The 72,089-nt window shown below is 31.8% G+C and overlaps 1 protein-coding gene and 1 long non-coding RNA gene across 3 annotated transcripts; both read left to right on the forward strand.

Moving 5' to 3' along the window:
* Positions 1–9,158: 9,158 nt before the first annotated feature.
* On the forward strand, positions 9,159–11,561 carry LOC139486536 (uncharacterized). Its single transcript, XR_011655599.1, has 3 exons — positions 9,159–9,252; positions 9,686–9,723; positions 10,463–11,561. It is a non-coding gene; the product is annotated as an uncharacterized lncRNA (long non-coding RNA).
* A 17,245-nt stretch (positions 11,562–28,806) lies between these two features.
* On the forward strand, positions 28,807–39,625 carry LOC139486537 (uncharacterized). 2 transcript variants are annotated; one of them, XR_011655600.1, is made up of 4 exons: positions 28,807–28,868; positions 34,345–34,861; positions 36,479–38,732; positions 39,266–39,625. XR_011655600.1 is itself a non-coding variant. In XM_071271448.1 (2 exons), the coding sequence occupies exons 1-2, from the start codon at positions 38,175–38,177 to the stop codon at positions 39,497–39,499; spliced, it is 792 nt and encodes a 263-aa protein (XP_071127549.1). In that variant the 5' UTR covers positions 38,025–38,174; the 3' UTR covers positions 39,500–39,625. The 2 variants fall into 2 exon arrangements, 1 of the variants encoding a protein (XP_071127549.1); XM_071271448.1 differs by lacking the exons at positions 28,807–28,868; positions 34,345–34,861 and having other exon boundaries at positions 38,025–38,732.
* Positions 39,626–72,089: the final 32,464 nt, after the last annotated feature.

The following is a 72,089-nucleotide window of genomic DNA, read 5'->3' on the forward strand; positions in this document are numbered from 1 at the left end:
AACAATTCAAACGAGAAAACTAACGGTCTTATTTATGTAAAAAAAATGAACGAAACACAAATATGTAACACACAAACAAACGACAACCACTGAATTACAGGCTCCTGACTTGGGACAGGCACATACATAAATAATGTGGCTGGGTTAAACATGTTAGCGGGATCCCAACCCTCCCCCTAACCTGGGACAGTGGTATAACAGTGCAACATAAGAATAAACTAGTTCCCTGTAGTCGCAAACAATTTTCATACTTAAGTACTTTGATTATATATGTTCTTGTCTTTACCTTGCAAGAAAATGTTTCTCTATTATTAGTTATCAAGATAATAGCCAATAAAACAACAAAACTCTGAAAAGCCAAAACTACCCAAAAAGTACCTTTACTATAGAGAATATTCAGACACATTGCACTATTTTTTTATTTTATTTGTTTAAATCTATTATGTTTCCAGGATAAACCCAAAATATTAAAAGCCGCTGCCGTAAATCTTCACTTTGAAAAATTCAAAACACCACTCTCTATCTGTAAGAGAACAACAGGTCTCTGTAAAAAATAAATAAAAGCAGTGTTTAAAGTTCATTTAGACACAAGTTTAAAAACGCACAATTCTCTGGTTTTGAGGATTGATACACACCTTCAAAAATTTGAAGGCTGAAATGTCATTGGCTGATGTAATATATACAAGAACAGAAAATAAAATGACGTATTGTCAGATCCTTGTATCCAAAGCTGAAACAGAGGAATTGTACATTATATATTAATAAATAAATGTGTTAGACACCGACTCTAGTTTGAGGGAAGGAGCACGTGTATTTCCTTTTTCGAAATTAAAAAAAACCAACAAAAAACATGGTTTATTTTTTTTTAAAGTTTCATCATTGTTTTATTTTTTCCTCCTTTTAAATAGAAACAAACTATTTCGCTTTCCTTCTGAAATAGATAAAATCTTTTTCAAGAAATTTAGAATCCAACATTTACAAAACAACTTGCCCCCAACCCTCACATAAAAATATCAATGGTCGGTACGTTAGCCCTGTTTAATTGAGTCTAGAGGTGAATACTAATATATGAGCGGCTTCCCACGAAACCTTTTATATTGCGGGTTACTGCATGTCTAGTGGTGGTACTTTCGTCGTAGCATGTTCGCCTTGAGTTAGAGAGGTCGTGGGTTCGAACCCCGGCCGGGTCAAAACCAAAGACTTTAAAATTCTTATTTACATGCTGCTTCCCAGCTAATTATATAAGCACGCGGGATTAAGGATTAAGAGCAAAAGCTGGTCGGCTCGGAATCAGAAAAATGTGTCCGGGTAAGGTGATATACATGTCTTCCTTCGGAATGATACCTTTTGAACTAGCATGTTAAAACATCCGGCTCAGAGTGTCGGTCTAGTACAAAACAGGGTTAATATTCATACCACATTAACATGTTCTTGTACGAATATGCATATATCAATTTGCCGCTGGACCTCAAGAATCCACCCATAATCATCTTTAGTTAAAACTGTGAAATATATGCACAAAAACATGATAAAAAGCTGCACGTTAATGTAATACACCGAGTTAAGGTTAATTCCATATCTCCTTTAATCCATTTCGGGTGAAAGTGATGGGCGCACGGTGGTCGACTGGTTACATTGTCATTTCGTGGCCTTTTATAGCTGAATATGCGGTATGGGCTTTGATCATTGTTAAAGGCCGTACGGTGACATATACTTGTTAATTTCTGTGTCATTTTGACCTCTTGTGGAGAGTTGTCTCTTTAGCAGTCATACCACTTCTTCTTTTTTATAAGTAGTTGAACTGCTGTATCACTAGCATGTCAACACTTAGGTGTACGATTTCAAATCCCGCACGTGGCAGGTAAGCTCGATTTCAATCTAAATTGACCAGAATTGTATGTTTTCCAAACGAAGGTCAGGGTGTCTCTCCGGGCACTTCTGCTTTATCCACCAATATAAACTCACCGCCACGAAATAGCATGAAAGTGTTGAAAGTGGCGCTAAATAACAGCCAATCAATCATCCACACCGGTATACGTATGGCCTCTAAATCTATATATTAGCAATGTCAATGTATGACATCAGTATACAGAGATAAAAATAATAACTATTTACAGTTTATACAAAACAAGAGAGAGAGGTTTCAAAATTACTAAGCCAGCTGGAGGACAAACGCGCGTGTTTATATATTTTTTTATAAACGAATAAGCTGAAGTTGACATTTTACAGAAATCTTATACATCCTTCCTGTTTTCAAGTTTTCGTACATGGTTTAAAGCCTTAAGTTATCGGATAAATGTTTTTTGTCATATTGAAATTTCCCGTTTTAGTAACAACAATTCCCAAATAGTTATATTGTTTTATCATCTCAATATTGGTATCATTGTAAGAAAATCGGAGATTTTTTGGCTTCCGTCCAAAAAAAACCTCACTAAGACTTTACTTTTGACAACTTTCCTTTCAAGTTCCAAGCCTTATAATAATCATGGAAAGCATTGAGTTGAGTCTGCAGGTCCTGTGCTGTTTAAGCCAACAACACCGTGTCATCTGCAAACAATAAAACAAAACACTTAAGATATATTTCTAATTCTCTCTCCAGATCTTCTGGTATAGTTCTGTTAAGTCATGTAATATTTCTAGTCACTTAGAAATTATTTTAGTCAATCAAAAGTAAATAAAATAGGAAAGGTGATAAGTTTTCTCCTTGTCGAACACCATTGTCACAAGCAAGCAAAGTATTCCGAATTATAATTACTATCGTGTATCATCGGTACAGCGGATATAGCTTTGTAGGTACTTCGAAGCATGAAAAACTATATACCGTACATTCATTTAACTATGCACCGTACAGAAGGATTCATGTGGTCAGCTATACATAACGCTTCTTGTCGGATTAAAATATCGAAAAATAACATATGTACAAAATAATTCAATGCCAATTTTTGAAACAGCTATACTTATTACGCACAAACAGTGGCCTTCTATCAGAAAAAGAGTTGCAATGAATATAGAATCATATGGGATGAGACGAGCGCCAACTTCTTTGACAAGTATTTGCACATGTTTTTAGTAAGGATTCTTGTTTTGGGCAAATAGTGAGACTTCTCTAATCACCAACCTACGCCCAAATCATTTCTTAAAACAACAAATATGTTTAGATTGAAGTACACATTGATATAATGTAAACAAAACAAAGATTTTCGTACCATGTCAGAAGACAAATCGATCACGACCCCTTGGTTAGTACCTATATCCGCTGTACCGATGTTACAAGGAGACGCCAGCGAGTGGGCAAGTGTTGAAACAAAGAGTGATGACACAGTAATAAGGTGGACACAGTAATGACAAAGTTAATGCTTTTTATTCTATTTTTTTTAAAGAGACGAAAAAGAGGAAAAAAATGCAAAAGACGGGCGTCACCCCATTCATCTCGGTTGGAAAATAAAAATATTAAATACCCTAAATTGGAAAAAGTGTGGCAAAGTGTGATTTTCAGTGGTTTGTTTCCCCCTTTCAACTCAATAACTGTATCTTCTACGTAAAATACGTTGCCATTACCGAAAAGGATTACCAAAAAGGATCAAAATAAGTACCACAAAGGTAAAATCCCATCTAATCGGACGAAAAATTGAATCTAAAACACTTCATCAGGAATCAACCCTTTATATCTCAGAAATCATTGACGATACTCCAAATCTGTTGACATACTAGTACTAATGTTTCAGAATTTTATTAGCAATTAAAAAAGTCTTCGTTAAAATAAGTTGAAAATAAACAATCTGTATATGCCAATATGTGCTCATTGTTGAAGACCGTATGGTGACCTATAGTTATTAGTTTCTGTGTTATTTGGTCTGTTGTGGAGAGTTCTCTCATTAGCAAAGATACCACTTTTTCTTTTTTATAATTACCCACATAGCCATTTTGCATTTTGTGGGCACTACGTCGACTAAGCTTGCAGTCTTCGAAATTGGGTATTTTGTCACATAATTGGCGTTTTCTGTGGAAAAAAGATTGGTTCAAAGACAAATTAAAAGTCCTATCACACATATTTCCGACTTGGTATGGTTTTAGAGGAGTTTCGGCTCAATGAAATCAGTCTACTCCTTTAGTAGCATAGATTATATGATATACTAGATTTAATATCATTGTACATATTCAATACTACAGCATACATCTTACCATTTACAGATTTATATTATTCAAAAACATTTAATAAAACAAACCATCTCGCCATAGTATGCATCAGTAGATAATTTTATAGCTATTGTTATGAAATACTTTTAAAACAAACTGTGATTTCAATGGTGTCTTTTGCAATGAATAGAAATAAGCAGATGTGGTATGAGAGCCACTCAGACAACTCTCCATCCAAGTCATAATTTGTAAGAGGAAACAATTATAGGTCATAGTACGACCTTCAACACGGAGCATATGCTTAAACCGAATAGCAAGTTATGAAAGGCTCTTAAATTTGTTATCATTTTCTCCACAGCCGGAGATTTCTTCAACTAGCTCCTGTGTTAACTGATTTTAATCTTCAACCGAAATGTTTGAAACGTTCATTTTGTTAAATTGCTTTGTCTCATTTTCCCTATAAATTGCACTTTCGCTAGCGATAGACACATATTTGAGCCGGGTTAATAGTTTACAGAAGCAGATCGGAATCAGTTATGACGTAGACAGTAATCATTCTAATCGTAATCATGTTCATTGACCATAACAACGATGAAAGCACATCATATAATGACGTTTCGACATCATATAATGAGGTAAACCTAACCACATAATATAAAATTACAAACACATAATATAATGAAACAACCACATCATATAAATATGTTTGCACGTTATATAAGGGAAACTGCACATCATATAAGGATATGTACACATCATATAAGGATCTTTGCACATCAAATAAGTATATTTGCACATCATATAATGATCTTTGCACATAATATAAGTATATTTGCACATCATATGAGTATATATACACATCAAATAAGTATGTTTGCACATACTATAAGGATGTTTGCACATCATATAAGGATATTTGCACATCATATAAGGATATTTGCACATCATATAAAGGTGTTTGCACATCATATAATGACAAGTGCACATCATATAAAGGTAAAAGCACAGCATATAAAGGTAAATGCACATCATATAAAGGTAAATGCACATCATATAATGAAAATGGTCATAACAAGACAGTGTTGGCGTTCCATAATAAGCCATTAACGCCGTGTCAATTAGGCAGAATGATATGAGAACTTTAAAAAAAAAAAGAGATGAACAGTTTTAATCTAAATAGTTTGCCTTAAAAACTATCATATGAATAACCGATACACAACACAAATGTTGTTACAATATAAAATAAAAATACACCGTGTACATAAAAGATAGATAAACATTCTATAATATATAGATGACAATTCAAAATTTATCCTGATGTAGAAATATTTTTACAACTCTGAAAAGGAATGTCTGAATAGATGATCTTTAAAGTTTCTTTTTCTGAAAAACGTTCACAGAATGTATTTTTGGTAGTTCACTTGGAAAATAATCCCTTAAATACTACAAGTAATTGGTCAACTACTTTAAGAAAACTACCGATAAGAATAAGTACTGTATAATTAATAGAGACACACAGGCAAATTGCAAACACGTAATTATATATTTTAGCTACATTCAATTTGATTTTTTTTTCAGGCTAACGGGAGATAATCAAATGTTGATCATGCTACATCTACATAAAAATGAGACGATGTAATTTAATTTCCAATGGGGCAACTATCCACCACATTTCAAATAAAATTAAAGTATCATTCATTTCTAAAGCATAATACGTCCAAAACCCAAAGTCTACAATATATAATGAAAACTAGTATCCCGTAATTACGGTACTGCGGTCACTGAGGGCATTTTTATTTTGTTTTTCTGCAGACTTAACTTTGTTTTCTTTTTACCAAGCTTGTTTACTCATACATGTTTCTCAGTCACTGAAAGTTGTTATAAACTTAAACAACTGAACATGTTTTTTCACCTTAAAATTATAATTGTATAAAAACTATGTGACACATTTGATCATCCAGTCCAATTAAATAGCTATATTGTCTATTAAGGGATATTCTCAGGAAATTAAATTATTTGTTTTTATGATACTGCTTTGAAATAGTTTGCAATAAATTAGGGGAGGGGGAGCGGTATTTAACAGGAAACCTCATTATTAGCAATGACAGTTGACATCAATAGAATTATATATGAATATTCAATTATAGTCAAAAACAAATATATGTGTACATTACTTTTAATTAACTAACTCTATATTACTGAACAAAAACATGGCATAAAAATCGTTTGTTTACCAAAGTTTTTCTAACAAGATCGTGTAAAGACGTACGGTGCTTGTCATTGTGAAAGTCGTAAAAATACGATTTGCTTGGTTTTGTTTGGAGTTTGATGACGCTTAATATAATACAAACAAAGCAATGGAGGATTGAAGAGGAATTTCAGAAGTTCTGATCGAAATTTGTATAGGTATTCGGAAGTCATGTTTGAAACGGCCATTAGAAAATCTGCATTTTTGTACAATACTTAAGAGAAACAATGAAAACATATTTCTAGAAAAAAAAGTAGAAAAAAAAGTATCTGCACTAATTTTGTACGCTGATATTAACGTTGTAACGTCATGAACTTACATGATGACCAGTTATAGACTACGGTAGGGTAAAACAAACTCATCAAAATTGAAGGCGTATAATTGTGTACGCCAGACGCGTGTTAGCCTATAAAGACTCGTCAGTGACGCTCGAAAAACCAGAAGAAGACCAAACAAAGTTTGATGTTAAATTAATGATGTACCTTTTAGAAGCCCTTTTAAAATCTTCATAATTATTGAACATTAACCTGAAATATCCTTTTTAGTCCTAAGTTTCATTTCAAATCCTTCCTTGGTTGTCCGCAAACAGTCTAAATACATTCGCTTTAATGAAGCAATGATTTGTGATGTTAAAAAAAAAGGACAAAATTCCGCAATCAGTGGTATACTGCTAACGTGTACAAAATTTCACAAACTTCTCACTTTCGTGACATTTGTTTGCACTACGGACATAAAACGAAGAATATATATAGTAATGAAGGTTTTGCTTCGGAATTTTATATGAGTATTAGTTATAAGAAAGAGAACTAGTTATAAGAAACAGCAAGATAAAGGATAACGGCGACAATGACACTAACGAAAATAAGTCTTTTTTATGACTTCCTTAATAGAAAAAATATGCTTCTAGTGTCGAATTCACAAAAAAAACATCTCTAGCTGAACAATAATACAATATCTCTCACTATTTAAGAACAGAAACTCTGTAGATCAGAATCGCGAAAAATAGGACGGTGCAGCGGATGGAAGACTGTTCAGATATATAAAAAAATACAATGTACGATGTCGCAAGCGATTCAGCAGACGAAAACATGATACAATAAAATGAAAGAAAAATGAGAGCAGTAAAAATCAAAAAAAGAGTATATAATGTCAGAAAAAGATCTGCCGCGAATGACGGGTGTTGTTCTTATCACATCTGTTAAACCTTGCAGTTTGTTTGTACACACCGCGTAGAAAATATAAAACTATTCAAACGAGAAAACTAAGAGCTTAAATATAACTGACAACATGGACAATGCAATTTGTGAAATAAACAAAATATGACAAACATGAGCCAACGAATACTACTGAATCACAGGCTATCGACTTTCGACACGCACAATCAAACGAAGCGGGCTAAACATGTTTCTGAGCGCATAACCCCTACCCATACCTAGAAGTATTAGCACAACATTAAGAACAAAATGTAAACACTAGTTTCAATTGATCAGTACGAAGCACAACTAAACTAATAGAGATTTGATCCGCGTTAAGGGCCTCATTGATACTTCGAGCTGAAGAAAAGCTTTTAAAACTACAATAAAGAAAGACCTATCCATTGGTCGTCAGTTAATTATTAAGGTCTGGTCCTTTATTAGATTTGACATTTGGATAACTACGTCCTATTGCGTTTATATATTATATGTGCTAGTAGTGCTCTGCAATAATTGTCTCTCGCAACAAAAAGAATAATTTAAATAATTATTGATCACAGCTTTTTTGTGAAGGAGAGGCAAAAGATATCAAGGGGACATTTTAACGCAAAAGTCGAAAATTAACTGACATCGCCATGTCTGAAAGAAAGACAAACAGACAAACAATAGCACACAGACATGACAGAGGCATCATAGAAAACTGAAGACTTAGCAACAAGAACTACATCGAACACTGGGACGATTTCAAGTGCTCCGGAGGGGTAAGCAGATTCTTATTCTCATATTGTGAGTATCTTGTCAAAAGGGAGTCAGACCATTAAGATCAATTATCGATCTCCTGTGCAGCATCCCTTGTAAAGTTAAATGTAAGGTCAACGGGATGATTTATTGCTTAAGAAGTAAGTTTCTTCAGTAGGGTCTTATGTTTTTTGAAACATTGTTTGTTTTATCCCTCTACTAAGTACATGTAATAACATATTCATACTATATAGACACATTTTAGATTGCACATGTACAATGAAAATTTAACTTATATTTTTTTTATTTTTTATACAGGAAAACAATTATACGTCGTAGGTTGCATCTGGTAAAAAAGACTTTGTAGATCAAAACGGATTGAAATAAAAAATGAAATCAATACGTTTTATAAATGTCATGCGTTCAAAGCACTTTTCTGGATTAACCTTCATTAGGAAAGCTCAAAGCCAAATATCTTTAAGCCCAGGATTTTGTACCGAAACAATTGAGGAGTTATAAGATAATTTGTTTTTATCTCCAATGTTATTCTCAAAACAGAAGTGAAAAAGTTCAAGATCTACGGTGCATATACATTCATTCTTTACTGGTATTAATACATGTACGATCAATGAAATCAACTTTGCTAAACTTTATGCTTTCTCAAACTGTTCAATAATCAAATGTTTGATTTTGAAAAAGATATTTACACAAATGTACATACTTCACACTCGGTTAAACTTATGTAATACAGTACACTTATAACACAAATGGAAGAAATGATTTTGTGTTTGAATGAAAGGTAACCGTATGGAACATTAAACACAAAAAGGTTTATTAAGCATTTTATTTAAAATGCATATGATGTGAACATCAGTGCGTTTCAAATAATACTTTATTTTGCATCACATTTTAAAATATTTGACAATCTAATAAAAGGTAAGTTTAACTCTACCTTAAATATGTTAATGATAATCATATATTCATTGTTATACTTATTATTTCATTATTAAGTATAGTACAAAACTCTATTAATACTATTCTGGATTAATTACTTGTTATGTCAATAAAATGATTTTTGCCCTACAAGGAGCAGGACCAATTGCATTTTCTTTTCCTTTTTTGTTAGGAAGATGTCAACTTCAACATGACTTAGATTTAATGACGTCTTGTAACATTTGGTATATCAAGTAGCCTATATTTAAAAAAAAATAACATATAAACAGTATCAATGATTTTGCACCAGATAAGCATTAGTACCGTCAATAGTCAATCAAACCCAAAATAATTGATTTCAAAAACTGATTAAAACAAATATTTATCAAACCTTAACCTATAAATTAATAATCATTTAAAATATTGATACTTTCAGCCATGAGTCAAGGGAAGATAATTTGTATTGAAGCAGAGGTAATTATTACTGGTTTTTTTTTTAAAGAAAAAGATAAAACCAGAAAACAAAAAAGAACCGAATCAAATAATACAGTGGAAAAACTAAATCTAGACAACAGGCGATTATGAATATACAAATATATGCTTCTAACAACCAATAATGGAATGGGATATATTTTGAACGTTGAAAGATGGGCGCGTCGCCAGGGAATAAATAAAAAAATGTTGTTTATAGATACAAAAAACAACAATTAAAAAGATATCTTCCGAAAGAAAAATTACGAACCTTTGAAGGCTACATGTTATACATCATTCATCGACATGATTAAAGAATCAACAACACAATGTTGAAAACAAGAGTGCATGAGACCACAAACACTTAATTTAAAAAAAATTTTAGATAGACTAAATAGATCATACCTCACATAACGCACCTGTCGTGCTTCTACATATAGAGAAGGATTCATTCTATATTGCGAAAGTAAAAACCGCTATACAGCCCCCAAAATAACAGAATGTAATTATTGTTTAGTTTTCTCTGATATAAATTCACTAACCTAATGCAATCTGTAAAACTTTGTTTTCGATCTATGTTTTATTCTTCGTCCTATGTATTCGGTTATTTTAACACAGACAGCCCGTATCATAAATTCTCTAAATGATCGGCAATAAACATACAATAAATTGAATCTTTATAATAAATTAATCAAATGCAAAGCAAGTTTTTGTGTTTGATAACTTTAATATTTTTTTTTAGCCAATGATTACAAGAAAGGAAAATAAAATTGACTTTCAAAACCGCTTTTCAGAGAGCAAGAAATATATTCAAAATATTGCAGATGTGTCGCTTATGATGGCGAACATTTCACAGTTGCGAGCAGTTTTGGGTTTTGGCGAGAGCAATACTTTTTATATTCATCTCTTAACGCTTATTAGTGTTTCACTGGTGTCGCATACAGTTTTCGTTTTTGTCAGTGTCATCAGAGGTCATTATATTAAGAAGCATGATATTGCCTTGGTTCGAGCACAAAAGAACCAAGAGAAAATACCAATACTAACTACAATGATAGAGACACCTACACCTATAAATGACAAGTCCAGTCTAACAAGTGATCACGATAATAACCAACCTTGTAAACAAGGAACCGAATCCGACAAAACGAAAACAAGTGAACAAACAACCGAACAAGGAACCAGTTCAAAAACCCCTTCCAGAACAGTACGTTTTTGCTGTTGCTGTACAAAACAGGACAGACCCGATGAATACGACGATAGTGATAGCTGTCAGTGTCCTAATTGTCATACCGATCTATATCTGGGTTATTTCTGTAATATTCTCGTTTTCATTACAATTTGTGCAAACATTGGCATTACTGGGATTGGGATCATTGGAGATTGCAAACCAAACGCATGATAATTAATTAAGAAATAATGACAAATAATAATTGGAGTTACGGACTAGAATTTTTTTTTTAAATATAGGATAGTATGTAATTAGATATGTAGTAAATGTATTATAAAATGTTATTATGTTACGTTAACATAGAAATAGAAATGTATATAAAACATGGTCTTGTTGTATAACATGTATAAGCATTATTGAGTGTTTTAATTCTGTTCGACATTCATCATTCAAACAATCGCTTTATAAAAATCATATCAGAGAGCACATGCATATTTTAACTTAAATTTAACTTGAAATCATGTAACTGCAGATTAAATCTGTGTTATACATTAAAACAGATCACGATTGTTTTAAACAAATTTGTTTTAAAATTAAATAATAACATCTTCTTACACACAACTGTTCCATACCAGTGAATAGAACATGTTGCACCCGAATGCATTTAAAGTTTGTAGTATGATGTGCCAAATATATTTGGCACAAGTTTTTTTCGAATTTTGGATCCTCAAAGCTCTTCAACTTTGAATTTGTTAGGCTTTACAATTTTTTTATATGAGCGTCACTGATGAGTGTTATGTAGACGAAACTCGCGTCTATCGTATTGAATTATAATCCTGGTACATTTGATAACTATTTACACTCAGATTTACCTCGTACTGAAAATGTTCAACAGATTAATGAGCAGAATCTGTTTACCCTTCCGGAGCACATGATATCAACCTTAGTTATTGGTAGGGTTCAAGTTGTTTAGTCTTTAGTTTTATTTGTTCTGTTTTGCCTGTCTGTCTGTTTGTCTTTTTGTTTTTTAGTCATGGAGTTGTCATTTTATTTTCGATTTATGAGACTGAATGTCTCTCATTTATCTTTCTCCCCTCTTTTATTAGAAATTTTCTTAAATTCTCCAAATTGTCAAAACGATGTGATGATATTATATAATATGTTAAAAAAATATAAAGCTAGCATAATATCCGCTAAAACATTTCGATATGTATTTCTACATTTCACTTTAGCAACACGATGCTAAATGGAGGGTACTAAATTATTCAGCTTAAAATATAGATAGGCATGACTTATTCAATATATTTCAATGTATCCGGGAGATATCTAAGTTGACCAAATAAGGTATGCATATCATACTAAGCTAGTGGTACACTGCGTGTTGTTCATTTCAGTTAACACATTCGAAGATTAGGAAACCACGGAAAACAAAAAGTATTAGATTTTCATTTAGTAGTTTTCTATAAAATGAAGTGTATCCTCTCCAAAACAATACACTCATATCCGCGTTTACAGTAGTTATGTTCTTTATTTTGAATTACGATCTTTCTATTTTCTATTCCATGTAAAAGATTTGTTTTTATTCAAATTTTCAATCTATGTTTCCGTTTTCACTGATTTTTAACTGAGCATTGTAACTGCAATTACCACACTTCCAATATCATGAATATGGCGGAGGTTAATAGTCAAATCGATTTCTGCTAATTTCTTCATGTATACGTGTGGTTTTCAAGAATAACTCAGCCGCCAGGTTAATCTGTACTGTTTTGTTCCGTGTGTGTTTTTGTTTTAAATGTCATGTTTGGCTTCGTTACCGAAATGATAGCCGCCGAAAACTTTAGGATATAATCATAACTCCAAAATAAATAATGATAACTTGTCAAAGATACTCGTAACTGCAAAATATTTCAATGATAACTTGTGAAAGATAATCGTAGCTGCAGAATATTTCAATGATAATAGTTGCTGATTTTGATGATTTTGATAAACAAAAAGAAGATAAATTGTGTCATTATAACAACGAACGTGATAGTGGTACATACTATACCACCATACTTCAACGACTACGATACGGTATACAATTATAATGCACACCACTTTTCCAATCTTTTCAACACAGATTGGATCACTTTATAAACCTTAATGTAGATTATCTGCGAATTTTTGTATATATCTGAATCATAATTTTATAACTGTTTAACAATCAAAATGAATAAAAAAAGATGTGGTATGTTTGCCCATGATACAACTATCCACAAGAGACCAACAGACGTAGATTTAAGCAACTACAGGTCATTGTACAGCCTTCAACAATTGACCATGGACCAGGGCACATAGAATATAACATGGTTAAACATGCTTGTGATCTCCTTCTTTTTATGAATAAGCACCTAGTTTATTCCACGATTTCTTATTCTTTCTTATTCCTTCTGTCTAATAATAGTCCCTTCTTCCTTAAAAACAAATTACAAGGGTGACAAAGGAAATAGACGCGGCCGGTTAGAATGGAAACGTTATATCCGATATTTCTTGTAGTGAGTATGTAATACTCTCTGCACGTTAATAACCTTTACAATAACTCTTAAAGGGTATTTTCTAAGAAAAAAGTCCTTTCCCAATTTATCCATATTTTCTAGTGCAGTCAAGATTTAATGACCTTCATCCCGGACGGCCTCTTTTACATGACACATTTATTGATTATTTTTTCTCGTCCTTAACGAGCATGAAATATTTGCCACTTGATTTTTCACAAACAATAATCAATCAATCTCATATTTGCTGTCATAAATGCATCATTTTTTCACGTCATCATTTAGAGTCGAAAGCGCATTTGGAGAGGAACAATAGGTGTTCTCAATGTTGTTACTACCACTGGGTCATGGGACCAACAAACTTTGTTAATAGGCTATCAGTACCCGGATATATCGCTTGCATATATATAAAGATAAGTTACTAATTAGGTACTAGCATTGAAATACGGTTATTTTTTTCATTACTTAAAATTGACAAAGCATTAAAGTGAACTTGTCACAAGAATTAATTCCTTCGTGCAAAGCTCCGATTTCTTTTCCTGATTCGGGTATACTTTGGTTTTTCTTCTCTGCAACGATTGTGTTAGGTTTTGTCCCCGAGAGTCACTGAAGAGCCATGATGTGAGTTGTCAAAATACGCATATGTTGAAGCACATGAACATTAGTACAGTTAATCGTATAAGTACTAACGGGTCGACATGTTTTCCTTTTTTTTTTTTTTTTTTTTTTTTTTCAACTTTAAATATTTTCATTCCTGGTTGTGAATAATGTCCCTAAGCGCTACAACAATGACGCTAAGGTTCATCCCTGTGTTATTAATTGCTAATGAAACCAGGGGATTTGATTAGCAAATATATCTTATATTTATATCGTGTGTTAGTTGCATTTTACAAAGTATTCATACGAGCACACAATACATACATATTATTCAGTGATCCTATATATAAACAATCATATAAGAAAGAAATTATAAAAAAGAAACCCAAAAAAACGGATTTTTTGTCCGTCATTTGTTTTGATTATATAAAACTAGTTTAACCGAAAGTAGAATGATCAAGCATGGTTGACCTCATGGCCCTCGTGGCTTGACAAATTATTTCATGAAGTGGTGAGTAATTTTTTGCAGTCATTAAGTCACTTATCAAATGTGTAAACTTTTAAACTTATAAAAATCAAATATTTCTGGTAAGTAATAATGAAATATGTTGAAGAGATCAAAGAAGGAGCTATTGACCCCTGATCTTGATTGATTTGTAAATTATTGATTGATTGATTCTTTGTTATTTAAATACTGACTGAAGTATTTATATCAGGTCTAATTCTCATAAAAAATAAATATAATCAAGGTTTCAATAGTTTCCTCTGAAATTTTCTCAAACATAGACTATCTGGATGATATAACATTTGTGTTTCAATTTCATTTTTTAGAACTGACAACATGTTCACAAATTTAGTTCTCTTTTCTGATAAATAAAAACATTTATAAATCACAAAACAAATCATTGTTATGACATGATTAAGTGGATTATATTCAATATTTTCAATTTTATATCCAAGCACAAGATTTTTAAGACAGAAGACATGTTGGTCTATATTAAAATACATAAATATGTCATAAATTGTTGACCAATAATGTTTTACCCATTTACATTCAAAGAAAAAATGATTATAGTTATCACATTTGGAAAAAATCACACAATTTGGATTATCAGATATTTTCCAACGGTGCAAATAAAGATTAATTGCTATAATATTATGCAGTAATTTCCATCTAAACATTTTCATTCTATTATCTTTAAACAATGGAACGTAAAAATAAGGTTCTTCTTTAAAAAATAAGTAACGTTATCAAAAGTAAAATGATTTTTCCATACATAGAATCCTACTGGGAGCTCTTTATTAGATATAATTAAAATATTATATATTTCTTTGAATGAAATTTTGTCCAGTTTGTAATACAATCCATGGCTATTCATCTTTATATCATGTTGAAAATGAATTTTAGTATTTATAGATGTTTTACTCTTTAATTTTTCCTTCCAAGATTTGGGTATAGCTTTACGTAAAATACATGTTTCTGCTATCCAATTTTGTTTCCTTTTAAGTTTGTCTAAGATTTTTTTTGAAATTTCTCCTTTATCGTCGATTATATCGTTTATAAAAATTACATCTTCTTCTATCCAATGTTTAAAAAACAAACTTTTGCCTTGATTCTTAATATATTGATTTCCCCATATAACTTGTTTCCTGATATCTAAATAGTTCTCAGGTTTTTTTGTCTTCCCGCCACCATTTTTAATCCAGCATTTTAAGATTTCTAAGTAAAGAGTAGGCAGATTTTTTATGTTTTCTAATGATTTATGAGAACCCAGATTCATTTTAAATATGAGGTTTTTACCCCCAAACTCACTGAAATAATAGGTTGGAATAATTTTCCAGTTTGCCCAAGTTTCATCTGCTAGCCTTTTTACCCAACTTATTTTCATTGCTTCATTGTAAGAATCTATATCTGTCATTTTTAACCCCCCTTCATAATAGTTTTTTCTTAGCACTGAGCGTTTAACTTTCTCACTACCACCCTCCCATAAAAAATTATATATAATCTTCTTAAACTTAGATATAGTTTCTTTGCACAGATTAATTAGTGATGCAATATATGTTATATTAGGTATGACAAGTGTTTTGATAATAGTGATTTTACCAATCATGCTTAAATTCCTTTTTTTCCAATCATTAATTATTTTTTTCTGATTTTTCCAATTGTTTTTCTGTATTCAGTTTTTGACATTCTTTCTTGTGAGAGCCAAAATAAATACCAAGACTTTTTACGTTATGTTTCCAATTAATATTTTCAAATTTGTCTTTGCAACGTTTAAGTTTACCTAGCCATATACCTTCTGTTTTGTTTCTATTGAGTTTGAGTCCTGAGAGCGATCCAAAGGTTTCAATTATATTAAGTGCATGCTTCATTTCATTTTTAGATTTAAAAAAAAGAGTTGTGTCATCTGCTAATTGTGAAATTTTTAGACTATGAGTTTTTTTTTATCAATTTTGATTTGTATTCCTTGTATATCATTAGAGTTTCTTATTCTGCAAGCAAGTAATTCAACTGATAAAACAAACAATAAAGCGCTAAAAGGACACCCTTGTCGAATTCCGCACTCAATATTAAAGGTTTCTGAAATCAATCCGTTATTTAAGATACATCCTTTTATGTCATACTATAGGGTTTTAACCCACTTCTGAAATGATTCATTAAACCCAAATTTCTTTAATGATTCCAGCATAAAAACCCATTCCAGTGAATCAAATGCTTTAGAAAAGTCAATAAATAGTATAGCTCCTTCAATATTAAAATTTTCAGAATAATCTATGATGTCTTGAATTTGACGCACATTGAATCCTATATAGCGATTTTTTATGTATCCATTTTGGTCTCTACGGATTATTAATGGTAAGATTTTCTTAAGTCTTTGTGCTAAAGTATATGTTATTAATTTCACATCTATATTTAATAAAGTTATTGGACGGTAGTTATCCAAGGACAAAGGGTCATTTTTCTTATAAATTAATGATATTATCCCAATCTTTTGGGTATTAGATAAAGATTCTTTATCATAACAAGTATTAGAGACTTTCAAAACTATGTTTTTCAGTTTTGGCCAAAATTGTCTGTAAAATTCTACAGTTAAACAGTCTTTCCCAGGTGTTTTATTTAGTTTCATTTTAAAAATGGAGGATGTTAGCTCTTCTAGTTTTAACTTACCATCTACCTGTTTACTTTCAGAAGATGTCAAAGAATGATTAATCTTTGTTCCTTCAATATATGATTTTAAGATTTCAGTATCTGGGTTGGAGCTTTTGTATAGGACTTTGTAGTACTCTTTGCTCATATCAAGAATTTCACTTTGATCTAAAGTTACCTCCCCATTTTGGGACAATAACTTATTAATAGATTTTTTTGATTGCCTGTAAAGATAAAAAGAATTTTGTATTTTTTTTTCACCTTCTTCAACCCATTTGATTCTTGACCTAATTTGAGCCCCTTTTGCTTTTAATGAATATATATATATGGTCTAGTTCATTTTCTAATTGTTTAATTTCATTAAAAAGATTTGTATTTGTGTCTGTGGGTAATGTATCTAACCTATCGTTTAAAGTTTTAATTTCGCTTTCAAAACATTGATTTTATTTTTTCTTTCTTTGGCTTTCGATTTACAGTGTCTCTGGTATCAATTTTGAACAAGTCCCACTGAGTAAGAAGATTTTATTAAATTTATTCTCATACTTATCAATCAATTTATTTATTATTTCTTGATATTGAAAGTCAGCTAATATACTATTATTCATTTTAAAGTAACCCTTTCCTCGATTACTTGAATAACTATCTAATTTTAAAGAAATAGCTTGGTGGTCTGTACTTGAAATTTGAGCTGGTCTGATGTCAGCTGATACTGTCAGCATGCGTACTTGTGAACTTATTATAAAAAAGTCGATTCTACTTGCCCCATTTGTAGAATTTTTCCTTTTCCATGTATATTGGGGTTTTTTTTGTTTTATTTAATAGCCTCCAAATGTCTATAAGTTACCTGTTTAAGATTATTTACTGGTTTTTTAAACTTTTTATGAAGATTTTGATTTTTTGTATCTAAACTAGATAGACGGTCGTTCACTTCTCCTCCTACAATTAATGCACCAAGACTGTGCTCTTCAATCAAGCCATGTACTTTTTTAAAGAATGTGTTCCTTGCGTGGACTTCATTTGGTGCATATAAGTTTAATAAAGTAAATAGCTTATCTTGAATTTCCAAATTTATTAAAATTATTCTTCCTTCATTGTCACTAAATTCATTTATTATTTTAAAATCGAGTGTTTTGCGTAAAAAGAAAGAAACACCTCTCGAATTTGTTTTGCCTAGACTGTGATGGTGTTTTCAATGAAATTCATTATTAATTTTAGTTATAATATCTTTTGAGAAATGGGTTTCTTGTGCCATTAAAATGTCACACTTTTGTTGTTGAAACCATGTGTATAGTCTAAAGCGTTTATCTTTCTTTGCTAACCCTTGACAATTTAATGAACAAATATGAAGATTTTTAATGTTCATAGTAGTTAATTGTATTTGTTGTTATAGAAAACAGTTCTAAAAATCCATTTAAATGCCAACACAAATTTTGCTTATCGAGCTTGATTATGACCCAAATAAACACCAGGTTATTTATAGATCTATACATAGCATTGTGAAAGTTTAAATCTATTTTTAGTTTCATTACCGACTTTCCGAAAATCTCTCTAAATAGGTAAATAAAATGTATCGGATTTAGATAGTTTTGAAGTGTAATTATTTTGATGTTAAAATTGACACTTACGGTATTTATATAAAATATGCTACATTCTACCTTGTAACAAATTTTCTTTTCTTTTTCAGATTCAACATCAATGCCTTGTATGAGTTACCGACTACCTGAATTATTTTTACAGTCAACATGTGCATTATATGGAATGTAAACAAATGAATAATTCTAGGAGTATTTATATTTGAAACATCATATGCAGGATTTACATTGCAATATAGTGTGGATACATCATTATTTTGTGAAATTGATATTCTAACTGAAATGGATTTTAACCATTTATGGAAATTTATAAATAGACATGCTAGAAGAATGCGCCTTGACAGTATATTAATCCCAAACTTAGAACTATCAAATTGAATTAGTTTACTGCCTAACTAAGATCCATATAAGTGAATTATATTGGACATTTCAACAAAATCGTTTAAAGTGATGCTGATGCTTTTACAGTTCATGAATGCCGTACCAGTTTTAAGCGACTTATAAACAGTGTTTGTTTCTGATCAAGTTTTTGTCTCTTTATTCAAAAGATAGCTTTACATTCTAAACAGTCTTCATATAGACTTTTATCTGTATTTGAAATATTCACCATATTTTTAAATACCTCTTTACATGTACTTGTATTTATTTTTTTCTTCTTTGAATGTATTCTATCTGTTATATAGACATCACACTCACAAATTATTGGTTTATGACCTTGAAATTGATCTAAATGTCATAGATTAATTTGACGTTCTAGTTTTTGACCTTTGCTTTCAGCTCATATTTATACATGATATATCCATGAGACTTTTGGCAAAAGGTATCAAACCATTTAACCTTGAAAAAAACAACCGGAAGTGACCTTGTGTAAACCGGAAGTAGCTATTTTTGTACTTTATTAATAAAAAAGTATATAGAACCAGATCTTTTTGGAATCAGTGTCAATTAAATATTCAAATATTATCGGAAGTAACATTTTTCAAACCGAAAGTAACAAATTATCTCCCTTATTTAAAAAATATTGTATAGAAACCATATATTTCTGGGATCAGCGTACAATAACCTATCAGTTGACGATTGAAATGACATTTTAAACTTAATTTTACAACTTTCATATTAAAATACATTGTTTTCAGTGGAAAGACCTTCAATTGTTCTCTGAACAATTGGTTTTTAATTATTTCTGTTTTCCTGTTCATGCTGATGACTAGATTTGTTGTCGGAATCAGAATCGGATTCTGATTGGCTGTCTTCACTGGAGGAAACAGTTTCAGCATTAAAATATTGGGCTGTATGGCCAGATTTGCCACAAGTTTGACACAACCAGTCATTCGGACAAGTAGTGCAGTAATTAGATTTATGTCCACTGCCTCCACAAGTTCTGCATACCCAGTCATTTGGACACTCAAAAAACTTATGCCCCTCTTGCAGACATTTGTTGCATTTGACTGTTTTTTTTTAGTGTCTTCTTGACCTTTGTGGAGAACTATAGCTCTATATTTACCAATAAAAAGAGTTGTTGGTAATGGTGTGGGGATGGGATCACAAATAGCAAAGCGATCACCTGTCTGACAGTTTGTTAGACGCCCATCAACTCTTAACCTCTCCCTATTTATTTTGTGTACAATACAGTTCTTCTCTTCTAATGCTCTTTGGATTAGTCCATCATCCGCTGAGCAGAGTATATTTTTTACTCTCACCCAAATGTTTGATGGATTTTCATTATTAGCTACCATAGGATTTCTGGCGTAAGTTTGAATAAGCTTCTTTCGAATGACAATACCATTGGTAAGCATTTTTTCCCTGTCCTCGTGTTTATCAAAGTACAACCTCCACATTCCGCTCACTCTTTGTAAGCCTTTTAAGTGACTGGGGTCTACAAGGTATTCAACTGCTTTATATAGTTCGACATGCGTGAGCTATTGATCTCTTGTGGGCTTACTAGAGCCAAATAAATCATCTTCCATTATGAAAATAAGTTTTACGTCACTTACTGACTGATCTTTTGAAGATGTATCTTCGGAAGAGGCTATTTCAGCATACGTTTTAGTCTGGGTTTTTGAATTGTCCCTCCGTCCGCCATATTGTATAATATTGTACAACAACAATCAGCAAAACTACACTGTTTTTACGATAAATTACTTCAATATGCACCTCAATTTGCACTCAACACTAGGGAAAATGTCTAATGAAGTCACATGAAATCAGAATTTAAAGAATTGCTACTTATAATATCAATACTTCTTTTGTTTTTCGGTCGACATGTTTTTCAGAGAACTATTACTCCAAGAGAGTATCACCAGCCAAGTTGCCGGTACTTCGGCACGCAAAAACGGTTATCAATTGATTGTGGTTTTTTTTTCTCATAAATTAAATTCTTATATCATTTAAATTAAGGAATATATTATTACTGAAAAACTGCTCCTATCACGTCCAATTTACGACTATCTGATAATCAAGTTACGATAATAATATAAAACAGATTTCTTGTATTTACGATTATCTTTCTTGAATTGTTGATGCCTTACATTTTTGTAACAAGACCATATATGGTAATAAGGACACACACACACCAAAACAGAACTGATCAACCTTGTGCTTTTAAAATCAACATGTTTACATGGAAAAAATTAGCAGAAAACGATATTACTTATTTCTCCCTCCGCCACATTGGGATTGTGGTAACTGCAGATACCATAATCAGTATAACACCAGTTGTTTTAGAATTACCGTTAAAAAATATTATCTCTAAAGTTTGTGTTTTATTCTAATCCTTTCATTAGTATTTCATTTCACCACCCTGTTTTAACTGAGTTACATGCACATCAGAATGAGAATATCCAACTTGAATTTCAATGCCTTTGTGTGATACTTTTTTCTGAAACTGTTTACATTAATCTACCAAATTATCAAATAAAAACGGTTGTCTTTCGCCTCGGTTACTAGTAAAATTTATTCACAAAGTTCCTGCGACAAAAAGTTGGAAAAAACATTAAATCATTACCGGACCAATGTCCTTTGAATGAATTGTATTACATTTCACGTTAGGACATGTCTGAATTATGCTGAGCATTTTTTGTATGTCAAACATGCTGGGCAGTTAGTTTTATTGGGATTATGAGATTGGGTACTAACAGATGTTATAAAATTGTCAGGTATTAAATAAAGATCATAAAGTACAACAGAGATTAAACAATATAATTATAGGGAACATCTACATGATCTAGATGAATTATTTAGAATAAATGTTTTGGAAGTGTTCTTAAGATTTATTTTCCTAACTTGACATTGTAAGAATTTATATTTCATTTACTTTTTTTTTTTTATATAAATGGAATATGAAATTTCTACAAATCGAATTGTCTTAGTAATCAGTTCAAAGAATTACTTCATATAGTCTTTAAGAATGTACAATTAACTAATATTATCCATTTGATATACATTATTCTTGAATTGAATAAAAGATATTTTTTCATTTCCTGCTTTCAAGGATTTTTCTATCCAAAGTTCAATTGTTTTTGACCCCCAACAAAGGCCTAAAATCCAATGTCAGATAAAGGTGATGCTGGTGATTACAGTGTGTTATTTTGGTATAACTACTTATAACATTTATCATTAACTGCCAAAAAAGTGTCCTATCAACTTGAATGAAAACAACACATTCAAGTCAAATGGTAGTAAAAATCTGTTTTAAACCCTTAATTTAAAAATACTTAAGCTATAAAACTGTGTCTCAGTTATTAGATGTATGCCTCCAATTAAAAGATTGATTGATTTAACTGTTGGGTGGCAATTTTCAATTAACCTTTCATCTGTAGAGGCCTATGAAATAGTTCAGAAACAAGTCATCACAAACCTGGGAGACAGATATACCAAAGCAAAACAAAAGGGGGAACCCTTGACGATTCTATGTTCATTTTTTATGACAATACCTTTGAAAAATCAGCTCAAAACTGAATATCGTCTCTTGAACTTCTAAACTTGCAGTATAAATATAAACATTCCTCTGGGAACACCAATATGAGTTTTCTGACACTCTTAGCTTGTCAATAGAACCACGCAGTTTGTTTTCTTGTACACTTTAGCTGTAATCTGTGCATAATTTGTGCACTTTCAATCAGTTAACAACACAAATTTAGCATTTTGACGTCATATATTAGACCAACATCTGTAATGTAGTAAATGAATATGGTCGTAGCTCATTTACTGTCCAGCAGTATAAGTTTTGAGATTATTAAGTTTAGTTTACTTACACCATTGTATAAAAAATCAATATATTATATATATAAATGCCTAAAAAGGAAGATACCCCTAATTTAATATTTATATACACTGGGTCATAACTGCGATTACACAATAGAGTAATCTTAATTATAAATAATATAGTCAAAGTTGATAGAGATCATTTGGTTCGAGGTCACGAAATTATTTGATATTTAAGAATGGTCTTTACTATAATGACCCAGTTGTATATCTCCTGATTAGATTTTAACCAAGGGTTAAATAACCTTACCCTTTGTGAAAATTTATGTCTAGGAAATTTTATATTGTTCATTATGTGGCTAAACTTAACTCTTTGTTAAATCCTTGATAAAATGATTTACAGTTAACCTTTAGACCTCTGTTTAAATTTTAACCAAGATAATTTAACAGCGATTCATAGTCTAGAAAACATGCTTGAGTTATCACTCTTACAACTAAATGATATCGTATTAAACATGTTACATCAAAACGAATATTGAATCGTCCTTTTAAAAAAACCAATTCATTTCATGGTTTCAATGGTTTTCCTTCAATCGGAAGAAAAAAAAAACTCAAAATAAAGTTTGTCTTCATAACTGTTTGATTGAACAAATTGAATATTTTACTTTTGTACGTTACAGCTGTTATTCATGCAAAACAGATTTTGATCGTCAACATTTATAGAAATATGAAAAAACAAAGACACATATACTTAGCCTAGTATACAGATATCAGCATCGTTGCATTAACTTTGTTTTCTTTTTGTTTATAATGAAATAAAATATGTCATCATTATAAAAACGTTTATTTTCCTAATTCTCAAATGCCTTTATTTTATTAATAGTCAGTTACAAATAAGTAATAGTCTACCCTCTAAAGCGCTTACGGAGGGAATAGGCTATATTTTTAAAAAAGTAACACATATGTTAACATGTACGTTTTTATGTGTGTGTAGGGGGAAGGGAGAATCCGATTTCTGTCGATGTCAAATATTGTGTATCATTTTTTATCAGATATTTGTCACGAAAACGTCGGGTTTTGCCTATATCATGTAATAAGTTCTAATTTTCACGGGCAAAACAAGAGGTTATTGTTTATTGTGCCTTGATTCTAAATGATGTGACTTCATTGCATCCTTAACGACACGTTTGTGATAAAATGTTTAAGATTTTAAGCTGTTATGTTTCTTTAAATTGTTATAACTGGATTTGTTCCCCTCTATTCTGCAACACTAAAATTTGTGATACATTTTATAGATTTTTACATGTCTTTTAACTTCAAGGCCGATATGGGAGTCTCTTGAGGAAACCTAAGGCCAATATGGAAAAAAAAACATGCTATAATATTTACCTATGTTCTGCCTTATGAGACATGAACTGATGCGAGAGTACTAGAATGGATGCAATTATGTTGATACAATAGAACTCGGTAAATTTATCGATTAATACCCAGAAAAAATACTCATTATGTGTATTGCATCCAGGATAAATAAAGGCAACAATAGTATACCGCTGTTCAAAACTCATAAATCCATGGACAAAAAACAAAATCGGGGTAACAAACTAAAACCGACGCGAGGGAAACGCATTAAATATAAGAGGAGAACAACGACACAACACCGAAACGCAACACACACAGACACGGACCAAGCAACAGACAAAACACCACGAGAATAACAAATATAACATCAAAATCAAATACATGAATTTGGAATAGACAAGTACCGTGCCACGTCTTATCTCAATATCTCAAAAATAAGAGAAAACACAAACGACTCAACGTTAAAATGCAACACACACAGAAACGAACAATATTATAACAATGGCCATCTTCCTGACTTGGTACAGGACACTTTTAAAGGGGAATAAAAGTGGTGGGTTGAACCTGGTTTTATGGCATACCAAACCTCGCAGAGTAATTAGTATCTATACTTTATCGGGGTAAATCACCGCCTACATTATTCTTTAAACATTATAAAGCACAATAAGAATTAAATATTTCGTATGAAAAATAGACAAAAACTATAATTGAGAGAAGGGAGAGTTCATGTTTCTACAAATTAAGTGTACCACAAACTTGTGAACACAATGGAAAATCGAGAATTATTCTTTCAAGTACAAATAACGTCAAAGAGCTACATGTATACGCCATTAGTTTTGGATGGGTTTTTTCCTGTAACAATAACAAATTTGATTAAAACTATTGACAGTAAAATTGATCAAAATAATAATACACGGTAGCTACAGTGTCCTGATGGCATCGTTTTTTTTGTCGAATGAATTGATCTTTTTTTCAAGTTAATTGATAGGGTATTTCGACTGTGATCAATTTTTTTTTGTGTGAATGGTATTCAACATACATATCTTTAAGGCAAACCGAAGCGTTAAATAGAGAGGGGAAAGATACCATTAGGACATTCAAACACATAAGTCAAAAATAAACAGACAACAACCTGGTTAATTATATATAGTTATCAAAGGTACCAGGATTATAATTAAGTACGCCAGACGCGCGTTTCGTTTACATAAAGACTCATCAGTGACACTTATATCAAAATAGTAATAAACCAAACAAATAACAAAGTTGAAGGGCATTGAGGATCCAAAATTCCAAAAAGCTGTGCCAAATACGGCTAAGGTAACCTATGCCTGGGATAAGAAAAGTTTTTCAAAAATTCAAAGTTTTGTAAACAGGAAATTTATAAAAATAGCCATATTTGATATTCATGTCAACACCGAAGTGCTGACTACTGTTGACTAAAAAAAGATAAAGACCAACACACAAACAATAATACATAAAAAAGAACAAAAAAACCTAACGACTGACCAACACAAACACCACCAAAATTCTATGGTTGATCTCAAATACTCCGAAAGGTTAGCATGATCCTGCTCTACATGTGGCAGCTGTCGTTTTTCTAATGTTAGAACAAACCCGGTGATAATTGAGTTGAGTTCAAGTAGTAAAAAGTTATGATTAACCGCACATCATTTGAAGTTAAACAAGTTAGGAAGCTCAAATTAAAGAAGGGGAAATAAAGCCATTAAAGTTTACTTAAGAATGCATAAATCAAATGCAATGCTCGTGTAGAACCTTTATTTATTTCAGACATTATACGGAACTACCAGAATTTGAACGATTCAGTTCTTTTTAAGATAAATTGATTTTATCGAGTGAACAAACAGTGGTCCTTTAATACATTCATTAGAAAAAAACAACTTTAAAAGTACTTTTCAGGCAAAACATAAATGAACACACAGTGCAATTACTTTTAATAGTTATCAAAGGTACCAGGATTAATTTAGTACGCCAGACGCGCGTTTCGTCTACATAAGACTCATCAGTGACGCTCATACCAAAATATTTATGAAGCCAATTAATAACAAGGTTGAGGAGCATTGAGGATCCAAAATTCCTAAAAGTTGTGCCAAATACGGCTAAGGAAATCTATGCCTGGAAAAAGAAAATCCTTATTTTTCCCAAAAATTTAAACTTTTGTTAACAGGAAATTTATAAAAATAAAATGACCATATTATTGAAATTCATGTCAACACCGAAGTGTTGACTACTGAGCTGGTGATACCCTCGGGGACGAAATGTCCACTAGCCTTGGCATCGATCCAGTGGTGTAAATAGTTATCAAATGTACCAAGATTATAATTTAGTACGCCAGACGCGCGTTTCGTCTTTATAAGACTCATCAGTGATGCTCATACCAAATTTTTATAAAGCTAAATAGTTTAAACTGTGATATTGCTAAATATACACATTTCTCGTTCATTTTTATAGACTGTTTTCTTTTATATGTTTTAAATGTGTATTTGTGTGCTTTTATGAAGAAAAGACATATTTAAGATTGAGAATGGAAATGGGAAACGTATCAAAGAGACAACAACCCGACCTTCGAAAAACAACAGCAGAAGGTAACCAACAGGTCTTCAATGTAACGAGAAATTCCCGCACCCGGAGCCGTCCTAATTAGTCGTTTTAATTTACAAGTGTTTTAGGTTTGAACATTATCAATTTATATTTTCAGCAATTAAAAGGAAGAACTCTGTGACAATGGTATTAATGTTAAGATAAATTAGACTTGGCATATGTATAATTATTTGGTCGTGAATTACAACACATTTAAATAAATAATGTACTTGTTTTTCAAAGACTTCAGCGTAAGACATATCACACGGGAGACTTTTTTTTAAATATCTTTTCAAGAGAAAATCAAAGGATACGACACAAAATTAAAAAAAAAAAAGAAATGATAACAAAAAAAAAACCCACACGAAACAAACAGGACAAAGGAACAACGCTTTTATTGTTTTACTTCACCTCAAAGTCACAGTGAGGCATCAACAGAGAGCAAATATTCATACCTAAATGCAGTTTTAAGGCGCCCCTATCACGAGCTATAGCGGATTACTTTGTCAAAAGAATTGGATAGACTTTATCAGATATAACTCCACCTAATCGGGCCCTATCAAAAAAGAACAAACTGGAATGTAGTCCATATTTAAAACAAAATAGTTCCTACTCATAAGGATGCATCTTCAACTATGTAGCATATATGTTAGTAATTATGGTATCAGAGGAAAGACGAAGGACTGGTGATCCTTGTAGAACACACTTTTTTCTGACAATTTTGAAGAATTCAAAAATGTATGAATGAATTCTAAAATTGAGGATATATATAGCCTGTTTCTCAGATATGGCGCTAAGGAATGTCGAATAGATGGACGTTAAATACAAGAATTGAATATCCTGTATGTGTTGTATGATTTAAGGGGGTATAATATTTCTATGAAAACTAAGAAATGCAAGTGAACGTCACAAAAGGTAGTTACAATTAAAAATTAAAAAGGGGAATCTAGAAAAAAAACAATAGACAAGGAGGCTATATAATAGATGCAGCGCCATACTGGTATTAAAAGTCCATGACAATTGTGAATAGATTTAAATTAATCAGGAACAAACTAATTTCATGTATTATCACATCCATGCAGTTTTCAATATTTTCTAAAAATTTCATCAATTAATTAATTCAACAGGGTGGGTGTTACTAGTAAATCATGAATTGCTGACTCCCAAAGAATTTATTCTTGATACCTGATTTTATACCTGCTGTATTCCCCAGTCTACAGTATGTGTTTGTGTTATATTTTTGTTTTGTATTTTTTCGTATTTTCGATGTTTGTCGTATTAAAATTTGTTTTGTCTGTTACAGGACTTTCAGAATGATCAGTATTGCCCATTTGTGCCTTTTTCATTCTTGATAGATGTGCTTACCATTTTTGCGCTTTTTTTTTGTGATTTTAAGGGACTTCATGAGATTTTTAATATATAAGATATTTGTTATGTTGCTTTTTCAATATTTTCATTTAAGTTATTTGCCAAGTAAATATTAATTGTGCGGAAGATGATGAATAAAAAACGAAAATAATGTTTCACTATAAAAAAAACATGAAAAAGTGTGCTAGAAAATTGCATTTTTCTGTCACTATTATTGACCGTTATATGACAAAATACTGTAATATAAAATAAATCACAGAAAAGCTGACTTTACATTAAAAATGGATCAGTATTGATTGTTTACATGTATATCATTTGTTTAAATGATTATGTTTTACTTTCTTCCACTAAATTACAAAGTGAAATAAAGTTTAAAAAAAATCAAAAGTCTGGAATACCTTTTTTATCATCTATTATTAAACACGGATCTTCACTTGAATAAGAAGACTGATTCACTTGACAAAAACCCAATCCTTACCAAACACTTTACCTACCGTTGAATTTTGTATTGTCACATGGTTTCCACTTGTATAAATAACATTAGTTACATTATTAAGTACAGCACAGAAGTTTTTGTTGAACAGGTAAGTTCTTATGTATATTATCTAGTATGTGTTTTGATAAAGTTGTTTGTTTGTTTGTTTATTGGTCGTTAGTGGGGTTGTTTTTTTTTTTGCAATGACATCAATCCTAAACAGAATAAACAAGAAGACCTATCCCAGATTAAGAATTTCAGGAGAAAGGTTTTAGAAAAATAAAGAATTATATTTGAACTTGACATTATCACCATATACAAAACATTTATTGTCTTTATTCTGCAGTGGGAATTTTGATGATAGAAAGCATATCCATTGCAGAAGCTCAGTACTTAAATAATGATAAAAAAAAATACGAAATTTTTTTTTCTTAAATTTGCATTTTTTTTTTCCTTTTATAAGGTTTGTGATTTCCAAATATTAACATCTCTTTTTCATCGCCAAAAGTCAGTCATTGTCTAAATGCGACTTAATCATAAATATGTTTTATCATAGAAACGTGACACTGTCTAAATATTGAACAGAAACTGCTCTTTTTGGCATTGTATTCTTGTTATTTTATAAAGAATAATGCAGAATGAATAAAGAAAAAAATGGTAAAAAAGTCTATATGTGTTTTACATTCATTGTATTTAAGGGCTAACTTTAAGTAGCAAGCGCAAATAGCGCTTCAAAATTTAGATCGTTGTTCAAGCAAGCTAGCTATATAACTAGGTTCAACTCACTTTTGTTTTCAAAAAATGCCTGTTCCAAGTATATATATAGCAGTCACTTCTCAAATTGTTTATAACCAACCTTCAAAAATTATCCGTTTCAAAATATTTATAAATTATTCAGAAACTAAGGTTCCAATTCCCTTTGGTAAAGTTGCCTTATATTTATTTATTATTTATTATTATATTTGCTTATTATTTTCATGTATGTGCTAGTCATATAGCTCTCAATGGTTTATGTTTAAGTACATATATGGCTTTCAATTATTTGGCATTGATCTCGAAGTTAAACTTCATATGAAGCTTATTATAATTAAGGTATTTTTCTTTTTAGAAAAGATACGTTCCATGTGTTCTAAAACATCATCACAGAACCAAAAAAACGGCTCTTTTAGTATAAGAGCAAGGGACAAAAGCATTCTAAATAAGTTAAATGATAAATGGTGGTAAATTTGAAGTCCTATTCTTTTTATCTTCTTCATCATGACTGTTGTTTAAATAGAATACCTGTGAACAACCAAGCTCGCGTTTTATTTCACTCAGTTAATAAAGTGATGCGAAAAATACCATAGAGACATTCAAACTCAAAAGTCGACAAGGATTACCTCACATCACCTCGGTTTTCTCCGAGTTCGTTTTGATCAGTCTCTAATTCTCTGTGTATTTTTTGGTAGAATGTTCTATGTGATTTCGTCGGTTTTCTTAAAAGCCATATAATTATCTTTTTATCTTCAAGACATTGTTTGAATGATCTCTAGGTGCAATTGTAACAAGTATCCAACAATCTTCCGCAGACGTTGATGTTAACTACTTTAGTTCAAAGTGTGTTCGGCAATTTCAAGCAAAACCTAAACCGCAGTATGTTTCCAATTTTAAACAATTGTTTGAAAGTCATGTTTTTGCCTTGTATTCCTGAATCTCGGTGGTGGTCGTTTCGTTTTTTGTAAAAAAAAAAATGTTTTTCCTAAGAGAATTAAATTTTTGAAGAAGATCGCTTCTAAATGTGACATAAAATATCAATGTTTACGTTCATTTAACTCATAACGTGTTTTGGTACCTACCGATCCGGGTTTTATATTTTCAGCTTTGAGCGTTCCTTGTGAATGTAAATACAGAAATGCGTTTCGAGTGTAGACAATTAATGAAGTTTTATTTTGTCAATGTATAATATTTTTTTTTGTACAATGACATATGTTGTTCCTCATCAAAGCTTCATGACTTCATAATAAGACACCTTTATAGCTGTTTAAAATGCGACAACCAAAAGTGTAATTATCTCCAAAATAAGCCATAATAACTTAATACATGTGATTTTAAGGGACTTCATGAGATTTTTAATATATAAGATATTTGTTATGTTGCTTTTTCAATATTTTCATTTAAGTTATTTGCCAAGTAAATATTAATTGTGCGGAAGATGATGAATAAAAAACGAAAATAATGTTTCACTATAAAAAAACATGAAAAAGTGTGCTAGAAAATTGCATTTTTCTGTCACTATTATTGACCGTTATATGACAAAATACTGTAATATAAAATAAATCACAGAAAAGCTGACTTTACATTAAAAATGGATCAGTATTGATTGTTTACATGTATATCATTTGTTTAAATGATTATGTTTTACTTTCTTCCACTAAATTACAAAGTGAAATAAAGTTTAAAAAAAATCAAAAGTCTGGAATACCTTTTTTATCATCTATTATTAAACACGGATCTTCACTTGAATAAGAAGACTGATTCACTTGACAAAAACCCAATCCTTACCAAACACTTTACCTACCGTTGAATTTTGTATTGTCACATGGTTTCCACTTGTATAAATAACATTAGTTACATTATTAAGTACAGCACAGAAGTATTTGTTGAACAGGTAAGTTCTTATGTATATTATCTAGTATGTGTTTTGATAAAGTTGTTTGTTTGTTTGTTTATTGGTCGTTAGTGGGGTTGTTTTTTTTTTTTTGCAATGACATCAATCCTAAACAGAATAAACAAGAAGACCTATCCCAGATTAAGAATTTCAGGAGAAAGGTTTTAGAAAAATAAAGAATTATATTTGAACTTGACATTATCACCATATACAAAACATTTATTGTCTTTATTCTGCAGTGGGAATTTTGATGATAGAAAGCATATCCATTGCAGAAGCTCAGTACTTAAATAATGATAAAAAAAAATACGAAATTTTTTTTTTCTTAAATTTGCATTTTTTTTTTCGTTTTATAAGGTTTGTGATTTCCAAATATTAACATCTCTTTTTCATCGCCAAAAGTCAGTCATTGTCTAAATGCGACTTAATCATAAATATGTTTTATCATAGAAACGTGACACTGTCTAAATATTGAACAGAAACTGTTTTTTTTGGCATTGTATTCTTGTTATTTTATAAAGAATAATGCAGAATGAATAAAGAAAAAAATGGTAAAAAAGTCTATATGTGTTTTACATTCATTGTATTTAAGGGCTAACTTTAAGTAGCAAGCGCAAATAGCGCTTCAAAATTTAGATCGTTGTTCAAGCAAGCTAGCTATATAACTAGGTTCAACTCACTTTTGTTTTCAAAAAATGCCTGTTCCAAGTATATATATAGCAGTCACTTCTCAAATTGTTTATAACCAACCTTCAAAAATTATCCGTTTCAAAATATTTATAAATTATTCAGAAACTAAGGTTCCAATTCCCTTTGGTAAAGTTGCCTTATATTTATTTATTATTTATTATTATATTTGCTTATTATTTTCATGTATGTGCTAGTCATATAGCTCTCAATGGTTTATGTTTAAGTACATATATGGCTTTCAATTATTTGGCATTGATCTCGAAGTTAAACTTCATATGAAGCTTATTATAATTAAGGTATTTTTCTTTTTAGAAAAGATACGTTCCATGTGTTCTAAAACATCATCACAGAACCAAAAAACGGCTCTTTTAGTATAAGAGCAAGGGACAAAAGCATTCTAAATAAGTTAAATGATAAATGGTGGTAAATTTGAAGTCCTATTCTTTTTATCTTCTTCATCATGACTGTTGTTTAAATAGAATACCTGTGAACAACCAAGCTCGCGTTTTATTTCACTCAGTTAATAAAGTGATGCGAAAAATACCATAGAGACATTCAAACTCAAAAGTCGACAAGGATTACCTCACATCACCTCGGTTTTCTCCGAGTTCGTTTTGATCAGTCTCTAATTCTCTGTGTATTTTTTGGTAGAATGTTCTATGTGATTTCGTCGGTTTTCTTAAAAGCCATATAATTATCTTTTTATCTTCAAGACATTGTTTGAATGATCTCTAGGTGCAATTGTAACAAGTATCAAACAATCTTCCGCAGACGTTGATGTTAACTACTTTAGTTCAAAGTGTGTTCGGCAATTTCAAGCAAAACCTAAACCGCAGTATGTTTCCAATTTTAAACAATTGTTTGAAAGTCATGTTTTTGCCTTGTATTCCTGAATATCGGTGGTGGTCGTTTCGTTTTTTGTAAAAAAAAAAATGTTTTTCCTAAGAGAATTAAATTTTTGAAGAAGATCGCTTCTAAATGTGACATAAAATATCAATGTTTACGTTCATTTAACTCATAACGTGTTTTGGTACCTACCGATCCGGGTTTTATATTTTCAGCTTTGAGCGTTCCTTGTGAATGTAAATACAGAAATGCGTTTCGAGTGTAGACAATTAATGAAGTTTTATTTTGTCAATGTATAATATTTTTTTTTGTACAATGACATATGTTGTTCCTCATCAAAGCTTCATGACTTCATAATAAGACACCTTTATAGCTGTTTAAAATGCGACAACCAAAAGTGTAATTATCTCCAAAATAAGCCATAATAACTTAATACATTTGAATATAATCATGATTAAGAAAAAAAAACAAACACCAAAGGAAGAAAAAGGTAGGAACTAATCGCATATCAACCTTACTTAATCTCGATAATTTGATATTTTTGGAATGTCTCCATTCATTTATACTTTAGAGAATCCACCTATATATCTCAGAAGTCGAAGATAGAACCTTCATTTAATTTGACCAACCTGTTTATTATAATACACCAAAATGAAAGAGATTTTTTTTTTAATTTCAATCACAGTTCGCATTTTGTTTGGTAGCACTGACATGTTAAAGGGACATTCTTTCAATATATCAGGGACAATGAAGACAATATTAATGATGACAAACATTCGGTAAAAGTTGTCTGATCCCTCTTCTACAAATAAAAAAAACCAGGAATCAGCGTTTAGTTGAATTTGAACATTCTTTTTTATCTATTTTTTTTTTTAATTTACCCTGTTTTCATCTCTAAATTCGCAACCGGGGAAGTGTAAATCTGATTTTTAAAGAGAAAATAAGGTATGAATGAATTATTTGACCAGGAAAAAAGATACTTGTACTATGACTCACAAATTAAAATTTGGACAGTTTACGGTTTAGGAGTTCATTGCTCCATATTTCACATCAATAATCTCGAGAAAACATGTTAAATCCTTTTTTTTTTTTTTTTACTTTAACAGTGTTAAATCCTATACTATTCACAGTTTTAAAATTCTTATAGTTATCAAAGCTATAATAAAAGAGTCAAATTAAATTGACGGCATATCTTTTTAACCGTCTCAAACTTTCTCGTGTTTCGTATTCTTTCATTGACGAATCGTTTTTTTTTTGTTATCACTTCCAAAAGTTTTGTATTGTTCTTTTTATCCACCTCACAAAATCATTATGCAAGATTTAAGATCTTTCACAAAATCATAATGCAAGATTTAAGATCTTTCACAAAATCATTATGCAAGATTTAAGATCTCATTTGTAGAGGCTTAGAATTTAACAAAATGGCAGAAATTGCAGAAATATTCGAGGTAATAGACGAAGCGGCAGATGGAATGGCTGATGAAGCCGAAGGAGCTGAGGTAGATATGGACCCTGATGAACAAGCAGAGTTTGAGGAAGAAGTTGCAGATGCGACAAAGGAGGTTCAAGAATTATCAAAAAGTGCAGAAGTTTTTAAGAACATTATGGAAGGATCTCTTAAATTTTTGAAATCATTTGGAATATTTGTGTTGAAAACCTCTGCTGTCGGTGTTATTCTGTTTTTTGTCAATGTTGGTTTATCAAAACTTATCAAGGTTACAAAGAGCAAAGGACACAATGGCAATAAGAAAATATTAGCTATTGTCAAGGCAAATATTCAGCTTATCAAAACAGAATACAGCTTGTGTAATGCCATAAAAGATTGGTTGCAAAAACACAAGGACGACATAATTACCTTGGATGGCATTGACATTAAACTAGAGTCTATATTTGAGACAAAACTGAAGCCTATATCTGATGTAAGTTTAACGTTAATATACTGTTTCTATTCACGAATTAATTACAGAACCCATACACGATTATTGTTTCAATTTAGTTTGGCGGGATATCCTGTCGACATTTAGTATCCGAGGTAAGAATCTAGTGGTACTGTTATCTGAGTTGGACATAACTGCTGTTTTATATATTATACTTGTCTGAACTTTTAACAACATGTTGTGTCGACACTTGTCTATCTTGAACAACTATATGCTGACATACAATTTTTTGCTGGTGGACTATCAATCCCCGAGGGTATCATCAGTTCAGTAGTCAGTGCTTCGGTATTGTCATATTTAACAGACTTTACTAAAATTGTCCGTTTATAAATTTTGAAATAATTATGAAACAAAGGTTTCAACTCCCTCAGGCAAAGTTGGCTTTAGATAAATTTGGCTATTTATTTTAGGTATTTTTGACATATAGCTCTTTAACAATTTTTGGTACTTATTCTTCATCGGATTTCAAATTTTGGCTTTGAGTGTTCCTGATGAAGGTAAATCCAGAAAAGCGTTTCGGACGCAATAAATTATAAAACATTTTTGTAAAACGTGTTGTTTTAATTTTTTGAGTTGTATTATTACGCCAAAATTTTGTCTCTTTAGTGTATAATTTACATTGCCACGATATGTTCTGTGTTATTCATCACGCTTTATCAGCAAACATATCAACACTTTCTCAAACTGTTTTCGCAAACAAATAGCAATTATTGAAATTGTCACTTACAAAATAAAACACTGTTCGTCCTCTTAAACAGTCTTCTTTTCTCCTGCACTCGTGTGATGCTAAATGTTATATTGAAATAGACTCGTAGTTTGTTGAAAGCAATGATTATATTTTTCTTTGTAACAACTATACATGAATATAAAAAAGAAGATATGGTATGATTACCAATGAGACAACTCTCCACAACAGACATAATGACGCATACATAAATAACCATGTCACCGTACGGCCTTCAACAAGGAACTGTGTATCCCCTTATCTTATTTTCACATAAGTCGGATCAGACACTTAAAAAGTAAGAAGATCAAAGAAGCTATTTTATCAATTTAACATACAGACATATTGATGATATTCTTTCCATTAACAATACCAACTTTTCTGATTGGGCCCCATTAATTAATCATCCTGAACTAGACATTAGATAAACCGCAGATACAAATTCCTCTGCGTCATTTCTAGACATTTAGTACGGGTTTGACACCAGCGGTTATCTCAGTATCATAATCTATGACAAACGAGACGATTTCATATACTTTCAATTTAGTTTGATTTCAGAAGTAGCAGAGATAAGAGAAAGATTATCAATAATATTTACATATTTTATTGTTACGACAAACATTGTGTTTTTATTCTTTCTTTATCATTATTAAGTTAAGAATATTAGTAGGACAGTAAAAAAGTAAACAAAAAATACAAGACTTCAAGATGAATTCAAAATGTGGAGGTTTATAAAAAAAACTTGGCATGTTATTAACCAAAGGAACGAATGGAAAAAAACCGACATGTTTCTGACTTGGAAATAACAAATAGTTTTATTTCGTATTGACATAAAATTAAACCATGAACATATTTTAAGTATTGTTGTGTTGTAGGCTATTGAGAGGACCTATGATACCGCAAAGCATTTAATGACTAAGAAAGACGGCAAACGGTCATTCAATATTCCGACAGTAACCGACATTGATAGCTTGTTGGATGGATCGGTTTCTTTCCTTACAAGCATTAGAAAGCTCAGAGACTTTGCAGAACTAAACAAGGGAAAGGTTGTTAGTCTTAAATCCTTCCTTGAAATAGTTACCCCAGAAGACCTTGATGAAATACAGAATCAAATCGAGCATTTAAAGAAAATGCCTTTGGAATGATGAACAGAAACAAGACTTTAAATTTGTATATTTATGTAACTTTTTGAGAAAAATGTATTTAGAACATGTATAAACCTTTATTCAAAACATAAAGCTTTCTGTTTTTAGTGTGTTTCGTTGTTTCTTGATAACTTGAATTATTTTGAAAAGAAATTTCAAGAGGTCATACATTTAAATTCAAATCAAAATACCGAAAAGGAGTCTTAATGGGAGAACTAATAGAGTTCAAATCCAACCTCTGAGGTTATTTTTTTTTAAATAACAATAGATGAATATTTTATAAACTGAGAAAGTTTCAATAACAGTATCATGATAACTAGTGATTAATCATCTAGGCAAATGTTTCATTAAAAATTGTCTATCCCCTGCATCTACAAAGGCGCATTGGTAGTAATTTAAAAGCAGAACACAATTTACAAAATTCTCAACTAATAACAGAATAAGACAAACAATGGTACGACATTCATTTCGATTTCTATTTTCATTATTATGGTTGAATTTTGACTAACCGATGGTCAAAACTAGATTTACTAGTCAATGGATTCAATGAATTACGTATCGATGCTAAACAATGCAAACAGTACTGATCAAAGGTTTTAACACAAACAAATGCCGAACAGCTACAAATTACTAGTATGTAAACAGATAGACATCATCAGCATTACGTGTGATCAAGTGGAAATGATTTACTTACTACGTTAAGTTTTCATGTAATGGCTTGTCTGTGAATTTGTATTACGCATCAAGATTTAAAAGGTAAAATGACATAACTGTAACCGTTTCAGGATAGTAAAGGCATTTGAAGCGGAAGCATTCGGAGCAGTGGAGAAGACCCATCTATTTGCATAACTATTTTTTTTATAATGACACTGCAATAAAAACGGTCTTTAATAGGTTTAAACCATCAGAGAAACGAGGATAAGACATTCGTAAATGATCCCAGAACAGGTAATGTCGATTGGTAGTTTCATTATTAAGGTTATTTTCGTTAGTTATGGCATTCGATATTATAAAGAATTTGTTTTTATTTTATTTTTTATATATTTCGATAACTTACATATCGATGCAAATATCCTTGATAAAAGATTAGGACCAAACCACAAATTAAACCATGCCAACAGTGAAATGGCTACAAGTCTCTTATTACAACCGTCGTTATCAAGGTGAAATAGTATACATAATATAAATAAGTTTTAATCTGATTGTGGTAAACTTTTATGAGCCTATTTCTTTCAAGGTTTATTATATATACCCGCTAGTTATTTAAGAGTTTTTCAATGAAGTCGGGTATTGAAAGTAGACTTACAATTTACAATCCAGGACAAGGAATTAAGGACAAATAATCCTTGTCTGACATATTTCTTTCCTATCTTATAGATTTAATAAAAAAGTGTCAGGTATCAGACGGAAATCAGTCTTACACAATATGGGTATAGTTATTGGGATCATAATTGACGTGGCTGTCACTGCAGCTGCCGCAGCAGCAGAGGCGGCCGCGGATGCAGCAGCAGCGGCATTAGCAGAGGCCGCAGCAGAAGCAGCAGCAGAGGCCGCAGCAGAGGCCGCAGCAGAGGCCGCAGCAGAGGCAGCAGCAGATGCCGCAGCTGAAGTGGAAGCAGAAGAAGCAGCGGAGAAAGCTGCAGAGTCAGCAGCGGAATCAGCGGTCAAAGGTGCTGGAGAAGGCGCATCTATTGCAGCAAAAGTTTTGAGAGGAATTGCGAAGTTAAGCAAGTTAATTAAGGAGTTCTTTTTCGTCGATGCTGTTTTTAAAACTGCCATGAATATCATTCGTGATATCGAAAGTAGCTCTCCAAGAGTAAAAAAATTTGAAAAGTACCTGAAGGTTTTGATAGAAATGGGGAAAAAAATGAGTAGCATAAAGGAATGGCTAGAAAACCACCAGAAAGATACCGTTAAATTGGAAGGAATAGATGTGCCTGTTGATTCCGGTGTACTGAGCAAATATATGTCTCCACTTACAGCTGTAAGTAAAAAATCAAACACATTATTAATAAATATGTATAACAAAAGATGTTACGACATTCTTCAATGAGATAATGATATAAATTTCATTAACGTTTTGCCTCGGGAACCGGTTCTAATCGAAAACGGATATTAGAGCCATTGTATAAAGTACAATATCTGATTTTAGTAAGGCTGTAGGTACAGTATAGCATATGTAAAAAATGTTTTTGAAAAAAAAGAATGTTTTTTTTCCTAATGCGAACGTATTCTGTTGTGTTCTTTCCTTATAGGAATTATAGAATATCGTGAACTTCATCAAAAAACATACACAAACACGAATGAATAGATATTTTATTTTATGAATAATTACATATATTCAGATGAAATTCGCTAACATAATGAAACATCTATAAATATAGCAGTAAAACGTATCTACTGATTATCTACAAAAAGGCCATCACTAAAGTTATATTTAAACGATACCAAATGAAACCATAAATGACCCCTATATGAACACTTGAAATATTTTTATCTTTTCTTAATTTGTTTTAGGGAGTAGGACAATTGAAAAGCCTATCTAACGATGTTGAAAACAAAAACAAACAGAATAAAGCGGTGACGGACACACAACTTGATGCCATGAGACGTTGTCTTATCAAAGTAAACACAACATTCGAATCATTGGCAACGTTTATGGATAAGAAAAAAAGCATAGTTAAAGTGTTGTCTTCCTTTCCAATCAGCATGGGTGAAGTGAAAACTTGGAAATCAGAGCTGGGGAATTAATGGATAACATGATTAATGAGACAGACAAATTGTATATAGAATGCTTAAAAAAAATACAGTCGTGTCAACCCCAGAATCCTGTATGTAGGAAAATGTGTTTTCTATAATAAAAATTGTTATCACTGATTAATATATGATTAAGGTAAATGAATTGATTTTCATGTGTGCAGTCATAAATGATTTGTAGAAATCGATAGTTGACACTGAAGGGTCAATGTAAAACCGTCAGTCGAATAAAGACACTTAATGATGAACTTAGATGATCGTAGGTGAAATTAAATAAATTAAGACTTTAATTAGTTATCAAAGGTACCAGGATTATAATTTAGTACGCCAGACGCGCGTTTCGTCTACATAAGACTCATCAGTGACGCTCAAATCAAAAATATTTATAACCCCAAACAAGTACAAAGTTGAAGAGCATTGAGGATCCAAAATTCCAAAAAGTTGTGCCAAATACGGCTAAGGTAATCTATGCCTGGGATAAGAAAATCCTTAGTTTTTCAAAAAGTTCAAAGTTTTGTATACAGGAAATTTATAAAAATGACCACATTATTGATATTCATGTCAACACCGAAGTGTTGACTACTGGGCTGGTGATACCCTCGGGGACGAAACGTCCACCAGCAGTGGCATCGACCCAGTGGTGTAAATAGTTATCAAAGGTACCAGGATTATAATTTAGTACGCCAGACGCGCGTTTCGTCTACATAAGACTCATCAGTGACGCTCAAATCAAAAATATTTATAACCCCAAACAAGTACAAAGTTGAAGAGCATTGAGGATCCAAAATTCCAAAAAGTTGTGCCAAATACGGCTAAGGTAATCTATGCCTGGGATAAGAAAATCCTTAGTTTTTCAAAAAGTTCAAAGTTTTGTATACAGGAAATTTATAAAAATGACCACATTATTGATATTCATGTCAACACCGAAGTGTTGACTACTGGGCTGGTGATACCCTCGGGGACGAAACGTCCACCAGCAGTGGCATCGACCCAGTGGTGTAAATAGTTATCAAAGGTACCAGGATTATAATTTAGTACGCCAGACGCGCGTTTCGTCTACATAAGACTCATTAGTGACGCTCAAATCAAAAATATTTATAAACCCAAACAAGTACAAAGTTGAAGAGCATTGAGGATTCCAAAAAGTTGTGCCAAAAATTGATGCTTTTAGCTGGAAGAGTATAAGTTAAGGATCAAAATAAGCTAAAATTATTGATACATGTAGGTCCTTTTTGAGATATTTGATTTATAAAATATGACGGGGAAAAAGCTTACTCGGACTTTTACCTTACATCTACATAAGTATAATTTGGGTCTCAAATCAAAAGAAAGAAAATCAAGAATCTGCTTAAATCTGGTTAAATGACCTGCTAAGAGCTATTAAATCTTATATGAAAAGATAAATGAGTGTTATGGGGCAAACTATTTTACCTTGTATCGTATAAAAAAACACCAAGGAGTCCGAATATCTGACACAAATTTCAAAACCTCACCTTAGTACATCCTTAAAGACAGGAAAATAAATACATGTATTGAGCGAAAGTGTAGGCATTGACACGTAATGCTTCATCTGTTAACGTCGTTTATCTATGACATATCCCATTATGAGTGGACACGCTTTAGTCGATTGATACATGTTTGTTGTCTAATTATAACACATTACCAAATTCATAACAAACGATACACTTTTGTTTCTCTTGCAAATAAAATGATACGGGTACACCATAATAAACACATGGTATATTAAGCTATAAAAGTCTCCGACATGAAGAAAATAAACAATTGAAAAGAATAACAAACGATATGATATAAAAAAAAAAAGAATAAACAAAAACAAATGAAAAAGACAACAAACAACGAAAACCAAATAACAGCTTACTGACTGGGAACAGTATGTACATTATGAGGCGGATTGAAACTTATGTGTTAGCGTTCATCCAACCCCTACATAAGAATTAACGTTAAAAATCAGATAAATTGAAAATAAACTCATCATAGATACCAGGACTAAATTTAGTATATACGCCTTGAGGACTTGAATTATCAGATCGGCACAAGGCATAAGAAACAACTAACAAAAAAAAATAGGCAAAAGAGGCGTACTTCATGCACAAGGAAAACTGTCACGTTTGCAAGTTTACAAGATGTTACATTATGTGCTGTTCGCTGTTCTGAACAAATGTTTACACAAATAAAACATAATCGCGATTTCTTTCGGGACTTGAGACAAACTATTAACAGCAAATAGTTCGGCTTAGACAGTTGACACCTGCATGTTTACAAGAAATTGGTGAATATATTAGGACACATATAATCAGTAAAGATAAAACAGTAAAATCTAAATTGTTGGCTTTGATGATCGTGAAACAAACACGATTAATGATACAAATTCAGCAATCCGCAGAGGAGTCGGACCTTTGTTTCTTACAATCTACTTTTTAGGAATGTCTTATTTTACATCAGCTATTTGTTTCAATGTCTAAAACTCTTGTGGCTTATTGGATCGTCATCATTCGTTTCACGGTGGGTATGGTTGTCCTGCGAGAGAACGTTCTGTGTTGGTCTTTTGGTCCTGTCAGGTGCTGGTGGGTCCTGATTCTGTGCTGGTGAGTTTGTTTACATTGTATCAGAACGGCAATAAAACGACTGTTTTGTTGCTTAATTTTTCTCTGATACGTCATAAGTACCATGCAAAGTATATTACAACAATATTATATTGCAAAAGTCGTGCAAGTTCGTTACACGGAATTGTCCTGACGCTGTGCTGGTGATAAGAAAAACGGTCCTGGTTCTGTGCTCCTATGTCCTGGTTCTGTGCCTTTATATTTTAGTTAAAAGTGGCATATATTCAAGATCATTGATGCTGTACTGTTATTGACTAATTAACTGTTGTCTGCTTTCTTGGAATTGACATTGATGGGAATCTGTTTACTGTTATTATGAGAGAAAAAATACCCCTATTTTATTTATTTTTTTAGATTAACTGTAATCTTATTCATTGGCCTGTTAATGGAACCCTTCTTGCCCCCTGTTAAGATAAGAAAATATGTTTACGATTTTCGGGATTACGATCATTTTGCAAGATCACCAAAATACGTTGTAATTTATACAATACTTATATAAAGTAGATGATGTGGTATGTTTGTTGTCAATGTAAAAATTTCAATAAGAAACCAAAGGAAGTATGTGTTAACAACCATACGTCATCGTACGACCTTCAACAATAACCCATAAAATAAAAATGTAAAAGGTTTTGCATAAAAATGGAGAGCAAAACTATAGAACAAAGGACTTTCTGAGCGTTTGAATCATATATCTTTAGCAGCTTAAAACACATTAATATGTGAACAATTTAGTGCTGACTATAATAATGACAATAGTATTGCGGGTTTGTTTGTTTGGTTTTGGTTTGGTTTTTTTTTTTTTTTTTTTGGGGGGGGGGATTAGTTAGAGCGAGGTTACAGTGAAAGTTTTTGAGCTTGGAATAGAATCACTTGCTGTATCTGTAAGATTTTTTCAACAACATAATTTCTTTGTCTGAACGGTTATCAGTTGTTTTTTTTTCGAAAGATCGATAGAACACTAAAAAAAATTCACTATTTTATGAAAGGGCAGACTAGAATATGTAAATTTCAAAAATTAAAATATCTCGTAGCTTCATACCACCAATTGAGTATAAAACAAGTATATAAGTTTAAAAAAGAAATTGTTAGATTAAACTTAACTTTAAAAGGTCATAACAGTTTAAAACAATACAAATCTACACACACAAAAAACTGGCTTAAAATTTCAACTGGTTATTAACCCGAATCGCTATAAGATCATATATAAGCTCACGTGTGTCGAGGGGTCGTATGAGGTTTGTGTATTGTCTTGGCGTCCGCAATTACAAAAAGATCTTTTCTGAAATTACTTGACCAAATGTTACCAAATGATTTTTCAAGAGTGAATCTAGGAAAAACAATATTCATCAACAGATATTCCCTTTGTCTACACACTCATTGAAATCGGCTTTAATATTGCAAAAGTTCATGCAATTAGGGCAAAACTTACCGAGTAAAAAAAATCAAAGGGTAATGTCTATCTACCTTACACATTTCAGAAAATTCAGATCAGATAACGAAACTGGGTCCAGCAACATTTATAAGCAATTTAAGATTTTGACCCTCACAGTTTCCATTCACCACAAATATTCTCGTTACAACGAATCATTTTTAATACAAAAATACCAGTTGCAGCCTTTTGTTTATCTATTAATATATGTATACGGATTAAGTTATGAAAGGCAGCAGGGTCACCAGGGTGAGGAGTCCATGTCATCTGAAATAAATGGTAAGCATAAATCTAGAAAGCGACAGATAATCATGACATTAAAATAACTCTCTTCTTTTTGACTTTTTCGAACAAATTGACACATAAAATGAATTATATAGTATTGTGGAATTTTTAACTTGTGTTCAATTCATTTGTTACACCTTTTACTAGGATAACAATCCTGTCAAGTATGAGCTGGGTAAAATATTTCAGAAAAGAAGATGGAAATTTGAAAGTTTCCGTGCGTCAGGTGCAACAGCATACGAACAGCTAACATGCCTCGTCAGGGTGGAAGCTAAAAAGTCCACGAAAATTTGATTCAAAACCTTTATTGTTCCAACAAAGTTATTGAGATGTTGTTGAGGATTTAACCATCTACGACAACAAGAATTTTTCTTTTAGAATTTACAGCTCTTCTATAAATATATGCAAAGCAAACCATTGATCAAATTGCTTGCTATGATTGTTTGGATGTTTGTAAACGACAGGTAAGTAGTCTGTTTACTACATGTATATTCTAGAATTTGTTTGGACAATAAACATTAACTTCAATTCCTGTCAGTTTGTATTTGTCCAATCAAATCCCAGTATGTATTGAAACTCCGCCTACCTATTGTTTGAAAACATCCAAGCAAACATAGCAAGCAAGTCAATCAATTTTTTTTTTTGCATGCTTTTAAAGAAGAGCTGTACTATATAATGCAAAGAAGCGTATAAGTCTTTCGTCAAAAAATACTATCAATTTCTTTTAGTCCTATGTAAACTTCCGTACCATTTCCTTCCATTCATGATCATTAAATTGAACTGTAAAATATTTCTTGGCACCTTCTTAATTCCTTTATAAATCTTATGTACACATAATTATGACAATAACTGTAGTGAGCACAAGATCCAATGCATACTTTTAAAGTTCTGCTTCATCAAACATTAAAATGTGAACTTAAGTTTTGAGACTTTTTTAATCGACACGATTGGGATTTTTGTATATGAGAACATGGTTTATCTATTAGTTGAAAATGCGGCTTTGAACTAGCTTTCAGTACCTGCGAGCATTCGTTGTTCAATAATGTGTGTCTTTGTCGTCCGTGCTTTGTGTTATTATTTTATGTGATAAATTATTGTGTTGGTACACCACTGTAACAATGAAGGAAGAAATGAGGAGGGTTGGTTGAGTGGAAGTGGGGAGGGGATGCGGAGCGCTAACAAACATGTCTATGCGACATGGGCTTTGATCATTGTTGAAGCATCAATGTAAGGGGCATTTAATATCTTAATAAAACTATTCTTATTTTAGATACTATATATATATTGTTATCTGATATTGGGCGAAAGATGTTGCCCTTTTATGTAATTATGTAATACAAGTTACGATCATATTATTAAACAGCCAAATGGATGCACAAGAGCTAAAATAGGAGTCATAGATCCTACTGACAGCAATTATCTTCCCAATTTTATTGATTTTGTAACATTTGTTTCAAATATGACCAACTTCTTATCCAAAATCTACAGCACCGTATCAGGACCCACCAGCACAATGACAGGACCCACCAGCACAGTATCAGGACATGAATTAATTGAGAAAATTCTAAATTTAAATAAATTGCAATGTTTTTTTCACAAAATAGTTTTGTCGTGTGGATTGCAGTATAGAAAGCGGATTCTATGAGCATTTTTGTTTTATTTTTTCAGTTCTAGATTTTCTGAAAATGAGCATTTTGTGTTACGCTTACTGAAACAGTTTAAAGGGTCAACTTTTTAATGGTTTACATATGAACCCATAAGAAACTAAATTGAGAAATCTCAACTGTTTTCTTCCATTTTTTATGAGTGAAAACGTCAAAAATCATCATTTTCGTCTTTGTTTACATTTTTTCATTGATCACTAGCACCCGTCAGGCCCGAATCACCAGCACAGAACGTTCTCTCGCAGGACAACCATACCCACCGTGGTTTAATGATATTATTATCGGGGTTACTTTAAAAATCCATTTAAGCTTTTGTTAAAGGTTTATGAAATCGAACTCAAACAATTACGTCGTATTTGACATTTTTTTTTATATTTTGGTCTGAAAATTTCAATATAGCTTAATTGCTGATTTTTCTTTATCGTCCTAAAAATGCATATTTTTTTTTTTTGGTCAAAAGCAAACAAAAATTAATCAATCATTTCAAACATTGCAAAATAGGAAACAAAAAAAAAGTTAAAATCCTGTCATTCATGCAGCACGAAAATATTTAGCCTAATTATCTCTTTAACAAGATGAAAATTAGCCGAAAAGGGTTTGCCTCATCAGATTGATAAAACAAACCGCAAAACTAATACAAAACACCCACTAAAGACAAAAATGTAGCTCAGAGTATTCGTAGTTAATGAAAACTAGATTTACTTAGAAACACGTATAAAAGACAAAGAACACAGGATTTATTATTATTACATCGTAAATAATCTCGGAAAACTTGACCATGAGTAATGCCAAACAAATTAGTATCGACAGAATGTGGTATCATAGGCGTTAATACTAATTTAGCTATGACGGTTTGTTTTAACTTTAAATAAATACCGATACTGACAATATTTAAAAACCGAATTTCAATGTTTAATTGAATTCGAACACCTTTGAGAAAATGTTGTATTCAAAACATCCATAAGCGTACAGGAATTGTATCAATACTATTTTTGAATGATAGTTGATTGTTAGGGAACTGAGTTGCTCAAAACGTTGACCGGTGGATAAACAGGTTATCCAGTGGTTAAGTTTAAGCCATTTGTTAATTATTATAGCTCAAAACTTATCCATTGGTTAAATAGACAAGCAAAGAGTTCATGGCCATTTTGTTGGTACTGCTTCAAAAATCATATCAATTACTTATAGTTGTATATTTCTTAAACATTGTTAAAGTACTATTCTATAGCAAAATAGAGGGTATACGAAGGGAAAGTAAGAAAAGCTCCCAATAACACCCAGTATTGCTTATTCTGAAATGGAATAACATTCACTTACATGTAGTATGAATAATCGGCAGAATTAAGTTGACAACTGGGTAACTGACATGAAAGCATCATCAAGGAAGCATAGTATCATTGTTTTTTCTTGCCCCTCCATGGTTACAACAGAAGTAGGACAGCATTACCGTCTGCCGACCTTTATACAATTTATGATTTTGCTTTTATTCAGTCGCGTCGCAAAAAGAATAGAATGACGCTGACATATTAGATATTCAATTTAGCATCTCTTTATTTAGAAAAGATCACTATGGCATCCATATAGTGCTTAATAAGTCTAGCAATTAGTTTATAGTAGATGTAGGTCGTTTTATGTTTCTATGATACATATATGACGTGGCTCTGTACTTATACACCCCGTCATTGAGTTATTGTACTTTTATGGAAAATTTATTTAATCTTGTCTTTAATTTTTGATTATATGCTTGGTGTATATGCCATTTTGTGCTTCTTTGCGATATTTTTTTTAGCGATTAGATTATAACACATGTTGACTGCTGTTCCCCTTTTATGACATTTTTACTTAATACGTCTGTTTGGTTTGTTCATGCATCGTTGTCAATATAATGGAATATGATGCGACTGTCATACAAGTGAGGGGTTTAGCTAGCTATACAACCAGGTTCAATCAACCATTTTCTACATAAGAAAATGCCTGTACCAAGGCAGGAAAATGACAGTTATTTTCCATTCGTTTAATGTGTTTGTGATTTTGATTTTGCCTTCTGATTAAGGACTTTCTGTTTTAAATTTTCTTCGGAGTTCAGTATTTTTGCCAATGTTATTTGGTAAGAAAATCTGGTACATTATCAACTTTGATGAACTAGCGAGTCTTTTTGTCACGAATAAGGTATTTGCCTATAAATTAACCAATCTCTATGTAATTAAATCTTAATGCAAAGATTTAGTGATTAAACATACAGCATCATTTATATTTGCTTATTTCCAGAATGTTTCTAATGTATTCACCTGATATGAGACATTTTCTTGGAAATTATACACTTTGATGTATCAAGATGCCAGGGTCAACATTTTTTTCAACCAACAAAGATTTGGAAAAATGTAGCTTTATATATGGTGCTTCCTTTTCAACCGTGATACTAAATACAAAGTCTGTAACGGTCATTTCACTTGAATAACCAAACGCACCCATCAATAATTTTCCTTTCTACAGTTTAATTCAACAAAAACGACTATCATAAAACAACAATTTCTAACAACATAAATATATCTCAAAGCTTCAGAAATTCTAAACTAAACAAGAGATAAACGTGATAGTAACAACAAATGACTATCATTTGAAAATGCCTGTACCAAGTCAGGAGTATGACAGTTGTTGTCCATTGGTTCGGTGTGTTTTATCATTTAATTTTGCCATTTGATATGGGATTTCCGTTTTGAATTTTCCTCTGAGTTCAGTATTTTTGTGATTTTACTATTTACTACAACCAAGTCGATGAGAAGTTTCTTCCTAGAGGAAACTTTACTGCTGTTGATTTTTTCCCCGAGGGCATCAATAACTTGGTAGTATCATGCATGATGAATACAAATGATACGAAGAACAAACCAGCTGGGACGTCGCCAGGGTTACCAAGGTCCTCTTTTGCTGCACAAAACACTGTAGCATTTGAGTTGGGTGTTCCACGGAAATATCTTTCAGGATATCCCTGATTTGACGTATGTTCAGACGGAGGTTATTACTTTTTATGAATTCAGATACTTTTAATAAATTGAAGCCTTGTTGCATCAATATTTACGACTGTTTAAAGACACCTGCTACAAGTGAAAAAACACCTATCATTTCGTCTTGTAAACTTTAAAAAAAGGAAAAGGTGACATATGATATGTTAATCACGACTCCTGATTTTACCAGTAATTTGATAGTTAAAACGTGTAAAACGTATTATACTTAATCGTTCGAGCCTCTGGACTGTTCCACGGACAATGTCGTGTACGGAATCGAATGTACTTTGTGTGGACTACTTTATGTTGGTGAAACTCGACAAACTTTGCGTAAAAGAATGAATCAACACCGGTCTGATAATAAAGATCCGCAATTTAGGTTTCGTAAAAACCATTTTAATCAACCGGACCAGTATCCTTCTTTATCTATGAAAAGCCCAGTATAAAGTCATCCAAATCTAGATTGCGCTCTGGGGGCTTTGATGAGTTTGTTCACATCTGCATCATCCACTATGGTTACATTACGTTAGAACTATTCTTTTTTTCACTGCCTGTTAATTTTCTTATCATATCATTTGACAAGGATGAGATTTGTGCAAATCAGAGGTCCTTCATGGCTTCAATGAACAATACATTGAACATGAAATCGAAGGACTTACCTTGTTTGCATTTGATACCTAGGCTTCATAAAATTTCGTACAAACAACGTTACATTGCCGGCTCATCTGCATGTTCCACCAACGAATTGTCCATTAGATTACCTAAAATTCTGTCCGAAGTGTAAGAGAGTCTTTGGAAATACTCTGAAACTGTGTAGTCGCTAAGTTATATTAACCACATGTAGATTCTTAAAAATAAAAAAACATCTTCTGGATAATTTTGATTTTTTTTTTCTGAAATTAGTTCTATCACAACTTTTGATTTTTCAACCCTGTATACCAGCATTCTCCATGTGAAATTGAAAAATCGCCTGAAAGAAATACTCCACAATGCCTTTAATCATAAAAATGGGAGCATACGCTATAAATATATTATTTTTGGATATCATAAGTCATATTTTGTTAATAGTGAACAAAAGTGTAAAACATGCTACACAAAGAAACAAGTGATCAGTATGCTAAAGTTTCTTATAGACAACATATTTGTTAAAGGAGGTAGACCTTTCAAAAACTTTTCGGCATTCCTATGGAAACAAACTGTGCGCCTCTCCTTGCCTAGCCAGATTATTTTATTTCATTTTCAGATAAATTGAGGATGTTTTTTTTCTTTAACAATCCGAACTTTTCTGATTGGGTTCTATTAATATATCCCCAAGAACTAGAAATTAAAGAAACAACAGACACGGCTCCCTCCGTCTCTTATTTAGACTTAAACCTTGAATTTGACATACAGTGTCATCTCAGTACCTAAATCTCTGACAAACGATACGATTTTAATTTTTAAATTATCAATTTCCCCCACCTTAGTAGCAATATATCAACTTCATCTGCATATGGGATATACATTTCCCAACTTATTCGATATTCAAGAGCTTGAAGCTCCTACTCAGACTTTATAAAACGTCACCAGAGTATGAGCAGAAAGTTAGTTAACCTGGTGTATGTCAATAATATGACAGTTGTTGTCCATTCGTTTGATGTGATTTATTATTTTATTTTACCATTTGATTAGAGGCTTTCCGTTTTGAATTTAAGTTAAAAATTTAAAAATTTAAATTAATGTAATTTAAACTCTATAACTAAGCATTTTTTTTAATTTTTTTTTTTAACTTTAAACGTTCCAATATTGTCATTGTCAATCTTTTTATTTTGATGAGTCAAATTGATAAGTTTAAATCTCTACAATTAGTCCATTTTTAGATTTTTTCATGGTTAACTAGGTGTATCATTTGATTATAAAGACGATTTAATAACACCTGAAATCTTGACATAATTAGTCAGTGGCCTTTGCAATTAAAATGTCATGGTGATAATACATGTATAAGTAGATTCTTGACATTATAAACTATTATAGTCTAAGTGTTTTTTCCGTTTATTTGAAATCCATTTAAAATCACTTGAAATCATGACATACCTAATTTAATAGTTTTCGTATGAGTATTATCTGTACTTTATTTTGTGCCTGATCTCTAAATATTCAAATGGTGCAAATAATAATAAATCCAGATCAGAGGGTACAACAGAAAAAAAATCAATATCTTCATATACATGATATATATTGATTATTCCATCTCTGACAAGAACATAGTTCAATTGTCTCATGCCTTGAGAAAACTTCATCATTCCTTGGTTCCTTAATATTTTTATTTTTATTTTAAATATATAATACTGGCGTCACACATCAGCGTATAGCTCCGACGTACGCCGGGCATATTAAAAATTCATATACGCTGACAATACGCTCGTAATTTTGGACGCATTCAACCTGTCAATCATATCTGTAACGTGTGAACAACGTGCTTAAAGCGTGTACTGGGCGTACGAGAAGCATACCTTAGCGTTGATCAGGCGTTCAAGAAACATATGGTTGCGTAAGCCTGGTGTATGTCTAATGTGGATGAAATGCACGCTACGAAGGAAAAAAGTTTCTTGAACGTATTTGAGACGCGTCCCGGTCGTATCTTGGATGTTCTATTATGAGGTGTTTTTAACAAACACACCCGCATACGTTTAGTTAAAGTCGAACAATCTCGAAGCGTATACAACGTGTCCTAAACGTGTCTCAAACTTATCTGTAGCGCGTAAAAAAGCGCTTGTAGTGTATGTTAAACGTGCGTGTAGCGTACAGATATACGCTAGACACACGCTTGAGCTGGATGAAAATTGGTACGTTGTAAAAAGTTTTCTCGAGTTGCAGCGTTCACCAAGCGTATACCTTTGTATTTCGACTTCAAACTTATGCTCCGCGCTTTTAATGATTGCTTAAAGTTCCTCTGGCGTGTAACTAACGTATACCGACTTTGTCAATTTTCTCTGTACGTTTGGTGCACGCCAGTCTATACGCCAATGTGTGACACCGGCATAAGGGTTTTTAAACTCTAATAATGCAATTGTCTTAAGAATTAATATATCCATGGGAATCTTTCAAAATTTATTAATGCCAGATTGGGACTGATTTTCGACATTGCCAGAGAAATTGCAGATATAACAATCTTATTAAAATAATTCAATTTTTGCTGCCGTAACGAGTCTTTCCCTTCTAGGGGCTTAGTGTATCACAACATTGAAATTTAAGGATGTTCGCTCCTTTTGTTTTTGAGTTTTCGCCAGATAATCGGAATTCTAGTAGTAGTGTCATTAAAAATATTTGCCCACTAACCTCTACTTTTTTTCACCATAATTTGATTACATATAGTTTAAATGTCCTCTTCGAAAATTTTATTAAATCCCTGTTATTGTTTCATTGTTTTTGAAAGAAAAAAAGGCACCAATTTTTGGTGTATGAAAAATCTACAGAGAATCATTTCCCGCTAGATTTTCAAAGGCTTATGTCTCGAAAACAAGCACATGAAATACTATACATTGATAACATTCTGCTAAAAAGCTTGTTATTTTGAAACAGAGTAGCGAGTTTCCTTAATTAGATTGATGATAAAAACCTTTTACATACATTTTTTTATATACATCTAGCAATTAGGAAATGTACACACGAGAGCACGTACAATGATGTTTTCCATATTATTTATACTTTCAATGGGCGTAACTCTTTTCACAAAAAAAAGATCGGTACTGTGTTTAGAATTTATGTAACTTTATATTGCTGATATAAACCTAGGATAAAAAAAGTTTCGTAAAACAATTGGGCAAATGTCATTGTTTCCGATCCGACAGACGGACAGACGTCATGCGTATATATGTCCTCGCATTAAGTTATGTGGGCTAGATTAAAACTATATTGGAAGACTTATAGAACGGATGTAATGTGCATGTTACGTATTTCAAATTTAACAGTTTCAGAAAATGAAAAATAAAAATGAACTAAAACTGAATTGTGTCATAGTTATTCATTGTTTCTAAAGTGTTTTTTCCTTTGATTAAGTGGCCCATTCAATAAAACCTAAAATATTGATGTAATAATTGTTGAATGACCTTCGACATGAAATTTGAGTTAGTATGTAATTAGTATAACTATCATACAACATTCTGCACTATCTGTCTTATCTTTTATAGCTAGGGAAAAGCAATCGTGTTAGTTATAAATAAATATATATTTCATAATAAACGATATAAAACCAAGTTCTATAACATATTTTATTGGTAACAAAAAAAAAAGGTACACTTCAGTGCAAAACATCACTTAAGCTCTCACTATATATCATGTTCAAAAAGGCATATTCCTAGAAACAAGGATCTCAACAATCAATGCATTCCGTATGTATGTGTCTGTCTCAAGTCAAAAGCCTGTAATTCAGTAGTTGTCGTTTGTAGATGTGTTACATATTTGTTTTTCGTTAATTTTGTGTACATAAATTAGCCCGTAAGTTTTCTTGTTTGAATTGTTTTACATTTTTATTTCGGAACCTTATATAGATTACTATACGGTATTGGCTTTGCTCATTGTTGAAGGCCGTACGGTGACCTATAGTTGCTGGTTATTGCTGTATCATTTTGGTCTCTTGTGAAGAGTTGTCTCATTGGCAATCATACCACATCTTCTATTTATCTATAGACTGGTGTTTCATAAAAGTTGATAATATCATTGAGCACACTTAGTCACATTAATTTAACTTTGAATATTGAACCGGCAAGATTTGTAAAAAAAAATGTCGTCAATTACATTAGTCAACCGTTTTCAAGCCATAAACCACAACTTTCTAATAAAAAATATGTTACTTTTCAAGATGTATTTAAATCAATAGCCTAGGATTCTCCAAATGGTTTGTATTAAAAGAAAAGAATTCCTACGCTAATCAACAGCGTCATTTTTTTACTTTCATTTAACATTAAGTAAAAATATCATGAATACGTAAAACTAGCACTAATGTTGGATTGTACCTCTGGTGTTTGTATACAAATTTTAATCCTGGTATCTATGATGAGTTTATTTGCAACCACTGGGTCGATGCCACTGCTGGTGGAGATGCATTTCCCCGAGGGTATCACCAGCCCAGTAGTCAGCATTTTGTGTTGACTTGAGTTATTATTGATATGTTTATAATAATATATCAACTGGTAACCAAACTTTGAAATTTTAAAATACTAAGGCTTTTCTACCGCAGGAATAGATTACCTTTGCGGTATTTGGCAAAACGTTTAGGAATTTTCGGTCCTCAATGCTGTTAAATTTCGTACTTTGTTTGGCCTTTTAGACAATTTTTGGTTCGAGCGTCACTGATGAGTCTTGTGTAGATGAAACCCGCGTTTGGAGTATGTATAAACATTTTAATCCTGGTATCTATGATGAGTTTTTTTTCATGAATTCATAATTTTTCATTGTAATGGTGGAACCTTTTCCCTTTTATTCGGTATATCTCAAGGGTAGAGAAAACATACTTAAATTGTGTCAATTTGATTCTACAAGATGTCGATTTCGACAATTTCACATCAGTGGAGGTCTAGTGTAAAGTATTTCAAACTCCAAAACCTTATACAAACAGTAACGACTGATATATGCGAAAAAGCTTCCATAAAACAAGAAATTGTATATAAATATTCATTTTATGATAGTGGCCTGTTATCTTTTTTCTGCATTAGCAGATATCTCTCGTATCACGAAATGGTCGGGATGTGATATGGATAAGTGAAACTAACAAAAGTGTTTACTTGGCTGGATTAACCTCATCGAAATAAGAAACTGTTGTTTTTCTTGTCATATGACAAGGGGAATAAGCCAAAATGAAATTGTATACTTTAACATAGAAATTCTTTTGTCATACCAATTTCAAATATATATATGTTCTCAATGCTTAAGCGATAATTAGGAATTGTTGTCTTATTTTACACTAAAGACAATATTCTTGTATAATGAAAATATTTGTTTCAAGCTTACCTCCGCCCTTTTATGTATGAATGCGCCTGTCCCAAGTTAGGAGCGTGTAATTCAGTTCTTGTCGTTTGTTTATGTGTTACATATTTGTTTTTCGTTCATTTTTTAAAATAAAAAAGGCCGTTAGTTTTTTCGTTTGAATTGTTTTACATTGTCATTTCGATGCCTTTCATCGCTGACTATGCGGTATGTGCTGTGCTCATTGTTGAAGGTCGTACGATGACATATAGATGTTACTGTCTGTGTCATTTTGGTCTCTAGTTATGGTTGTTTCATTGGCAAACATACCACATCGTCTTTTTTCATATTGAACATGGGTATGACATATTTGTAACACGAATGATAACTTTTCCTTTGATCTGCGAGTGAGTTAACTTCGGTTTCATTTATGACAGTGCGGAAGATATTTTAGTCATTTCACTCTCCAAACCCGCCGTTGACCTCTTATCATAGGAAAAGCCACGCATGGGAGGAATTAATCCTAGTGCTTTAACTCCCCGCTCAAAAGTTGTTATTGCACAGTTTGACTCTCCCTTCTTGGCCTAGTGCACAATGAAATCAATGACCATACATTTCGGAAATTCTTTTAAAAAAAAATGCAGAAACAAGAATTTCTCAAATTTGAAGGGGATGTTCTTACCATAACACGACTATTCAAACTTGTTAACTTAACTCTTATTCAAATGGTTCTAACGTGATACAAATTTTCCCAAGGAGAGCTACAAAATCGTGTCAAAATAAGTAATCTAAAATATGTCACTGGATGTTCAGTCGTTTCATTTCCACCACTGTTCGAAGGTATAACTCCGTGAATTCAAAATGCTTAAGATATTTGTCTCTGATGTTTACGCTACCAACAACCTACCAATTTATCGATATTTTCCCTGGTGTTTGGAATGGAAGAATACCTTCACAATAAGTTTTAAACAATTTACTTCGTATCACAACTTTAAACTCTTCTAAAACTGAACGTCCTGTTAAATCAGTAGCACATATATAACAGCCTCACTTGACCATGATCAAATTAAATGAATTTTAACTCCCATAGTTTTACATGTTAGAATAACAAGCATTATTGTTGTAAACTTATACACAGCATCATAGTACCTATCGGATTCGCTAAAATTAAACATGAAAAAGAAATAAAACTTAATTTGATACACCCTAATATGAAGTTGTTATGCAGAGCAAAAATTGAACTTTTTTATTGAACAAATATAGACAAAAGTTCTTAGTGTGACTTCTCTCCAAACTATAATATAAACACTTACCACACTAAATATGACTTTTTTAAATTCATACATTTAGATAAATATTGCACTTGTGCATGTTGTGTCAATCAAATTAATTATCTTCTATTCAGATGATAAATCTTATTTCTGTCAATCACATAAACAATTTTCGATGTTAATTCAACATTAAAGTCAGTAAACATTTACTTTTTGATGTTAAAGTGCGTGAATGAAATATAGTTGTTAATTTGTTAACCATCCATTCGAACTTGAGATAAAGGATACAACAGATACAGTTGAGTCTACCTTCTATATCGACTTACATCTGAAAACTGACAAAGAGGGTCGATTGAAAACAAAATTTTACGACAAAAGAGATGATTTAAGCTTCCCAATTGAAATCTTTTCATTTCTTTGTAGTAACATTCCAGCAACGCCTGCATACGTAGTACATATCTCCAAATTGATACGATATTCAATTGCTTGTATTTCCTATCATACTTTGCTTGAAAGAAGGTTGCTGCTCACAAGCCACTTGTTGTACGTGGTGAAGTTGAAATCATGCTTTGTTAAATTTTACGAAAACCATCACAAGTTTGTTAACCGTTGTAAAGTATCTGTTTCACAGATGACAAAGGAGATGTTTCAATTTTCGTAACTACAATCTCGTCCCCTTTCTCTCAAATGTTACCCACCAAATAAGACTAATCAACGGGTTTGTATCAACATGAATAACACGATGGGTGCCATATGTGGAGGAAAATCTGCGTAACCTTCTTGAAGCATCTGAGTTCACCCCAAGTTTTTGGTGATGTTCGGGTTTCTCAGTCTTTTATTTTCTATGTATGTTTTTTGGGAATTTTTTTTTTTTTGGTCTGTTGGTCTTTTTTTTTTAATTTTCAACCATCGCGTTGTCACTTATCTTCATATACATGATATACATTGATTATTCCATCTCTGACAAGAACATAGTTCAATTGTATCATGCCTTGAGAAAACTTCATCATTCTTTGGTTCCTTAATATTTTTATTTTTATCTTAAATATATAATACTGGCGTCACACATCAGCGTATAGCTCCGACGTACGACGGGCATATTAAAAATTCATATACGCTGCCAATACGCTCGTAATTTTGGACCTGTCAATCATATCTGTAACGTGTGAACAACGTGCTTTAAGCGTGTACTGGGCGTAAGAGAAGCATACCTAAGCGTTTATCATGCGTTCAAGAAACATATGGTTGCGTAAGCCTGGTGTATGTCTAATGTGGATGAAATGCACGCTACGAAGGAAAAAAGTTTCTTGAACGTATTTGAGACGCGTCCCGGTCGTATCTTGGATGTTCTATTATGAGGTGTATTTTACAAACACACCCGCATACGTTTAGTTAAAGTCGAACAATCTCGAAGCGTATACAACGTGTCCTAAACGTGTCTCAAACTTATCTGTAGCGCGTTAAAAAGCGCTTGTAGCGTTTGTAAAACGTGCGTGTAGCGTACAGATATACGCTAGACACACGCTTGAGCTGGGTGAATATTTATAAGCTGTAAAAAGTTTCCTCGAGTTGTAGCATTCACCAAGCGTATACCTTTGTATTTCGACTTCAAACTTATGCTCCGCGCGTTTAATGATTGCTTAGAGTTCCTCTGGTGTGCAACTAACGTATACCGACTTTGTCAATTTTCTCTGTACGTTTGGTGCACGCCAGTCTATACGCCAATGTGGGACGCTGGCATAAGGGTTTTTAAACTCTAATAATGCAATTGTCTTAACAATTAATATATCCATGGGAATCTTTCAAAATTTATTAATGCCAGATTGGGACTGATTTTCGACATTGCCAGAGAAATTGCAGATATAACTATCTCATTAAAATAATTCAATTTTTGCTGCCGTAACTAGTCTTTCCTTTGTAGATGTGTTACATATTTGTGTTTCGTTAATTTTTTGTACATAAATTAGCCCGTAAGTTTTCTTGTTTGAATTGTTTTACATTTTTATTTCGGAACCTTATATAGATTACTATACGGTATTGGCTTTGCTCATTGTTGAAGGCCGTACGGTGACCTATAGTTAAAATTGAGAAAGGAAATGGTGAATATGTCAAAGCGACAACCACCCGACCATAGAGCAAACAACAGCCGAAGGCAACCAATGGGTCTTCAATGTAGCGAGAATTCCCGCACCCGTAGGTGTCCTTCAGCTGGCCCCTAAAATATGCATAATAGTACAGTGATAATGGACGTCATACTAAACTCCGAATTATACACAAGAAACTAAAATTTAAAATCATACAAGACTAACAAAGGCCAGAGGCTCCTGACTTGGGACAGGCGCAAAATTGCGGCGGGGTTAAACATGTTTATGAGATCTCAACCCTCCCCCTATACCTCTAGCCAATGTAGAAAAGTAAAACAATAACAATACGCACATTAAAATTCAGTTCAAGAGAAGTCCGAGTCTGATGTCAAAAGATGTAACAAAAGAAAATAAATAAAATGACAATAATACATAAATAACAACAGACTACTAGCAGTTAACTGACATGCCAGCTCCAGACCTCAATTAAACTGATTGAAAGATTATGTCTTCATCATATGAATATCAGGTACAATCCCTCCCGTTAGGGGTTTAGTATCATATAGTTGTTGGTTATTGCTGTATCATTTTGGTCTCTTGTGAAGAGTTGCCTCATTGGTAATCATACCACATCTTCTTTTTTATCTATATAGTGGTTCGTCATAAAAGTTGATAATATCATTGAGCACACTTAGTCACATTAACTTAACTTTGAATATTGAACCGGCGAGATTTGTAAAAAAAAACATGACGTCAATTACATTAGTCAACCGAGCCATAAACCACAACTTTCTAATAAAAAAATATGTTACTTTTCAAGATGTATTTAAATCAATAGCCTAAGATTCTCCAAATGGTTTGTATTAAAACAAAATAATTCCTACGCTAATCAACAGTGTCATTTTTTTACTTTTATTTAACATTAAGTAAAAATATCATAAATAAGTAAAACTAGCACTCAGGTTGGATTGTACCTCTGGTGTTTGTATACAAATTTTAATCCTGGTATCTATGATGAGTTTATTTACAACCACTGAGTCGATGCCACTGCTGGTGGAGATGTATTTCCCCGAGGGTATCACGAGCCCAGTAGTCATCATTTTGTGTTGACTTGAGTTATCATTGATATGTTTATAATAATATATCAACTGGTAAACAAACTTTGAAATTGTAAAATACTAAGGCTTTTCTACCGCAGGAATAGATTACCTTAGCGGTATTTGGCAAAACGTTTAGGAATTTTATGTCCTCAGTGCTGTTAAATTTCGTATTTCGTTTGGCCTTTAAGACAATTTTTGGTTCGAGCGTCATTGATGAGTCTTGTGCAGACACGCGTTTTGAGTATGTATAAACATTTTAATCCTGGTATCGATGATGAGGTTTTTTTCATGAATTCATAATTTTTCATTGTAATGGTGGAACCTTTCCCCTTTTATTCGGTATATCTCAAGGGTAGAGAAAACATACTTAAATTGTGTCCATTTGATTCTACAAGATGTCGATTTCGACAATTTCACATCAGTGGAGGTCTAGTGTAAAGTATTTCAAACTCCAAAACCTTATACAAACAGTAACGACTGATATATGCGAAAAAGCTTCCATAAATAAGAAATTGTATATAAATATTCATTTTATGATAGTGGCCTGTTATCTTCTTTCTGCATTAGCAGATATCTCTCGTATCACGAAATGGTCGGGATGTGATATGGATAAGTGAAAAACTAACAAAAGTGTTTACTTGGCTGGATTAACCTCATCGTAATCAGAAAATGTTGTTTTTCTTGTAATATGACAAGGGGAATAAGCCAAAATGAAATTGTATACTTTAACATAGAAATTCTTTTGTCATACCAATTTCAAATATATATATATTCTCAATGCTTAAGCGATAATTAGGAATTGTTGTATTATTTTACACTAAAGACAATATTCTTGTATAATGAAAATATTTGTTTCAAGCTTACCTCCGCCCTTTTATGTATGAATGTGCCTGTCCCAAGTTAGGAGCGTGTAATTTAGTTGTTGTCGTTTGTTTATGTGTTACATATTTGTTTTTCGTTAATTTTTTTAAATAAAAAAGGCCGTTAGTTTTCTCGTTTGAATTGTTTTACATTGTCATTTCGATGCCTTTTATCGCTGACTATGCGGTATGTGCTGTGATCATTGTTGAAGGTCGTACGATGACATATAGATGTTACTGTCTGTGTCATTTTTGTCTCTAGTTATGGTTGTTTCATTGGCAAACATACCACATCTTCTTTTTTTATATTGAACATGGGTATGACATATTTGTGAAACGAATGGTAACTTTTCCTTTGATCTGCGAGTGAGTTAACTTCGGTTTCATTTATGACAGTGCGGAAGATATTTTAGTCATTTCACTCTCCAAACCCGCCTTGGACCTCTTATAATAGGAAAAGCCACGCATGGGAGGAATTAATCCTAGTGCTTTAACTCCCCGCTCAAAAGTTGCTATTGCACAGTTTGAATCCGCCTTATTGGCCTAGTACACAATGAAATCAATGAACATACATTTCGGAAATTCTTTTTAAAAAAATGCAGAAACAAGAATTTCTCAAAATTCGAAGGGGATGTTCTTACCATAACACGACTATTCAAACTTGTTAACTTAACTCTTATTCAAATGGTTCTAACGTGATACAAATTTTCCCAAGGAGAGCTACAAAATCGTGCCAAAATAAATATTCTAAAATATGTCACTGGATGTTCAGTCGTTTCATTTCCACCACTGTTCGAAGGTATAACTCCGTGAATTCAAAAATGCTTAAACTATTTGTCTCTGATCTTTACGCTACCAACAACCTACCAATTTATCGATATTTTTCCTGGTGTTTGGAATGGAAGAATACCTTCACAATAAGTTTTAAACAATTTACTTCTTCTCACAACTTTAAACTTTTCTAAAACTACACGTCCTGTTAAATCAGTAGCACATATATAACAGCCTCACTTGACCATGATCAAATTAAATGAATTTTAACTCCCATAGTTTTACATGTTAGAATAACAAACATTATTGTTGTAAACTTATACACAGCATCATAGTACATATCGGATTCGCTAAAATTAAACATGAAAAAGAAATAAAACTTAATTTGATACACCCTTATATGAAGTTGTTATGCAGACCAAAAATTGAACTTTTTTATTGAACAAATATAGACAAAAGTTCTTAGTGTGACTTCTCTCCAAACTATAATATTAACACTTACCACACTAAATATGACTTTTTTAAATTCATACATCTAGATAAATATTGCACTTGTGCATGTTGTGTCAATCAAATTAATTATCTTCTATTCAGATGATAAATCTTATTTCTGTCAATCACATAAACAATTTTCGATGTTAATTCAACATTAAAGTCAGTAAACATTTACTTTTTGATGTTAAAGTGCGTGAATGAAATATAGTTGTTAATTTGTTAACCATCCATTCGAACTTGAGATAAAGGATACAACAGATACAGTTGAGTCTACCTTCTATATCGACTTACATCTGAAAACTGACAAAGAGGGTCGATTGAAAACAAAATTTTACGACAAAAGAGATGATTTAAGCTTCCCAATTGAAATCTTTTCATTTCTTTGTAGTAACATTCCAGCAACGCCTGCATACGTAGTACATATCTCAAAATTGATACGATATTCAATTGCTTGTATTTCCTATCATACTTTGCTTGAAAGAAGGTTGCTGCTCACAAGCCACTTGTTGTACGTGGTGAAGTTGAAATCATGCTTTGTTAAATTTTACGAAAACCATCACAAGTTTGTTAACCGTTGTAAAGTATCTGTTTCACAGATGACAAAGGAGATGTTTCAATTTTCGTAACTACAATCTCGTCCCCTTTCTCTCAAATGTTACCCACCAAATAAGACTAATCAACGGGTTTGTATCAACATGAATAACACGATGGGTGCCATATGTGGAGGAAAATCTGCGTAACCTTCTTGAAGCATCTGAGTTCACCCCAAGTTTTTGGTGATGTTCGGGTTTCTCAGTCTTTTATTTTCTATGTATGTTTTTTGGGGATTTTTTTTTTTTTGGTCTGTTGGTCTTTTTTTTTAAATTTTCAACCATCGCGTTGTCACTTATTTTCGATTTATAAGTTATAATGTCCTGTTGATATCTGTCGCTATTTTTTTTAAAGAGAAGACAATTAGGGTTAGTTCAAAAATCATTCCCTTAAATCAAATTTCAAGTCCTGAAAGTACTAAGCTAGGTTTGACCATAATAGTTATCAATCATATAACGGCCGTTTTATTCAAGTAACACTACGCGTCTTTAATTGTGGAATAAACGTAAATTTAAGGAGTAAAGTAACTAAACCAATTCCAAGTTTTACTTGCTGCAATACATAAAATGATATCCTTTCGAAAGTATTGAAAAAATTATGCCGCCAATTAGTTTTGTAGTGAACTCGGCAGCTAGTATTTCGTATTTCGGTAACGATGCCATACATATTCATAAGAAATCTTTGTTGAAAAGATTGGAAAAGTTGTGTGCATTATAATGTGATACCATATCTTAGTCGTCTATTGAGATGCGGTGGTGAAAAATGATGTAGCACTTTCACGTTCGTTTATTTTAATATTACTGATGGTTTCTATAAATAACATACATAAACATGTAGAACAATAATTAGTTTTTAAGTTTATGCATTCCACGAGCACATTCTCTACAGTGGATGCTTCTTTAAACTTAAACTGTTGTCAACTCTAACAAGCAATTACTAATTATAGGTTTCTCTGTTTATAGAACTCATATGTTGAATGATCTACATTCAAAATTATGTTAAAACCAAAGTTAATATAACAAAGTTGATAGTTGCCAAAATTTAATGTTGTGCAACAATGCATCATACATGGAACAAAAAGAAATATTGTATTTCTACTTTAAATCTCAGCTCGGTTCATTGATCCAAACCTTAAATTGAGGATCTGAACCAAGCTTTGATAATCTTTTCTTTCTATTGGGGAAAGTTTAGACAACAAGGTTCTGGCATCACCTTTGAGGCTACCAGCTAAATACAGAGATTTAGTGACATAATTCCATGCGTTCAACTCTGCTAATATCTCAAATTGAGACAGATAATCGTCAAGATCTTCGGTACCGTCATGATATTGAGGTTTCATTTTGATGGACCCATTGATATTTGAATTGGACGTTTGGTTCTGATGTGGAGTACGCACCCCTGAATTTGACCTACCAGCTACCAAACTAGATCTGCCAGGAACCAGTGTGGATGGACCAGACCATCTGTTAGCAGTTTTTAAATTGTCATTGTTATTATTGTTTAATAAAACATTTTACCAAATATGTTGCGTCGCCACCACAGGCGTGTATCTCCAGTCAGCGCATTGACCACTTATAGGACGACGACATATCAAGGTGTATATATATAAATATATACTTCTTAAAGGGGTTCGATCTGTTGTTATAACTCTAACTGTTAAGGCTTTACAGAGACATAAAACTGATAAAAGTTCACACCCTGTTTATTTCGGTAGTAAGGCACAACCTGAATTTATGCAGTTTGACAATAGTAAATAATTATACTATAAACTTGTATGACACTATATAAACAGAAGAAGTCCCAAGAGGATACATAAAACTTAAAATGGTATGAGATTTATCAATCTCATAGTTAACTTGCTATATTTCCGGTGAGGTGCATAAACACTTGAGGTTCAATTGCACCTAAGGTTTAGGTTACGGTATATAAATGAGGTGCGGTTGCACCAAGGATCAATTAAGGTATATAAATGAGGTGCGATTGCACCATGGTTCAGTTACACCCAAAGTTCCTGTGCACCCATGGTTCAGGTGACAGTATATAAAAACGAGGTGCTGTTGCACCAAGGTTTACAATTTAGTAATAAATGGTCATCTCTAATCAGGTGCATTGCCTTAGCAATGTATATAATTTTTGCCGTATACGGTGCAGAGACACCAAAAATAGATGTGGTGCGCCAAATCCAAAACTTGAAAGCACCACTTAATTTGAATACCGCTATAAACGGTTTAAATGCAGTAAACAAACCAGTTGATTGGTAAAATCCTCTAAATATAAAATGTGATTTATATTCATAACTTTTATCTAACGGATCAATAATTCACGGAACTATTAAATAAATACTAATGCACCCGGTGCAATTTACAGTTTGCCAACAAAGTAAAAGAATGGTTTCTTTTAATAGAAACACTCAAATAAAGATACCTAAAAAGGCATAATTATATTAAACTATCACGCAAACGTACCATCGCTACATCTGAAGAAATATTCTGCTGCGACATATTAAAGAAATAAACAAGTTAAACTTTATGCGACTAAAATAAACGTGTCTCAAGAAAGTGAACTGAGAAGAATGACGTCACGAGTACGCTGACGTCGCTTTATATATAGAATAATATTAACCAATCAAATAATTCAGTTTGCGATCTCCGGGCAAACGTGCTCATTTGCGCAAAGATGGTGGTTATATGTATCCTCCGGGCACTTATGCACAATATTACAAATAATTCAGACTTCACAAAGGATCCACACCTAACTATATGGATGAATAAATGTATTACAAAGTAAGTAATGCAGGATAAAAGTCGTGACATAATATAATGTAAGTGAAATTCCATACTGAAGTGGTTCGTGTCCCGACAAAAATGGACATTCTGAACGACAAGTTAAAAGTGAAAGTAGACTAAAAACTACAATATGAGAGCTAATAATCACATGAAAAGTAATTAAACAATATAGAAGTACACAATTCTATGATTTCTACAACATCAAGTCATAATTATTGCATAACAAGCATAAACTACTAATTTTGGAGTCCTTTCAACATGCATAAACGACATGTAAACAATCAATTTCCGGTGACATTCCAGAAATGTACTTTAACATCAGATGTAAACAAACGGATAACTTACAATGGAACCAGATGGGATTTAACAGGGATGTGAATAACGAAATATACTAACAACAATAAATAATAACAATATAACATTTGAGACCATTTTTAACTTATTTATGGATCATAAAAGGACATAATAATGAACCAATTTCTGGCCGGCACAACAGATAACCCCAAGTTTTGGTGGGGTTCGTGTGGCTTAATCTTTAGTTTTCTATGGTGTGTTTTGTGTGCTATTATTTGTCTGTTTTTCTTTTTAATTTTTAGCCATGGCATTGTCAGTTTTTTTTTCAATGTATGAGTTTGACGAACCCCTGATATTTTTCGCCCATCTTTTGGATATCTATCTACAATGCAATAATATTGTTATATGTATTAATACGTTTTGTCAGTCTTAACCATAGGTTTTTAAGGTCAGTTGTGTTTAACCTAAATGCAGGGGAAGAATGAATGTGTAACAGGAAGGGTCAGTGACGACACCCCTGAGACGTGTAGTGGCCAGTACTACGTCCATATTCGACCATCTGGATACTGATATTAAGTTATGGCTGAACAACAGACAATAAATCAAGTGAACTATATTTATTCACAAATGTACAATAATTGAATGTATTAAAAAAAGTCGTAAATAAACAGATTATTAAACTAATTATTAAATGCAGTTCAAAAATAAAGATATTCCCGAAATAAGTCTTAAGTATGATATTACATTTGCTTAGCGTTGTGTTTTCAAAGTAGTAAAACTAACTCTGGCGAACTGCACCCGAAGTAGTGGCTAAATCTGTCAATAAGAGAGATTTTGGAGGCCAATTCCGATTGATTATTTAAAAAATTATAAATCATATCTAACAATAACGTAAACAGAGCAGGTTACAATATTACAGACACATCAAAGGTAAATACTGAAATAGTTAAAGTAATAATTTTTACTTCTATCGCAATATGGTTAAATCAAATTAAATTTAAAATAGAATCATATTCAAAACAGTGTGGTCCTGGCCATTGATTGACGACCTTAAATTATCCCATTGACTGGGGCAGATTAGGTGAACGTGTGTCTGTAACGACAACTGCTCACTACTTACTTGTTAAACTGTGGGGTCACAAAAGGGTCTCAACACCTAAATAAAGAAATTAGAAAAACTAATCAGGAATAACACGATGTTTTGATTTATATCAATAATATAAATCAAAACATAAAGTTATTCCTGAATAACTTTTCGAATTATTTTAATATTAAAGGCGTTTAGAACCTTTGGTGACCCCACAGTTTAAATTCTATAATAAGTAAGTAGTGAGCAGTTGTTGTTACAGACACACGTTCACCTAATCTGCCCCAGTCAATGGGATAATTTAAGGTTGTCAATCAATGGCCACAGCTACACTGTTTTGAATATGATTCTAAACATTTAATTAATAAATAATTGATCTGTAAAAATTAAGGGGAATGATCAACGTCACATTCATTACAAATGATTTTTTTGGGTGTATAAAATAGACATCAAACCAAACATAAACACACTGTGAAAGGGGTAATTAATATATTTAAACAATTCGAACTATACATATTTTTCAATGCAATTTAAATATGCAAAGGAATTTTAAATTAGTTATTAACATTAGTTATAATGTAAATGTACACTTGTCTCTAAAGTAAAAAAAATCCACGCATGACAATGTTAAAATATGTACTCAGTAAAAAAATATATATTTGAAAGTTCTTTGTTTTGTGATTATATGATATACTATTTAAGCATAAAATGTCTTCTAAACTGATTGAAACGTACGTTAAATAAATTGTCTGCGTGTTTGAAATTGATACATCAGAATAAAAAGGAAAACTTTAGTACTAGATTTCCTCTTTTTATTTTCGTAAAATAAACGACAACAAAATTATGATAAACAGAAATACAGTTGGTCACTGTTGCCATTTCTCCATTATCTTTGTATGAATTAATCATATTTAAGTAATCATCAAATATAGGTTATAATAGATAACAAGGAGTGTAGTGTCAATGTCAAGAAGAAAATCCAACAATAAAAATAATCAAACTGAATTTTCTCGAGTTTACATGTTATAATGAACCTTAATTGTGTTGTTAAATGCCAAACTGCTGTAACGTTGCTTTATAAAAACCCAATCCCGCATTTTTTTATCACTCAGGGAAATTCTTAAAAAAATGGATCAATAAAAAGCATATGTGAGCCTTCAAAAAAAGAAAATTTAGTTTGTTTTAGATATATTAATGACATTTTCTACATTTTTACAAACTTGATCTTTTATTAAGTTATTGGTATAATTGTGAATAACAATGAATTTAAGTAAAATACTACTCTGTTTATTGCAAAACATTACAAGTGACAATAGGTGTTAAATACAGATAGGGCAGTAGGATACAAACGCTTTCAAAAGCTGGATAAAAGGTTGAAAAAAGGTTGAAAGTTCACAATTTATATAATATATCTTCAAATCAGGATCTGCATAACACTTTATAACAATTTCATACAAAATAAATTTACATAACTGATTGTTCTGCACCTCATGCTTATTTTGACAATTAATGTCTCTTTTATGATCATCAATGATTTGGTATTTGAAAATCAAAACAAAAATACAAACTTTGGAGAGCTGATTATAGACAATCAATTAGGTCCTGCAAAATCATCTCATGTGAAATACGTATCTTGGTCATAATGTATTACAGTTCTCTAATGAAGCGATGGTAAAGGTAATCTCTAAACAAAACAACAAGTGAATTGAATTAAGCACTATGGAAGCCACTTATATCTTAATTAGACAATGATTAATATATAATCGTGCACATAACTTTTTAAGTAAATGTAATAATTACTACACTAAAACATACTCGCTGATTTTTAATTTTTTAAGAGTAAAATAAACAGACGAATCTAGAGTTGTTTTTGTGAATGAGTAACACTAATTGACCATAGTCAATTGGCGTAAATGACGTCTTTGAGAAATCGGTTATAATGTCACGTAATAGCATTAGCATTGTGACATAGAAAATGCACGGCAAATTATACCAATGTGAAAGTTGTCTATAGAACGTATGACTTGGATTGATATATGTACGAAAAGATGTAAAACAGAAAACAATAGCCAGTTTTGAGCAATATGAAATAACAATGATTGTAAAATAGTTTGTTTTGTTTAATAGTTTTTTTTTTTCTCTTTATTCTCGAAAACTTTTTAGCACATGTGGAACAAGATCTTCTCACCCGTCCAAAGCATCAAAGACAACCAGACGTTTCACGTGGGGCTCGTGTTTCTTTTTAATGTTGTATTTTGTAAACTGTTAATTTTTTGTTTAATCAGTGGTTTTTTTTATTGCCAAGGCGTAATCAGTTTTTCAATTACTTATGGGGTTGAAACCCTTTTTATCTTTTGGTTCTCTTGTATTACAGTTTGTAGTAAAAGAGGAACAAAAGATAGAAGAGGGACAGTCAAACTCATAAATCGAAAATAAACTGACAACGCCATGGCCAACAATGAAAAAGGAAACAGACTAACAATAGTGCACATGACACAACATAGAAAACTAAAGAATAAGCAACATGAACCCCGACAAAAACTAGGGGTGATCTGATCATGAGATGCTTCGGAAGGGTAAAAAGATCATGCTCAACATGTGGTACCCATCGTGTTGCTCATGTTATAACATCCGGTAAATAGTCTAATTCGGTAGGTCACATTCATGAAAGGGAAGTGGATTGTAGTTACGACGTAAGGAACATATCTGATATCATTGTAAAACGGTTATTCCATAAGGGTCAACCAACTCGTGATGGCGTCCGTGAACTTTACGAAGGGACGATTTTAACTTCACCTATTTGGAACTCTTCGTTTAATAGCTTCCTTTTAAGAAGCAACCCTCTATCAAGAAATTCACGATAGGAAATGCAGGCACGGGAATATAGTATCAATTGGGAGATAGTAAGATATGCGATATTGATGAAACCGAAATAAAAACTCTCTCAGGTTAAGGTTAACAGTAATGACTTTGGCTATACATGATTAAACTTTAAATGCCTGTATGTTCTTTTTTCTATATTTTCTAACAGAATATATATTAAACTCTCCAAACGTTTCGTTGCAAAAAGTAAAACTCAAAAACAAAAGCTGAACTCCGAGGAAAATTTAAAACGGAAAGTCCCTAATCAATGGCAAAATCAAAATTTAAAACATTTATCAAACGTATGGACAACAACTGCAAATTAATATTAAATACATTTTCTAAAAGCGAGCTAGCAATGTTCCTAAATTCTTCACATAATTTGTCAACTTTTTTTTGTTTTGTTTTTTTATATATTAATTACAAATCACCAAGAAAAACTTCGTTAAATGAATAACACAACATTGAAGGTTTGTGTTGAATTAAAACCATTTGTTTAATGTCGAACTGCGTTTTAAACTGATTTCATGTCAAAGGACAGTACTGCTGTTTCAATTGATCAAACTGGGAATTTACTTTGTAGTATTTTGTTCTTGTTACATTGAATTGATTATCATATTTATTTGTGTCTTTGAACTTTGAACCCCATTAAATCGGTTTTAATTTCTGTACAATACCAGAACCGTGTATTTGTTTTTCACATGCAAGAACTAATTTTGTAGACATTCCTTATTTTTTCTTTGCTTCAGCACATTTTGATGTTTTCAATGTTTATTCTGTTAAAAAAGCAGCCTTTATGTGAACAGAATTTCAGGTGAAAAATATTTTAAAAGTTAAATGTATCACGACTTTAACTAGCTGTAAAACCAGATATAGCCCACCATTTTGTGTCTAAAGATACCTGTACCAATTCATGTATATCGTGTAGTTTTACTTGTTCCGTTGACATGGTTGATTTTGTCAGTTGTTATGGACTTCTCCCTTTCGAATTTGCATATAGATCAGTATGATGTTATTCTTTTTTAACTAACACAATTTACTTAACATATTATTACTTAAAATGTATAACAAATTTTATAATCATTTGATCTACATCGTTTAAAACAAAATGAACTAAGAAGCAAAACAAAACCAAAAAAACTTACCCACATTTCTTACAATCACTGAAAATGAAAAAATAATTAACAATACATGAGATAACTAATTATTCTGTGCTGATACTAATACACATGTGAAACACTTATGTGACTGGTTTGTAAGAGAAATTTATCAAAAGGTGGATAATGATTCAATATATACAACAACATGAAGTTATTATTTGTCTTTCAACGTTCTGGTCAATGATTTTATTTCCATAATTCTGTATTCTAGTATTATATGTTTATTATATACTGATTAAGTTATAGGAAAAAATAATGACTTTTTTTTAAGGTTCCTTCATTTTTGTTTGTTTTCTTGATTTGGCGCTTCAATGATCTAAGAAATGTAAAGATGGATGAACAAATTTTTCTTTTATGTTATAGGCCGACATTGCTGTTATCATACAAAAAAAGAAAACCAAACATTTTCGATACAACAAATAATTATAATTATGTTTGTTTCAATATTTCAAAATAGTTCTAACCGTTATATATAACATAGAAGTTGTTGTTATCCTTTGTAGTGTAAAGGTCGTTTAGAGAAAGAACACGAGCGTTAGAAAAGGTCCAAGACATAACATGAATAGCAAATACTTATTATAAATATATGTCATACAAAAACAATACTTACAGGTAATCGCCTCTGTAAAAGATTATAGAGTTATTGTACAAAGAGATAATAAATTAGTTTATCATATAACGAATTAAATCAATATTAAAAAAGAGGACGGATAATTTTTTGATTTTGAGATAAAACAATGAAAAGAAGGAAATGGTAGAAATTATAACTTGGTTCCAAATAGACAATTTTTGGTTCTCTATCTAATTCTTTTAATTTGAGTAACACTTAGTACTTGCTTAGCTTTATAACTCTTTTGATCGAGCGTCACTGATGAGCACTAGTAGTCAGAAACGGCAATTTTGGTCTGATCAAGTCTTAATCGACTTAATTTACCGTTAGAAAAAAACGTTAAGACTTTTCAGATTTTAAGACACTGTTCAGATATGTTGTGTTTAGTCCGTTGTTAATCAAGATGGAAGGCTCTAGCGTTAAATCAAGTCTGTTAAGACTGTTTTGGACAAATTAAGATCATATAAAGTAACATTCAAAATTTTCAGATCGGTTTAAGATCCGTTTAGTGTTTCAGATTGATATTAGGAGTTACGCCCCTTCATGTAGATGATACATTGTATTATAAATGCTAGAATAAAAAACGTACATTATTTTTAATTATTAAACATAAAATTATTCGTTGACTTTTTATTTTTGTTAATCTTTTTTTAAGGGATTAGAGAATTAATAATATATACAAAAATTCATACAGTTTTGTCAGTTTTTTTTTTGTTTGTTGGGGAAATACATTATTCGCCAATAACTGTAACAGTTTCTGATTTTATTTATTTTTTTATTTTCTGGTGTTAATTTATGTATTTATCTACTTATTCTTTGCTAAAAGTAATTGTAAATTTCAAACGTAACACTAACAAAAGAGTGACAACAACATCTTATAAATTTCATACGTACAAATCACGTTTCTGGATTTTACTTGATCAGGAACGATCAACGCAAAATACAAACATTTTATATGTAAGATCATTTCTATCGTTAATTTCGTTATCCTTTTAAGGCCACAGGAAACCATGTCTCCGTTTGAACTAAGCTTCTGATACTGCTTTCAGGCCGTGAAGTGAGAGTGTTGAAATTATAAGTAACATACCATCGGAAAGAAAATGATGTCGATGGGGTTTTGTAGAATAGGGAATGATCGGCTATAAATATGAATAATAGAGAAAATGGAACAAAAAAATAAAGAATAGCGAATAATAAGGTGGTTGAATATAAAGAATTGATAATAATAGACAAAAAGTATAAAAAAAAATAGTAAGAAAAACGGCATAAACATTAAAGAAAACAGAAATGAAGGACCCCCTCCAGATCCTCATAGATTAAAACAATATAACCTAATTTTAAGTTCAGCATCGAGTATATGTCTTAATACATCTGGTTGTAAATGTGCTTATCCTTTCTTTCATTTGAATACAAAAATTATTTAATATAAAATATGTATTTATTTGTTTGTTCAGATTGCACTATTATAAATAATTCTTCTTCGTCTTCTTCCTCTTAACTGTAAAAGTAACGTATGTATGCGTTAATATTCGGTCTATAAAGATTAAGTTCGATGGCACGTGTCAATAATCTAAGGGTAATAAAATCAACGATCCATAAAATAACGTGGCAATTACAATGGCTATTTCACATTTATATCATACGATCACCCGTCATGGTATCATAC

The sequence above is a fragment of the Mytilus edulis genome, chromosome 8, assembly GCF_963676685.1.
Source record: "Mytilus edulis chromosome 8, xbMytEdul2.2, whole genome shotgun sequence".
Lineage (NCBI taxonomy): Eukaryota > Metazoa > Mollusca > Bivalvia > Mytilida > Mytilidae > Mytilus > Mytilus edulis.

Excerpts from the sequence above, each read along its gene's own strand:
- LOC139486537 (XM_071271448.1), top strand. The coding sequence starts at position 38,175 with ATGGGTATAGTTATTGGGATCATAATTGACGTGGCTGTCACTGCAGCT. Across the intron at positions 38,733-39,265 it reads ATATGTCTCCACTTACAGCT|GGAGTAGGACAATTGAAAAG; the intron begins GTAAGTAAAAAA and ends AATTTGTTTTAG.